The sequence below is a fragment of the Hakea prostrata genome, chromosome 10 (assembly GCF_041222555.1).
Source record: "Hakea prostrata isolate BN-2017 chromosome 10, UWA_Hpros_2, whole genome shotgun sequence".
NCBI classification, from domain to species: domain Eukaryota; kingdom Viridiplantae; phylum Streptophyta; class Magnoliopsida; order Proteales; family Proteaceae; genus Hakea; species Hakea prostrata.
In genome coordinates, this window is record NC_142609.1 from 18,578,155 (window position 1) to 18,650,243 (window position 72,089).

General features: G+C 38.8%; 2 pseudogenes; both read left to right on the top strand.

Annotated features, from left to right (window-relative positions):
- The first annotated feature begins 14,092 nt into the window (after positions 1-14,092).
- On the top strand, positions 14,093-18,987 carry LOC149002226 (putative esterase KAI2; annotated as a pseudogene).
- An 11,298-nt stretch (positions 18,988-30,285) lies between these two features.
- LOC149002227 (pentatricopeptide repeat-containing protein At4g21065 pseudogene) lies at positions 30,286-32,395 on the top strand (annotated as a pseudogene).
- Positions 32,396-72,089: the final 39,694 nt, after the last annotated feature.

Here is a 72,089-nt window from a genome sequence, read left to right on the forward strand (position 1 = left end):
CAATTTACAAGAAAAAAGAGATTAAAAGAAAAACTTCACGATTCTAAATCTAGAATCATACTTTCGATCAATCCGTCGAAGCCTTCTCCATTCTCTTGGCACCTATCCTCTCCTTTCTAGATTTTCGCACACTTCCGGTGACGATCCACTGAACCTCGCTCTGATACCACTTGTTAGGGATAATGGATGCACAACCACGAATAGAGAAGAACACAAGCAAAACACACAAGGGAAATTTAACGTGGTTCGGCAAAACCATGCCTATGTCCACCAGAGAGAAAAAGAGTTTCACTATTTCCAGGAAACCTCACACCACTGCCACACCCACAAAGTGCTACCCTTTGCTTGCCCCTCATCCTTATCCTCAGGATGGGTTTCTCAATCTGTCACATCCTCCCAGCCGGTACCCTATCTGGCATACCCGAGAGTGTGATCCACAGCCCGAAGATCAGGTATCGAGTAATCAACCTCCCACATAAACAATAACATAATCATGAACAATAAATAATAAAAGTGCGGAAGATAAACCATAGATCCAAATAAGAAAAAGATGAATCATATATAACTCAGAGTACTAGATATAATCAGAGTGTCTAAATCAGATAAGTAAAGTGAGGCGAAATCCCACTCTACAACCAGCGGAAAAGTAGTTCTAAAAGAGAATAAGCAAGATAGAATCTAATCCCAATAGCAGGTACAATAGGTAACTAAATTGTTCTCAATCTTATAGACAACATCCCTATAAGTATAAATCTCATAAACACCACAAGGGCGCTTCCACTCTATGGTCGGACTAAGCATCGTACGGAGCATAACCACTCGCGGGATCTTCAGTGTAATTGTTGTAACCGCAATCACCTTCCTAGAGATATGCCTCTTCTCCTTGCGCTTCTTCATACGGGCCGTCATGATATTCAGAACCTGTAGAATAGTCTAACAAACATTGTACAATAAAGGAATGAGTTTCAAAGAAACTCAGTAAGGCAGTTAAATCCATAATAACATAAATGGCAGGATTTCAGAACAAACATAAATGCAATATGGTATGAAACAAACAATGAATGTATGAATCTAACTCTACATATGCTGGTCTCTATTGGCAGACATGCTTTAAGTCATAGCACCGTACTTCTTTAGGAAGGTCTTAATCTCTCATCATCAATTGGTAATGGGTCCGGCATCCCTCGGGACATTCCATGGCTGGGGGTATAGGTCACCACTCTCTCACATCACCATTGGTCTAAGTACCGGCGCATGTCAGGGTAAAGCCTAGCCAAATGCAAGTCTTCTACTTAGTTACATCAAGTCGGATCCAGATACATCCATTCCTCGTCCCTGACGATCCTTTCCGGTATCCTTCACACTAGAGTCCTCATAGTCCCTGACTACGGACTCATCAACCCTATTGGTCATCCACATATGGTAAACGGGAAGCTCTCACGTCCCCTCACGAGTTGGTTACCGGTCTTGAGCGCCCGTGAGCCCAAGTCTATCCATATGCAACCCTACCAATAAATGGCCCCCACAATGTGATTCCTGTCCTCTCACGGGTTGGTTACCGGTCTTGAGCGCCCATGAATCCCCATTGCTACCACGGGTCGTTCGGTCTCAATACCCCTCCGATTAGGGTTTGACATAATGGGACATCCTAGCCCAACACTACTAGACAGTCCTAGATATGTCATCCAACAGTTTAGGAAGGTGTCCAGAGGGCATCTCCGGAAACATCCCATAATATTCCCGTAGTTGTCCAAGGACAGAAGTGTCAAAAGGACACCTCTCCTTTCCAAACCATACTTAAGCATACACAAGCATCAATTCATAACATCACATATATGGTAACTTCATATATGGAAAGAAATCAATAATTACAATTAACTTGTATATAACTGGTAAGTAAATCATACATGAGTCAATTCAATATAAATAAGTAATGCTACTGATATCAAGACAGTACCACAGTAGTATAACATTATAAGAATCTATTTAAAGAAATAAATTAACAAGATTCATAAATAGAAACTAAGATATGCAATTTATGTTGTTAAAGAAGTAACCATCCTTACCTTTTATAACTTGCAAAGGAATCCTAAGAAATCAAGTAAGATCTTGACAAACTTGAGAAGAAGGTCCTAAACAAGTGTATACAACATATTAGGAAAGATCCCTAACAGAAAAGATACCAAAACATCCAAAACAGACCAATTCTAGAGTTGCTGTACTCATTGGTCGAGTGGATTGGTCGACTGGTCCAGTTGACCAATCAGTCGACCAATGCAGACAGTAGTCTATAAAATCAGAGTTTGAAGATATAAAATCCGAATTTGGTGGTTCAAAAGGGTACTAATCAAGGGGTAAACTACATTAGTAGTATCCTAACATATAGGGGATCTCAAAACACTAATCGAATCAAGTCTTCAAGATACAAATTAGGAAACAAAAAGTTACCATAATTAGATCAATCATGGTTCTTGAAGAATTCAAGATAGAAATCATAGACAAGAACAATAGGAGAATGAATCATTGATTCAGATAAAGATATCATGGAAGGCATACTTAGATCATCAAGAAAATAGACCTAAGAGCATAAATCTAAATAATAAAAACAAAACCTACCATAGATGTAACTATCATGATTCATGAAGAAAGCATGGTATGGTAGAAGAGAAACAACTAGAGATTGATAGATCATAGATCATGAAAAGAAAACACAGCAATTGACTACTAACATGATCAATATAGTAGATCTAAGAAGATCAGAATTCAAATCAAAAGATAAACAAAGACTAGATCATGGTTTGATCATGATTCCTTCAAAAGCTTGCAATGATCATGGTTAAGATGATTGCATTAGCCATTAATCCTTAGGAAGATCATGAGAGACAAGTCTAGAGATGTTTGCAACATAGAATGCAGCATCTCCTCTACTGTCTCAACTCAAAAAGGAAAGAAAAATAGAGATGGAGAAGAAGAAGAGAGTGTAGACATACCTTTGATGCAAAAGGAAGAGTTTTGACGAAGATCCGTCAAGAAAAACACCAAGGATGCAAGGGAGATGACTTGCAGAGGTCTTTGGTTCGTTCCAAAGAGTTTGGAGGCAGAAAATACGAAGTAGACTCGATATTGGACTTAAATAGAGCAAGCAAGACCTAATTGCCAAAGACAGCACCCATTGGTCGAGTGGATTGGTCGACTGGTCCAGTCGACCAATCAGTCGACCAATCAGTTCAGCAACTCCTAAACAGGGAATTGAAGACCCAGATCAAATCCAATCCTAAAGGGGTTTTGCACACATATCAAGTGACTTACCTAATAGGTAGAAATGCCTTCAAACCATGATAGAGAGCACTCCAAGTCCATCAACTAATCCGATCTTCATCAAGATTCAGTTTCCATAAATAGAACCTCATCATCAACTCTCATGGATTCAAAGCCAAACACCAAGTCCTCCACTAGGATGGCCCAAAGCTGACTTCTTACTTTACTTTGGGTCACTGGACCTACAAATAACAAGGTTTCCGGGTCAAGGTTAGGGCTGGGTTTTACATTATCCCCTACAGGGATTGATTCCCCAATCTCCTACAGAGATTGATGCCTATAGGTTATCTCACAGAGACTATTTATAAGGAAACTTAAAACCCTAATCCCAATGTAATTACAATTTTACCCCAATAGTAGTAATTGATCCAAACCCTGTTTCAATTATAAATACAACCAAAACCATAATTACATGGACCCACATAATACAAGACACCCAAACCCAACACTTCCCTCCTCCTGCCGAAAGTTACCTACCTACCATCAGTTCTCTCTGTAATATTGTTATCGAGATAAGATTTCTTAAATCTCACCGTAGAAATGATAAAAGAAAGATCTATAAAGGAGAGGTTTGCAGTAGCCCTGTGCCCGTGAGTGTTCAGTATCTTCAATTTGTCTCTCCTTGTCATAACATCTCATCTTCAGTAAACTCAAATGGGTTTATGCTTTCCAAATTTGGAAAGAGAATGACTGTGATCACCGAAGGGCAGGAATCACTCAAGCATGCCAAAGACCCTGGATGGTGAGAGCAAAGAAAACGGGTCTTGCTTGGGTCTTGTGCATTTAGTGCGTAGGACCATCAAGCCACACATTATGGCCGTTGGACCAAAACCATTGAAATTCACTAGTCAAGATCAATTTTGACCAAGATTTTGGATTTGACGGTCCGAAATCTCGGCTTGATAGCTATGCGCATGAACCAAGCAATTTCCAAAGAGAACCCATTTAAAGAAAGCCACCCATAAGAATGAAAACCATCCACTAACTACACCGACCCAACAAATCCCATTTTATGTTGCACGATTAGGGTTGTTGTAGACCTCAGGTGAGAAAAGATCTTAGACTTCTTTTTGCTAAGGTGAGAAAGATCCCATGCCATCATCATACAGTAAATAATTCCAGACTCTTAACATTTCAATTGATGGGGTTTATTCCATGTAAACCATTAATACTGAACCAAGAAAAAGAAAAAAATGGATTTTATCCCTAAATAAAGGCGAAGGACAGAACTACAAGAAAAAACTGAATAAATATTGCAAAAACAATAAAGAACCATGAGAAGGGGGTGAAGATATGGAGGAAAAAGAAATCTTTCTTTGAGTCCTAAACTATAGTTAACTAAACAAAAGTATAATAAAATGCCAGTTATAACTGATTATCTTAACATTGCATATACTAATTTATAAATAAAATTTATAATACAAATTATATCTATGGTTAGGATAGGGAGACCCCAACCCGATGACCCTCAGTATGATTGTATCACCTACACGACCAAGTAGACTTCTTTCCTCATTTAAAATTGCAGGTATAATTGGGTAAAGCAGACTTAAGAATTTTCTTTCCTTGAGAGTTTTTCTTTTAAAATCTTAGTAAATAGGAGGCATGTATGTGGAAGTACTAGAAAATTTTTCTTCCTCATTTATTTATTCATTCATATTACATAAGACTTCCATTTTCATACTTTATTTTGCATTGATGACCAGTTGCTCACCCCTCTATAAAACATAAGAGTCTACACCCTATGGTTTCCTTTGCAGCTGAAACAAGGTTTTTCCTTTTGCTTAGTGATTCCACTCATTTCCTTCACAGTGTACATCATTTTCTGTCCTTTGCTAGTGAAATAAGGTTCTTCCACTTCCTTAGCAGTTCCACCTAACTCCCTCACTTCTCTAGCTGCATAAAAGTGAAAAGTCGAAGAATCAATATAGCTTTTGAATATCTATTTCTACATTTATACAAAATTTAGCAAGAGACGCGACACTCACCCATAGATCCAGCAAAGAAAATAAGAGAGACGACGAACATAAAGACTAAATGAATCCTGAGTGAAGCCATTTCTTTCTCAAAAGCTCGTATTGGTGGAGTTCTTAGAGAAATGCTTGTAATGAAAAGAAATATCATAGCTTTTGTATATATAGGTAAACTGAATGTGGTTATTGTTTTGTACTGAAATCCTATCATTTCTCTGGACCATCAAGGGAAAAACCTAAATTAGAGAATTTTGATTGGAAGAGAGGGGGGGGGGGGGAACTGTTTCTTGGTACAAAAGCACCTAAGCAAAGACTTCTAGTACGATTTTTAAAAGAGATCTTATTGGATCCTTTTTGTCAGTCAAACTCTCTCTACTAAACTTCTATTTAAGGGTATTGAGTCAGCATTATGTACGGTCTCCAAATGTCGACAGCACTGAAAATCTACCATATTATTCTAGTACCATGTAGATGTAGTTATACAAGAAAATATGAATTGATTTAACACAGTACCATACTAAAACCGATTTTGATGATAGTTTCATTTTCAAACTAAGGCAAAGTTACCTAGTTCAATACAATAACGTTCAGTCTGTTTAATTAGAACTTTCAAAAAATGAAGATAATTAGGCGCAGGAATTGTAGGTAATGGTTTGGATCAAACTCGACAAGACATCTACGAGTTACCTCAGGATCATTCTTTCGTATTATTTGTATAGATCCAATAAGTTGACAAGTGAAATTATAATCTATTCTTCATGTGAAGCACACTTCTCACTTTTTGGAGATGTTGGAATTTATTAATATAATTAATAATTTAAATGCCCAAGGGCAAATCTAAAAACTCACAATTAGGGTGGTTACAGAATATAGGTTATATATTTGTAACCACCGCATCACGTAAGTGTGATTCATTCGTACGAGAGTTTTTCTAGAAAAGAGGCGGCTCCATCTCTTTCTCCCTTTCTCCAAGAAATGCATGAAAAAGAAACTCGTTGGAGGTTTCCTTCCTTTGCTTTAGATCATGCTTCCATCCTTTCCACACGGCATTTGGGTTGTGGAAATAATTCTATTTCCTAGTGATTGTGGAATCTCCCCAGTAGAGCTTTGGTGGTGAAACGAGAACGTGGATCCAGATTTACTTCCGTTGCGTATACTTCATTATTTAGGAAAACGAATTCAGGTAAGTATCTTTCCCATCAATTAATCAAATTGAGATATATATGGAGTATTACCAACATTGGTATCAGACCAGTGGCTCCCACGATTCTCGGTTCCTCCCCATTGTTTATTTTTATTGTATGGATCAAATGGGAGGATCAAAGGTTGATAGTAACCCACGGAGAATCCAGGGTTTAATATGAAACTCATGGGAGAATTGATAGGGTTTTTGGAAACCCTTATGTTTTGGGTTCGGATCCGAGTGTGAGGATCCTTATGAATTTCCCTAATGAAGTTTTGCATGAATTGACAATCCATAATAATTATTTTTGTGTAAAATTTATTGTTGGATTTTTTCATGTGTTTTTGGATGAATTTTTGAAAGAAAAAACGTGATTTTCCGTTTTTTGGAAAACTTTCGTTCAAGAAAATTGAAGAAAAAATGTCGTTTTTTGTCACTTCGGACCAGACGGACGTCCGTCTATTTTCAGAATGATCACAGTGTCCCAAACGGAATTCCATCTGGGCAGACGACAGTCCGTCTGGGAGATGGATTTTTTTGGATATTGGTTTGTCCAGTTCAGAATGTGTTTCTAACTTACTGGACACCAATGGCCCGACAATGTGTGTGATGTTTGGGCATTGGGGGCCTAATGGGGCCTAGTGGGAGCTAATGAGGTAGAAGTGTTCTGTGTGAACCACCTTATAGCATTAACATGATTGCATGTTTTATTTTATTAAAATTATTTTTAATTATGGGTCTATCAATCAGGTTCTTGCACAGAATGAAACTAGTACATAAGTCTATGTGGATTTGCATGAGAATTTGACTGAATGTTTGTTAGCATATTTTATGGTTTAAATGCTTATTCCGTAGGTTGACTATGCTAGTATGATTTGTTGTTGCTTGAGTTGTGTTTTATGCTAGAATAGTTGAACTCATCCTAGTATATAATGTCTCTAGAATAAATGGCTGCTACCAAGAGCATTGTTGCTGACTTCGCGAAAGGAGATAAACTGAATGAGATGTATTATGACCTCAAGCACCGAAAGGTGCAGTAGCTCCTAGAAGAACAGAACATGTTGGAAACCGTAAACTAGACCATGTACTCACCTGAGGAAGGTACCACTGCACAATATCGCAGGAACCTTGAGCTTTACAATGCCTGGAAGAGGAAAGACCGGTAGCTAGGATTACAATCCTGAGCTCCATGAGGGATGACCTGATGCTTCGGTTTGAGAAGCATAGGACTGCAAAGTTTTTGTGGGAGGCTGTGAAGTTCCAGTACGGAGGGACTTCCACCACAAGAGGCCACCAGCTCGGACTCACCTTTGACGGTTATAAAATGCGCCAGGGTCACACCATGAGGCAGCATATAACCATCATGTCTAACATGATTAGTGAGTTGAGCACATATAGGCGCCAAAAGACTGATGAGGTGCAAGTCTCCGCAGTCATCAGGCCATTGCCAAAGACTTGGGAGCATATGAAGATCTTCTTGACTCATGCTGATGATGTCAAATCTTTTGATCAAGTTGCCAAGCACCTTGAGCTAGAGGAGGATCGGATATTGGCCGATGCCCCTCAAACTGAAGTACTTACTGTTGAAGCTAGCACTAGTAAGGGTGCAGGCTTCAAGCGCAAGAAGGAGAGAGCTCAACCTCAGCGGTCTAGGCAAAGTAACAGAGGTGGGAACAGAAACAAGAGTGGTTTATGAGACATGGTTTTAGAGTTGTATTTGAAAACAATTCTTTGGTATGTATCTAGGTGATACAATTTATGGTTATGGTTTTCTTAATAATGGTTTTATTGTATTGGATACAATTGATTATTTATCTAATCCTAGTAGTGCTTTTGTTTGCCAAGATACTGTGTGTATTGATTCTAATTTGTGGCATGCTAGACTAAGACATATTGGCTTAGATAGGATGAACAGGTTGGCAAGAGAAGGTCTCTTAGGCTAAGGTTCACTATTTGATTTGCCAACCTGTGAGTCATGTCTAGCAGGAAAAGCAACTAGAAAACCATTTAAAAAGGCTTTGAGAGCCTCTCTTCCTTTAGAACTTATCCATTCAGATGTGTGTGGACCCATGAATGTGCATACTAGAAAAGGACAGGCTAATTTCATCACATTCATAGATGACTATAAACGGTATGGTCACATTTATCTAATTTCTCACAAGTCAGAAGCTCTAGAATGTTTTAAGAAATTCATGAGCTTAGTTGAGAATCAGTTAAATAAAAAGATTAAAACTCTTAGAATGGATAGAGGTAGAGAGTATCTCTCCGATATGTTCAAAGGGTTATGTGATGAAAATGGGATATCTAGAAAACTTACTATTCCAGGGACTCCACAGCAAAATGGGGTTGCTAAGAGGAGGAATAGAACCTTGCTAGACATGGTGAGATCCATGATAGCGCAGGCAAATCTACCCATTTCTTATTGGGGAGATGCTTTGTTGACTGCCGCCTATATCCTCAACAGAGTTCCAACCAAATCGGTTCCTTCCACACCATATGAGTGGTGGAACGGAAGGAAGCCATATTTGAGTTACTTGCGCGCATGTGGATGTGTAGCATCTGTTCACTCTACTTCTCACCAATATCGAAAGCTTGGACCCAGAGGAAGAAAGTGTATCTTTGTGAGATATTATGAACCCACAAAGGGCCATGTCTTCATTGGACTAGATGAGAGTGAAAGGAGAACAAAACTTGAGTTTAGGGATGCAACATTCTTGGAGAATGATTTTCCATCTATTTCAGGAGTTAACAAAGAATCATCGGAATTCTTAGAGATACAAGATAGTGGTCTTGTCACTCAAGGGATTCAGATTCTGGATAATGAACCTGGGGTTCATCCAGAAGATCCTAATGGGAGTAAGAATGCAGATGTGATAGCTACCTCAGAGGATGAGCAATCTAACATGCACTTGCGCCGTAGTGGGCATAGGCTAGTTCCTCGTCGACGTTTCGACATAGAGGATGAAGCCTACATGGTAACTCCTGAAGAGATCGACTGTGAGATGATTTTAGTAGATGAGCATGAACAGAAGAGCGTGCATGAAGCTCTTGCGGGGTCAAGCTCAGAGGAATGGTTGAAAGCAATAGAGGAAGAGTTGGAGTCAATGAAAGTTAACCATGTATAGGACTTGGTTGACTTGCCGCCGGGCTGAAAGGCAACTGGGAACAAGTGGGTTCTCAAGATCAAGAGAAAGGCGGATGGATCTATTGAGAGATTCAAGGCTCGTTTAGTGGCTAAGGGCTACACCCAACGAGAGGGCGTTGATTATGAGGAAACTTTTTCCCCTGTGGTTAGGTTTGCCTCAATTGGCCTCATTCTAGCCATTGTTGCTCAGTTGGACTTGGAGCTTTATGGATGTAAAAACTGCTTTTCTCAATGGAGAACCTGAGGAAGAGATCTATATGGATCAACCTCAAGGCTTTGAAGCTAACGGACTTGAGCGCAAAGTGTGCAAGCTTAAAAAGTCCATATATGGCTTAAAGCAAGCATCTAGACAATGGAATGTGTGCTTCCACCAAGCTATGATGGAAAATGGTTTTTCCATGCTTGAGGAAGACCACTGTACATGTGTTTACACCAAGAGATCTGATGGTAATTATGTCATTCGACACCTGTATGTAGATGACATACTTATGGCTAGCAATAGCAAGGAGTTATTGGAAACCATTAAGAAATGGTTGTCCTTCGTATTTGATATGAAGGACATGGGTGAAGCAAGCTATGTGCTTGGTGTCAAGATTGTCAGAAATAGGCAAAAGAGATTACTGGGTTTATCTCAAGAGACCTATATTGACAATGTCTTGACAAGATACCAGATGCACAACTGCAAACCAATTGATACTCCAGTGGAGAAGGGTTTGCATTTGAGCCTTGATATGGGTCCTAAGACTCTAAACGAGAAAACCAAGATGAAAAGAGTTCCATATTCTAGTGCAATAGGTACCTTATGTACGCTATGATGTGTACTAGGCCCGATATTTGTTATGCAGTGGGTTTGGTTAGTCGGTACCAATCAAACCCAAGTATAGAGCACTAGAAAGCAGTCAAGAGGATATTGAGATATCTCAGAGGAATGAGTAATTACATGCTATGTTACCAAGGATTGGATTTGTGGTTGGTTGGCTATAGTGATGTCGACTGGGCTGGAAACATTGATGAGGGCAAATCAACCGCTGGATATGCTTTCTTGTTGAATGGCAGGGCCATTTCGTGGTGTAGCAAGAAGCAGACTAGTATATCCCTCTCGACCATGGAAGTAGAGTATGTGGCATGCTCAGCTGTGGTTCAAGAGGCTATTTGGTTGAGGAGATTCCTTCGACGTACTGGAATTGTGATGACATCCAAAGAGGCTGCCCTTGTCTACTGTGATAGTACGACAGCTCTTAGCTATGTCAAGGATCCCAAGTATCATGGGATGACCAAATATATACAGTTGAGATATCAATTTGTTAGAAACATCATATAAAGGAAGAAAGTTGTACTTAAGCACATATCTACTAGTCAGATGGTAGCTGACCCTCTTACCAAACCTATAGCCAAGGATGTTTTTATTTCTCATTTAAAATCCTTGGGTTTGCGTAGATTGTGACTTACTTTTGTATTGAGACTTTCTTATTGTTGAGTAATATGAGTTCATTCCAGCATTTATTTTATTCACTTTCTGTGTGATTGTGTTTCTTCAAGCATAAAACAAGATATTTCAATAGGCAAGAGAATGGCTCACTCACACGAGCATTCGTCTCCGGCGCCTTGGAGGCGAGCAAAGATGAGATGGATTGTGAATGACTTTCTGTACGTCAATTCATAATCATGATGTCGCCTTGATTTGGAATCAAGATGAGTTTCTCTATTGTGAAGAGAATCGACATGAATGTTCCTACTATTCATGTTGCCTATAGGAGCCAGTGCGAGTATTTTATGTGGAGCTAGGGTGGTGACAATAAAGAAACTCGGGTTAGGTGCAAGAGGTTGCGACTAGACTAAGACCTGTATGGTGTTGAGATGGACATACGTTCTATTGTATATAGAATGCTCCACCATAGCACGTATATCATACTATGTGTGCTTAGCGATTATTGGAAATGAGTGGATGGATCCCTGCTCCTCTCATTGTGTGAGTCCTATACTTTATGGTCCGTTAGTGTTTTTAGTGACTTTCAACGACATCATGAAACGAAGGGTTGATGTTGCTACTTTGGGGTGTTACCTATGGTCATGATAAATTCGACCTAAAGGGGCACTACCGGGAAAGGAGTCAATCCTAAGTGTAGTGATGGTCTGGGGCGAAAGGAAAGGTTTGATTCAACTGCACCCTAAAAATGTTTGCTAGCGCCAACTGTATGTGTTATAGTAGTGAACATTTTAAGGACAAGAGGTGATCTCTCAGAGGGATCGAGATACCTTTAGTCTGGTGAGTTTGAATAATCCGAGGACACTGTGTTATATTAATGCTTATTTGATTTGTTTCTTTGAGTGATGTGCCATTCTGGCCTTCTAGGAAGGTTTCTAGTTTGGGGCTCATGCATGCAGGTATATCACCGGTCGCACAACCCATTTTGCCAGTATAACTTGCGGATGTTAGTGTCTGGGACACATGTGGTCTATGTATTTGGGATACATAGTAAAGAGATCAATATATGTATATCTGGGATATACATGTGTGTTTGGGACACAAGAGGTCTATGTATCTGGGATACATAGCAAAGAGATTGATTGTGTATATCTGGGATATAGATGTGTGTCTGGGCCACATTGAAAGATTAACACTTGCCCTTGTGCAAGTAGGAGATGTTGGAATTTATTAATATAATTAATAAATTAAATGCCCAATGGCAAATCTGGAAACTCACAATTAGGGCAGTTACAGAATATAGTTTATACATTTGTAACCACAGCATCATGTAAGTGTGATTCATTCGTACAAAAGTTTTTCTAGAAAAGAGGCGGCACCATCTCTTTCTCCCTTTCTCCAGGAAAAGCATGAAGGAGAAACTCATTGGAGGTTTCCTTCCTTTGCTTTAGATCACGCTTCCATCATTTCCACACGGCATTTGGGTTGTGGAAATAATTCCCTTTCCTAGTGATTGTGGAATCTCTCCGGTAGAGCTTTGGTGGTGGAACGAGAACATGGATCCAAATATACTTCATTATTTAGGAAAGTAAATCTAGGTAAAGATCTTTCCCATCAATTAATTGAATTGAGATATATATATGGAGTATTATCAACATGGATATAAGTCTACCTCTTGAGATCTTCACTCATCTTCTCGTGCCTTTAGCTGAGCAAGAATCACGCTGGTTTCTTTGAGTTGTTCAGCCAGCTTCCTAGTCCCCTTTAAATCATTAAAAACAGATAGCAGTTCACGCTCTAAATTTATTTCTCCTTCTTCCTCGTTCCCTCTTGTATCGGCAATAGAGATGTTATTAAATTCAGCAACAGCTATTATTCTTTTTGCTTCTAACGATATCCTTTTCATCTTCATGTTTCTTCTTGTTTGGGCATTTGGATACAAAATGTCCTAGCTTTCCATATTCGAAACACTTAGAAGGGTAACTTCAGGATGATGAACGGAACCTAGCTATTATTAATCTTTTTGCTTCTAAAGCTTTGTGTCGCCTTGATCTGTTTTCATTTCCATCAATGTTTTCTAAATAATTCATGACTACCCAAATAATTTCTCTGCTTCATAATTGCAAGGATCACTAGCCCACCAACCTTTTATTATAGAAGGTGTTTAGGATAGGAAGTGGGTTGAAAGGTCAGACCAATAGGTTGCCGCGTTCGTTGCTTGTCTTTTCCACCCTTTTTGTCTCAATGTCTCATCTAATTCGTTTGGTTTAAATTAATGGAAGCGATTGCTGAAATTATGAGATCAACCCAAGGTCTACCTGGGTTAGGCTGACTGACGGGCTGAGTTGTGAAACCGAAATTGGCATGATTTTAATCAGTCCAATTTCTAAACTGACCTACTTATCATTCGAGTCTGTCCAGGGCAGTTTTAATTCAGTTGGTTCTGCTGGAGCATGAGATGAAGTGACTACGAAGATGTTCCAGGAGTTAGGAAGGAAGTTCGAGTTCAACTACTAATCTCCCATTGTTCCTCAATAGCTCAGTGGTAAAGCAATCAGCTGTTAAGTGACTGATCGTAGGTTCAAATCCTATTTGAGCAGATTTACAGATTTTCTGAATTAGAGAGTGGGTGTTTTATTAAGAGATTTTGACACAGAACAAATTAGTGTTATCAAGGCTTCCAGGTGGGAGTAGGTGATTTTGAGACTATATGGGATGCTTAGGTGCTTCCTGAGTGAAAATCTAGTTGCCAACTGGGGGAAAATATGGATATCCGTCCAGCTGTTCAAAATAAGGAACAAAATCTGTTTGACAACTTGGAATTCCCCCCTTGCTGTGCAAAATAGAGGAACTGAATCTGTGAATTCACATGTTTAATTTGAGGGATGTCATTTGATTCCTCAATTGATTTTCAAGTCATCTGGTCCAACAAGCTGAGTTCATTACCTCTGGTCCAACAAGCTCCTCTCTCTCTCTCTCTCTTCATTTATATGCCCATAGGTTTGTGATGTAGTGGTTTCAAGTGGAGAAACTCAAACTAAAACAGGATGAAAAAGCCACGATCTGTCTCAAGAGACAGGTAAGAAACCCTAGTTTCTATTTTTTTTCAACTAGGATATTCTAGTTCATGTGCATGTAAACGAGTATGGATGAACTGAAGTGGTATTTGTGGCTTTGATATTCTAATCTTATGTTAGAAAACTAAATACAATAAACCAGAATATATAAAAATGATAGTGGTATGTGCTTTCTCACTGAAACGCTCTAAAAGAATCCCCAAATTTTGCAATTTTAGTGAACTGGAAAGAAACAGAGTCCACAGCAGCTTCTTTGCTACTCATTAGAAACCCAACAAAAATCATTAAAAGAAACCATTAAGTATCTCGATGGCTGTATATGTTTCTAGTTATGTTATCAGTCAACCAGAAATGAAAGGAAATTAGGGAATCAAGAGGATGTAATGAACAACAAACAAGAGGAAGAAAAATTGATTTATTTATTTGATTTTCATGTTGATTAACCTTGTATTAGATTGAATTGTTTCATGGTAATAGTTTTCTTTCATTTGGTTGATTCAAACTTTGCTACTTATTGCAGGTTGTTACCAAACGTGAGTGAGTTCTTTGCTCCATCTTCGAGTTCAGGGTCTACAGGTAGGAGATTAAACATCTTTAGCAAATTTATGTTTGGTTTAACTAATAGTTAATATGTGTATCTCACTAGAATTGAATATTTTCAGGTGGCAAGAAATCTAGAAGAGAGCCGGGCTCGAGGGAAGGCGATTGAAGAACTCGTAGGCAAAATTGATGTACAAATTGATGATTATGATCAACCTTGCAGTGAAACAGCTGCAAAGTTAATGACTTAGGTTGGAGTTAAAGCAAGGGATGCACACCTACTTCCTTTATCCTATTTTGATTGGAGGAAAATCCCACAACCTCTGAAAGATGATGGGGTGAATAAGATATATGTAAGATATATTTTTCCCGTATCATATTTCTTACCTATATTTAGATGTTTGTATTCATATATTGCCTAGAGCTAGATTAACTGTTTCCATATTATATTTGTAGGAAAAATTCAATCTCCCTGATAGTTTAAGGAGATTGGTGGAAATTAAGCTCAATGAAAGATGGAAGGATTTTAAGTATGAGCTTAAGGTAAATTCAATCTCCCTGATTTTAAGTATTTAGCTTCATTTTTGAATCCACCATTTGGATTGGACGTGTAAGAGCTTAGTGCTTGAGAATTCAAAGCTTATTTCTGAGTTTAGTTATGTTAGTTTTAGTTTCATTTCTAGATCTTGTAATTAGTTTGCAGAATTCTTGGCAAGGCATGTCGTAATGCAATTCTGCTAGCCATCGTAGTGAATATCAAGAAGCCCATCATCTTCTTTGATTGCCTTGCACTCATAAAACGTCTCAATGTAGCTGAAAACCATTTAGGTTGGTGGTTGGGCCACTGAAACTAAGGGTGTCAATTCGGTACGGTATTGAATTTGAAACAACCATAACCGTACCGTACCATATTTATACGGTACGGTATGAAACCGGTATAAAATCGGTATGGAAAAACAGCACGGTTCGGTATACGATACGGTTTTATTACGGTATTGTATGGGAACAAGTGAGAAAAATCAAACCTAAACAGAAAACTAACAGTAAATTACTTAAAATTCAAATATCTCAACCCAATCACGTGAGGATGAATTGTCATTGAATTAATACAACCACCATTCTAAACATCTTGCCAATGATGTTATAATGCATTATGGAATGGCCAATGACTCGGTCACTTAAAGGAAAAAAACTCAAAGAACCTTCAAAATATATGAAACAAAAACCACAAAGTCCTTTATACTAGGATTGCTTGGGATGCCAATCTTTACTTGGGAAGCACCTAGGAAGCTTCAGCAATTTTAGATAGACTTAAAGAGTTTAGTGGTACTGGTAGAAACAAGGATCACTACCAGGAATAAAGAACCTGAAAACCTATTTATAAAAATGAAGCATGTTATCAAATGCCTACCTGCAGATAAGAATGGCCATCAAACAAGCCATCAGTACAAGAACAAGATGTGGAAGCCCAACCTCCCTGATTGGGGTCATAAGCTTGTCTAGCTGGATCAAAGCCATTATTAACTTGATAATCCACTGGGTCTTCTTGTATGTTTATATCTACACCGTGCTTGAATTTCTTTTCATTAAGCAGATTGAGGCTGTAAGGTGGGTATGAACTATGAAGTGAAGTGTGAGATGAGTTTAGGGTTTAAACTTTAAAGGGTCAATAACTTTATGGTATACGGTATAAAATACGGTACGGTAATCGGTTTAACGATACGGTAAACGGTATTTACCGACGGTATGATACCTTATACCGTAACCGTACCGTACCGAATTACCAAATTCGGTTTCGGTAAAAACCGTAACAAATTTGGAAATGGTTTGGTACGGTACGGTATGGTTTAAACGGTTTGGTACAGTACGGTATGGTTTAAACGGTTTGGTACGGTACGGTTTAACGGTTTTTTAACCAAATTGGCACCCTTAACTAAAACAATTGTTTTATAATAATAATAATAATAATAATAATAATAATAATAATAATAATAATAATATAAAAAAATAATTTAAAAAAAATAAAAGGAGTAATTGGCACAGTAAATAAATTCCGTAAGGAAAGTTATTACTTAAAGTATTTAAGACTATAAGATATTTCCGTAGCGAAAGAATTAAATACATGGTTCCCAACCAAGCTATTTACTAAGGGAATACCGTAGCATATGTCAAAGTATTTGCCACGGTAGCCTGTTTCCATAGCAAAAGGAAATATTACCCACCCTCACCAATTTCCGTCGTAAATGCTTACGACGGCTTCCCAACCGACGGAAACCTGACGGAAAGTTGCCCTCAGGTAAGTTTATTTGCCACAGGATCTGGGCTTTTGCCATGGTAATTTTTTGTGGCAAAAGCCCTTGTTTGTTGTTGTGAGGGTATTGGCAAAAACTATTTCAGAGTTGTTGTGGTTCACCTACATCTTGAGTGATTTACAAATTACACATTTCAGACCATTAGTGGTACATTGTGATAGCCACTCTGCTACTCAAATGGTCGCCAATCTAGTTCTTCATACCCGTGTGAAGCATGAGGATGTTGACTAACACTTTGTAGATGATCTTGTCTTCAACAAGACTTTCAAGGTTCACTATCTACAATTAAAAAGTCAAATTACTGATATATTCACAAAAGGATTACGCTCACCAGTTTTTCAAGTGCATCGATGCAAACTGCTGTAGCTAGTGCCAAGTGCCAATCACTTTGAGGTGGGATGATATAATGAATAAAGCTGTTGAGATTTAAACATTGGGCTTTCAGTTGTTAGACTTTAAATTTGGAAGTTTTTATTTTAGCTATTAGAATTTAATTTTGGAATGTTCTTTGAATTCAAACAACTATTGAATACTGTAACCGTTAGACATTTAGCCATTAAGGATATTACATGGCACTCCTCCGAGCAGTGAACGATCAAGTGAAAGTTGAGTCTTAGATTAAATCGTCACCATAGATTTGCGCATGTGCAAGAAAATGAATTTTTAAGTGGAAGTAGACTTGGTTCACATAGTTTGAAACGAACTGTGATCGGTTCAATTGAAGCTTGGATTCGGTACAAATCAATTTGTGTGGAAATGCAGGGTTCTCACCTCGTCGACGACCACCATGTCATCCTCAATGACAACATGGGCGCCAGCACTACTAACCCGGAGTATTTTGATTTTGATTGATACTCCACCTTAGAAGGCTACAACTTCAACCTTCTCGCCGTCTTAGAGGAGTTGTAGATAGAATCTTGCATCTTAATTGGAGACTCTATTTCCGCCATCATCGGTGCCATAGCTTCCACTACTCACCCCAATCTCTTCTCCAAAATTATCATGATCTCTGCCTCTTTATGTATGAAATTGTAATAGAATCTATTTTAAATTAGTTCTGTTATAGAAATCAAAAGAAAATTCAATTTCTTTTTTGCTGTTATGTTTAGGTTAGGTAGTTGAACGACGTGGAGTAAGGAGGTTTCGAAAGAGAAGATCTAGACAAGTTTGTTTGAAGTGATGAAATCCAATTACCAGGTGTGGTGTTCGGAGTTTGCGCCATTGGTAGTGGGAGGAGATATGGAATCTGTTGCAGCTCAATAACTTAGTCGAACATTGTTTAATGAGGCCTGACATAACTTGAAGGGTAGCTCAGACCTTATTCCAGAGCAATACAAGGCAGTTCTTAAGTATGGTGATTGTACCTCGTCATATAGTGTAGAGCATGAAGGACTTGGTGGTGGTTTCTAAGTACTTCCATAAACACCTTAGTGGTTATTCCATCATCAAAGTCTGATGGCCATTTCCCTCAGTTAAGCTCGCCTTCTGAATGCATAACCGGTTGTTCTTTCTGGTGATGTCCTCTCTCTCTTGGTAGTTCAACTTATGGAATACCGAATATAGGCTTCGATTTAAACTGATCATGGTTCGTTTTGAACAGTACGAACCGAGTCTGTTTCCACTTAAAATTTGTTTTCTTGCACATGGGTAAAATCTACGATGACGATTTAATTTAAGACTCAACTTTTCATCTTGATCGTTCGCTGCTCGAAGCACTGCCAAGTAGGCACTGTTGCCAAGCAAAATCCATTAAACTTAATTTGCTTTACCAAAGGGTAAGCAGCTTCGTCCATTTTATGTTTTTGATTCTCTTTTTTAGGTTTCTTCTGGAACTCATTTGGTAGTATTTCTCAGTGGTTTTCCAATTTCCACCAGGTGAGAACTGAAGGTGAATCAACGACTATAGCGAGCTGGGAGGGCTTAAATAGACCACGCCAAAGGAGATTGCCGGAGATTTGGCTAGAGAGCCCTTGTGGTACTGAAGCAAGGGTTGCTTCTGTACTAACTCAATGAGCTTTCTCCCGATAGAGGACACATGAATGAGGGAAATAATAAGCAAGAATTTCAACAAAAGAGAATACATGATGATACAGAGAAAATATAATCGAACCAGATTCGCCCTTGGTTCGACCCTCGACCCCGGTCGGGAAGAAAGGAATCTACTCGCTTCCGAGCGGGCCGAGTTCAAAAGATAGCTTGCTGAGGAAGTAAACTGACTCAATAAACAAGCACGCCAAATCCGCAATAATCGGGGTGGACGAATCGTCAAGGAGACAGTTAACAACACTTGCGGAAGATACTGATTGTTATTATATGGATAACTACCATATAACGTTCATATTATCAAAGGAGTTATCTATTAGCCCAACCATCAATGGATCTATCATTAACGGATCTATTCGTTAATTATCTGACGGCTATTTGAAGAAGGCTCAAATACATCCAACGAAGGAGATCCAAAGGTACACACTATATAAGAAATTACCTGGCCCACAAGGTAGAAAAGGAAGATATATAGAATCTGAATCGTATTCTCAATATTCATTCTTTGCTCTGTGCTCAAGCAGAGCCGTTTATGATCAGTTCATCAACCGACTTAGCCTTTAGAGGTGGACTCCCGACCCCAGCGGTCGAGCCACATCTGACGTTCGTTTTTGCAGGTCACCAACAGCAGATCTAAAGGCTGAGCAAATTTTGGTCGCATCATTTGGTGCCGTCTGGGAAACGATTCAGAAAGCCATGGTTACTAGATCAGTAGCAGCAGCTGCAGCGGCCTAATGAGAAGCTGGCGTTCAACTCCTAGGAGGAAATAATCCAGAAGATATCCCTGAGGGAAGTCGACCTCATGAAGTTCGGGAAGATGGTTGTCAGGGAGGTAATAATCCTCTTGATCCACTCCAGTACCAGCTAGATCAACTGAAGCTGCATCTATTGGAGGTGAATCAGACGCTTCGTACGTTGACCAGGCAAGTGGTGGCACCGCAAGCACCTGATCAATGCAAAGCGGGAACGCATGTACTACAGAGGGAGGAAGTATTGACTTCACTCCCTCCAGGACGTTCTCCACTAAGGGAGCGTAGACTGATAGATGACCAGAATGTTGGTCAGAATTTCCAAGAAGGCGCCACGAGACAAGAAAGAGAACCTAGGAGAATAGGAGAACTCCCTAGAAGAGATGAGTGGTTTGAAGGTCCGCAAGGAAGCACAACTCATTCAACGACAAGGTTGGATGCAGGAGTGCGAACTCACTCACCAACTATCAGGCGCTCGGTTCAGGATAATGATCGTATCATCGGAGATTGATCAGCACATATTGGTCAAGAATTGGCCAATATTAATCAAAGACTCGGACAATTGGCGAGAGGAAGAATAACTGATGATATTTATTCGATTATTCGAAAGACTTCGTTTGCCGAGGCCATAGCCGGATATCAATTTCCTCATAATTTCCGATTGCCAACCTTTTCCACGTTCGATGGTTCGGGAGATCCCATCGCTCACATCAGTTACTACCGACAGACTATGATTGTTGGGGGTAATTCGGATGAAATCCTTTGCAGGGTTTTCGGTTCATCTTTGACCGGAGCAGCACAAAAGTGGTTTTCAAATCTCCCGTTGGGAAGCATTGTAGACTTTGAAGAGTTGGCACGGAAATTCATCGGACGATTCCAAAGTGGAATCTAGATAAAAAAGACCGAGGAGACCTTGTTTACTATCAGACAAGGGAAAAGTGAATCGATTCGGGAAGCTAAAAGCCAAATCCAAGTTCGTTGGAACCGGAGAAACGTAGAAGCGGAAAAGGCCGAATGGTGAGGGTTTGATCAACCTTTGGTGAAGAAGATGAAAGAGGCATCTATTTACCTCATGATGATGTCATAGTCATCAAAGTAAAGATTGTACGCTAAGAGGTACACAGAGTGTTAGTTGACACAGGGTCCACTGCAGACCTTTTATCTTATATAGCTTACCAAAAGCTCAAAGTGGATGAAGATTTAATGGAGCCATCATCCACGCACCTATATGGCTTTGCTGGATCGTCTGCAATAGCTGAAGGATCCGTACAGTTGGATTTATCAATCAGAAGCTTTCCTAAAGAGGCTACTGTTCGGGTAAACTTCTTGGTGGTTTGAGAACTTCTGGCTTACAACATCATTCTTGGAAGGCCATCCCTATCAAAGTTAGGTGCTATAGTTTCAACAAAGCACTTGAAGATAAAATTCCCGACAGAAATGGGAATTGGTCAGGTTTCTTCTGACCAAAGAATTTCTCGACAATGCTATGTAGCATACTCGAAAGATAAGGAGGGCCCGAGGAAGGTAACTGCTTTACCAATAGAAGTACGAGACGATCGGGACGAGGCAGAGATGCAAAGACCCGAGCCGGTCGAGAAGTTGGAACGAATCTAGCTGTATGTTGATAATCAAAAAAGAACTACCTACATCAGATCTAAGCAGCTAGAGGAATTCAAGAAGGAACTGAAGTTTTTTCTTCAGCAAAACAGTGATGTGTTCGCGTGGTCTGCAGATATGCCGGGAATTGATCAGTAGGTTGCAGAGCACAAACTTTGGATAGATCCAAAGGTAAAACCAGTAATTCAAAAGAGGAGAAATTTTTCCATAGAAAAGCACGAGGCCATTAGAGGCGAAGTTGAAAAATTGAAGAACTCTGGGTTTATTGAACCCATCGAATGCCCAATCTGGTTGGCCAACATGGTAATGGTCAAGAAGGAAAATGGAAAGTGGAGAATGTGTAACAGTTACACAGACCTCAACAAGGCTTGCCCAAAAGATTGTTATCCGTTGCCCAGGATAGATCTTTTAATAGATGCCACCACAGGATATGAAACATTAAGTTTCATGGATGCATACTCGGGATACAACCAGATCCTCATGAATAAAGATGATGAAAAGTTTACTGCTTTCATGATTGATCGTGAAAGCTTCTATTACAAAGTCATGCCGTTCCGCCTGAAAAACACAGGGGCTACTTATCAGAGGGCTGTCAACAAAATATTCAAAGACCTGATCGGGAGAAACATGGAAGCGTATGTTGATGATATGCTGGTGAAAAGCACTGCAAGGTCAAAACATATTGAAGATTTAGCAGAGGTATTTTCAGTACTCCGGAGATACCAGATGAAGTTGAACCCGGAAAAGTGTGCCTTCGGTGTATCGTCGGCAAGTTCCTGGGTTTTATGGTATCTCAAAGAGGTATTGAGGCTAATCCGGCCAAAATACAGGCTTTGATAGACATGGAAGCACCCAGGATTGTTCGAGATGTGCAATGTCTAACGGGGAGAGTAGCTGCGTTGAATCGGTTCATTTCACAATCAGGAGAAAAGTGCCTACCTTTTTTCAAGGCACTCAAAGATTTGAGGGGCAGTAAGGAGGTAAAATGGTCAGAAGAGTGTCAAAAGGAGTTCGAGGATCTAAAGGAAACACTAGGAAGACCACTGCTCTTGTCCGGACCAGAGAAGGGAGAAATTTTGCAACTATATTTAGCAACATCTCCCTTGGCAGTAAGTGTGGTACTCGTTCGGGAAAAAGACAAAAAACAGTGGCCAATCTATTATGTCAGCCATGTATTACTCAACGTGGAAACACAATATTCCCTGATTGAAAAGCAGGCTTTGGCTCTAATAATTGCAGCCAGAAAGCTACGGCCATACTTTCAAGCGCATCCAATCGAGGTATTTACTACTTTTCCTCTTAGTAAAGTTCTGCGTAAACCTGATTTGTCTGGAAGAATGGTGGCATGGTAGGTTGAGCTAAGCGAATTCCAAGTAAGCTTTAAGCCTCGAACGACAATCAAGGCCCAAGCATTGGCCGACTTCGTAGTAGAAACTACTGCACCGATATAGGAGATTGTCGAGCCTAGTATTCCGACCATGTGGGAGGTATACGTGGACGGCTCGAGCAATAAACAAGGAGCAGGGGCTGGGATTCTTTTGAAAATACCAGCAAGTTTTATTTTTCAGTATGCGTTAAGGTTCGCATTCAAAGCAAGTAACAATGAAGCGGAGTACGAGGCTCTAATAGTTGGACTTCGCTTGTCAAAAGCATTGGCAATAGCGGAGGTAACTATTTTTAGTGAGTCGCAGCTTATTGTCAATCAAGTATAAGGGGAGTATGGCGTCAAAGAACCCCGACTACAAAAATATCAAGAGATTGTGCAAGCGTTGCAGAAAGAATTTAGGAATCTGAAAGTATGTCAGATCCCAAGAAAAGAGAATATAATGGCAGATGAGCTATCAAGACTAGCTAATGCCAAGGAAAAGAATTTAGACCCTTCGGTCTATATTGAGGAAGTAACATTCCCAAGCAATCAGGAGAAGGAGATATCCTATATTGAAGCTGAATGATGCTGGATAGACTCGATCGTGGAATATCTCAGAGATGATAAGCTACCGGAAGATCCAAAGGAAACAAGATTAATTATGGTACGAGCAACACGATTTATAATGCAGGGTGGAAGGCTGTACCAAAGGTCCTAGGCTGGACCCCTCTTGAGATGCTTGGGTCCCGAAGGATCGAAAATAGCTCTAGCAGAGGTTCATGAAGGAATTTGTGGGGCTCACATGGGCGGTCGAGCTCTGGCCCAAAAAATTTTGAGGCTCAGCTTATATTGCCGAAGCTCCAACAAGCTGCAATGGAATATGTTCGTCAATGTGGCAATTGTCAAATCCATGCTATGGTATCAAAAAGGCCAGCTGAAACCTTGACCTCAATTCTAGACCCCAACCCTTTTGCGATGTGGGGAATTGATATCATGGGAAAATTCACCAAGGCAGCCGGCGGAAGAGAATATCTAATAATAGCAATTGATTACTTCACCAAATAGGTAGAAGCTAGTGCTCTGGCGACCATCACTGAAAGAAAGGTGGAGAAGTTCGTGTTAGAGTCCATCATATATCGGTTCGGGATGCCAAAAATTCTCGTAACTGATCATGGCACACAATTCGACAATCCACAATTTGAACAATTTTGCAATACGTATTTGATCGAGCATCGTATGTCATCAGTAGCATGTCCCCAAAGTAACGGCCAAGTGGAGGTTACTAACCGAACACTACTTGATGGGATAAAAAAGAGACTCGAAGCTGATAAAGCTTTATGGGTCTAAGAATTGCACAACGTTCTGTGGGCCTATCGAACTACGGTCGAACTCCTATAGCAGAAACTCCTTTTAAATAGGCATACGGGTTTGAAGCATTGGCACCGGTCGAAGTAATGGCTGGAACAATGCGGGAAAGAGAATTCGAGGAAAAAGCAAACAAACAAAGACTGCTAGATAGCCTTGAATTATTAGATGAAGTTTGTGCAAGAGCAATAGCACGAACTTAGCATTATCAAAGAAGGATAGCGTCACATTACAATTCCCGAGTAAAGAGTCGTCGATACCGAGTGGGAGACTTGGTATTAAGGAATACCTTGGCTTCAGACCCACGCCACCAGAGGAAATTGGACCCTTTATGGGAAGGCCCATATATGGTAACTAAACCGGTTGGTTCAGGAGCATATAAGCTGAAGAACATGACAACAAACAAAGAGCTAGATCGTTCGTGGAATGCTAGACACCTGAAGAAATATTATCCTTGAGAAGATTATCATTTTCATTCATGATGTAACAGCATTCAACTCAATCAATACAATTCTCAGTTTTCAACACACTATCTTGTGATTGGGGGCAACACACAATACTCATATCAGATCCAGCGACAAAATCACAAGGCATCGGTTTAAAACCCGTGTGGGACCTTCTACAAGGCATCGGTTTAAAACCCGTGTGGGACCTTCTACAAGGCATCGGTTTAAAATCCGAGTGAGACCTTCTCAAACTTATTGAATTTCTACGGAAATCCTTAAGTCAAGGCATCGGTTTTAAACCCGTGTGGGACCTTCTACAAGGCATCGGTTTAAAATCCGAGTGAGACCTTCTCAAACTTATTGAATTTCTACTGAAATCCTTAAGTCAAGGCATTGTTCTAAAACAACTAAGACTTATTACAGCAGAGACTCCAGTGACTGACAAAGTTCAAAGATAAAGTCAATTCTTTATTCCTCAAACGACCAGAAGGGGTCAACCTTTACATCAAACATACATATGAGATAACAAGTGTTGAGATACAATCCTTGTTCGGTCAAGAAGGGAAATCATCATCAGTGATTGTGCGGTGGGGATACAAACACTTTGGGATGACAATTTGCACGGTGGGGAGCCGTGTTGAAATAAGGTTTTCTCCTTAGTATTGATTCCCATACCTCGTTCTCATCGTCCCGATATGCCTGCAAGTTATAAGCGTTCAACAAGTCAACAAAAGGCTTACTCTGCAAGTATTTGAAGTTGCAAGCCCTGCGAACATCAGTTGGAAGGGACTCGGGTAGAAGGGTAACTGTCACATCCCACCCAAAATCCACCAAGGGGGGTACTCTATCTTGATTACCCGGGGAGTGAATCATGGTCCCGCCAATCAAGTTTAGGAACAATCATAGTCACTTAGCACAATAATATAATCAAAAGCAAGAACAATTCTTTGTATTCAAATAATTTAATAATAAGATTCAATAAAGGATCTCAGAAGGATCACAAGAAACATCAAAGTACGGAAATGATACAAATAGGACAAATAGTCAAAGTGTGAAGAGGGGAAAACCCATCCTTTAATAATAGCGGAAGGTAGATCGACTAAAATTAAGGGTTACAACCGGTTCCCAAAATGAGAAGGGAACAAACTAAACTACGGTCTCGACAATTCAAATAAAAAGGTTAAAAAGGGAATGAGGCGATATCCCATCCCTAACACATAAGTAAAAAACTGAACTGCTCCAGACAAGTCCCAATCTCGGACTACTAGTCTTTATCAACTTGTACACCATGACCAGAGGGGTACGAGTCATCAACTTGGTCTTCAGAGTGTTGATTGTCAAAGTCGACAGTAGTAGTACCTGCAATAGAGTCTAACAAAGATGTTGCAAAAAGGAGTGAGTTCAAAAGAACTCAGCAAGGCAGTTATTCCATAAAACATAAGCCATATGATGCAAACCACAACATGATGCACTATGATATGAAACACATGATGCAAGTATGATTCTAACTCTATGAATGCTAGTCTTTAAGGTAGACATGCTTTAAGTCATAGCACCATACTTCTTTAGATAAGTCTTAGTCACTCAATCACCGGGGGGAATTGGGTCCTGCATCCCTCTCGGACAAATCCATGGTTGGGGTTTCGGTCACCGCTCTCTCACATCACCATTTGGTCTAAGTATTGGCGCATGTCATGGTAAAGCCTAGCCCAATGCAAGTCATCTACTTAGTCATATCATGTCAGATCCAGATACGTCCATTCCTCCCATCCTAGGATCCTTTCTGGTATCCTTCACACTAGAGTCATGGATATTACCCACCAGACTCATCAACCCTATTGGTCATCCACAAATAGTTGACGGGAAGCTCTCACGTCCCCTCACGGATATGACCCACCGATCCTTGAGCGCCCGTGAACCCAAGTCTATCCATTTGCAACCCTACCAATAAATGGCTCCCACAATGTGATTCATGACCTCTCACGGATCATCTCACCGGTCTTGAGTGCCCACAAATCCCCACTACTACCACGGGTCTCAATGCCCTTCCGATTCGGGTCTGATACGACAGGGACATCCTAGCCAAACAACTAGACAATCCTACGTATGTCATCCAATAACTCGGGAAAGTGTCGATAGGCATCTTCGGAGAACATCCCATACTATTCCCTCCGATGCCCAAGGACAGAAGAGTCAATAGGACACTCCCCAATCCCAAGTTATACCTAAGCAATCACATACTGAAGTCCATCATATCACATACATTTGATACATCATCATGATAGGAGTTAAATCATAACATCGAAGTGATCCATCATATATACAAGTAGCAAAGATAATAAATCATTATAACAAGAGTATATGAAATCACAATACTACTATTCTAAAACATGTGTAGCAATCCTATGATATTCGAAAGTAATTAAGAGGCTATGTTCACTAAGTTATGAGCATCAAGACATAAGCACATAGCCTATGTATTTATGGCGATAACCATCCTTACCTTAAGTCGCGATGATGATAATCCAACAATCTCAAAAGAATGATCCAAAGATGGTAATAAGACCTTAGACAAACATAAATGAAAGGTTAGAAAAGAAATCGGGAAAATTGGAGGTCAAATGGGTCAAAACGGAGCAAGGTTGCTATCAGTAGCATGTTTGGTCGATGCACTTTGGTTGATGGCATCGACCAAAGACCATCGACCAAAAGTGGTTTTGGGGAGCAAGTTGGATTTTGGTGATTTGGTCCGAAATTGGTCTTCTGGGGCTCGGATCGATCCAAAACTTAAAGGGATGATTAATAACAATGTAAGAACACTACCTAGCAAGTATTATCACAATCCAATGGTCCAAATGAAAACCCCCAAATTGAGGTCCTATGTTCTAAAGACAAGAATCCTAGCATTCATGAGAAATCGATGTAATTGAAAGGGAAGCTAAAGAATTAGTTGGGGAATGTGTTAGGAACAAGATTACAATCATTTGCAAGCCAGAGATTTGACTAATCATACTCCACATTTCAGTCTAATATAAGAAATCAAGTTGCTAAGCAAGGAATCATGGTAATGCATATGTAAGGATCAAGATGCAAGTGAGGCATAACAAGAATGAAAGAAAATCAATGTAAATGGGAAGAGACATTTCATGGCAAGGTGTTTGCAAGGTTGCAGCACCTTGGCCATGGTCTCATCAATAAAAAGAAGAAGAGAAGTGAGTAGGATAGAGAGCAAGAGAGAGAATCATACCTTAGAAGATGATAGTTGGAGAAGAGAGACAATGATTGCAACGATTGGGGGCAAGAATCCTTCACAAATACCAAGAGAGTGTCTTGGGAAGCTCCACTCTCGTTCTCAGTGGTCTAAATGAGTGTAATATGGCTCAAAACACGAGGCTAGCTTAAATAGGTGAGAGAATATTCCAACAGCATCTTTTACTCAAATCTGGGCAACTTTGGTCGATGCTCTTTAGTTGATGGCATCGACCAAAGAGGATCGACCTAAACAGGTTTCAGCAGAAAATCCAGAAATAGTTCAGCAACTTCAGACAGAGATTCGGAAGGCTATACGGCGTCAAATTGAGTGAGGTTTTCTCCTACAAGTCCATCAAGAAGTCTAGTTTTGGGAAATACCTTCGGATTGAGCACGGGAGTTCATTTGGTACTTCAAATAATTCACCCCTCTTCGGTGCGTAGATTTTCACTAAACACCGACAATGTACCCAAGTAAGGGGTATCATTGTCAATGTCCATGGGTTTCGGGTCAAACACCATCTCTTCCATAAAGAGGGCCCACAAGGACTTCTTCCTTCACTTTGGGACATTGGATCTACTCTAAGGGAAAGGTCGGACATAACCTCCTAAGGCTCTCAAAGATAATAACACTGAAATGAAGGTCTAACATTAAGGTCTAACATCAAACAAGTCTTTCTTTATCTCAAAGCAATTAGGGTGTCCTAGTTAGGTTCGGTCTGGATTTCACAGTAACAACTTGCCTTTGTGGCGTAGATGCAGCTTCAGACCCTTTCGCCCCTGCCGAAAGCTTCTCAACTTCCCGCTCCAACTTTTGAATTCTCTCTCTACCACCTCCCATTACTGTAAAGGTCTGGTTGTAGTTTTTAACAAAAAAGAAATCGGAGACGAAAGTAAAAGATTGAGACAACAAGTAAAAGGTACGAAGGGGGGCAGTAAACTTACTGATTCACCGAAGCAGAAAGGCTTAAAAGCAGGAAGATTGTTAGAGCGCGAAGAAGATGATGAAGTTTCAAAACTCCAGAGAAAGAGAATGAAACATATGAAGACAACGAACCGCTTTTAAGCACTCACACAGATGATCGAGGATGTGTGTGATCGAGATGGATTCAACATCAACGATCGTGATTCAAAGACGTTTCAAAAGTTTGAACTCACGAATCAGAACAGCGTTTGGAAAACTGTAGTTTCAATTTCGTGAGCGATGATGATTTCGGTTGCAGAAGATGCGTGGCGACACCCCGGCAAAAAGTGAAGACATTCACGATACTCGAGAAAAAAGCAATACAGCCGCATTAAATGCGATACGACATTTAATAAGCTTAGGATTATGCAAAGCCCTCTTTCAACAGATAGGTCAAGTTCAAAACCAAGCCCTTGGAATTGCCCGAACGCTTGGTCTGGGGGGCTCGTGATACGGAGAAAATATAATCGAACCAAGTTCACCCTTGGTTCGACCCTCGACCCCGGTCGGCAAGAAATGAATCGACTCGCTTCTGAGCGGGCCGGGTTCAAAAGATAGCTTGCTGAGGAAGTAAACTAACTCAGTAAACAAGCACACCGAATCCGTGATAATTGGGGAGACGAATCGTCAAGGAGACGGTTAACAACACTTGCGGAAGATACTGATCATTTTTATATGGATAACTACCATAACGTTCATATTATCAAAGGAGTTATCTATTAGCCCAACCATCAACGAATCTATCATTAACGGATCTATTCGTTAATGATTTGACGGCTATCCGAAGAAGGCTCAAATACATCCAACGAAGGAGATCCAAAGGTACACACTGTATAAGACATTACCTGCCCACAAGGTAGAAAAGGAGGATATATACAATCTGAATCGTATTCTCAATATTCATTCTTTGCTTTGTGCTCAAGTAGAGCCGTTTATGATCAATTTATCAATTGACTTAGCCTTCGGAGGTGGACTCCCGACCCCAGTGGTCGGGCTACATCTGAAGTTCATTTTTGCAGGTCACCCATAGGAGATCTAAGGGCTGAGCAGATTTTGGATGCATCATATGAAAACAAAGCTAAACTCGATTTGAGTAGCTGGACGGAGTAATTATTATTATTAGAAGTCAAAAAGAGGAGAAGCTGAGAATGCTTCAAGATGGATGAAGTAGCGAAATAGGGGAGAGTGGATTAGAATGGCAATTGAATATGACAGCGACAATTCCTCCGGCAATTGAATATGTCTTCGTCGACTCCGGCCAGTGACTGCAACATTGTGGGAAGAGGGTAGAGAGCAGAGCCCTTGAGGATAAACCGGTTTGATTTTAAAACTGGGTTCATTAAAACATTCCGACGAAGAACGCAATGGTAATCAACCAATGACCTAGATCTTCAATCTACCACGTGGCACTCCCGGGGATTTTAATCCAGAGGATCTGGACTCAGCACGACCACGGTGGACCTTCTTTTATAAACCGTCCCAAGTTATTTTCATTTAAGGTGAAACAGAGCAGCCAACTAACTTTTGAGATCAAAAAAAGCGAATGAAGAAGAACAGCTATGAGCCTATGACTCATGAGATCACATGAACAGTCTGTACAAGCTCCACACTCGCCTCATAAAAACCGGCCTTCATGAAGACCCTGTCTCTCTCCGTCACCTTCTCGTCTCCTGCATTCCATTCGTTCCGGAGAGCTTAGCTTACGCACGCTCTGTCTTTGGCTTCATACCAAACCCCGACACCTTCACATGGAATACCCTCATCAGGGCTCACTCACGAGCTTTTCCCTCGGAAGCCCTCTCCTTCTTCTCTGGAATGCGCAGGAATGGCGTCTCCCCAGATCACTTCACCTTTCCGTTTGTTCTCAAGGCTTGTGCTCACCTACAGAGAGGCCAAGAACTTCATGCTCTTATTTTAAAGCTGGGTCTTTATTCAGATATTTTCGTGACTAACGCTTTGATTCATATGTTCGGTTGTTGTGGGTTGGTCGATATTGCTTTGAAGGTGTTCGATGAGATTCCCAGAAGAGACTTGGTTTCTTGGTCTTCGCTGATCGCTTGTTTTGCGACCAATGGTTTTGGACTCGAGGCTTTAGCTGTTTTTCGAGAAATGCAGGTTACCACGAGCATAACACCTGATGAGGTTACGATGGTTACTCTGATATCCACGGTCTCCAGTTTAGGGTCCTTGGAATTGGGTAGATGGCTTTATGTTTTTATCTACAGAAATGGGTTTGATCTTTCTGTTCCGTTGGGTACCTCTTTAATAGACATGTTCTCAAGATGTGGATCCATTGAGGAGGCACGGTCAGTGTTTGATAAAATGCCGAGAAGAAATGTTTACACATGGACTGCGTTGATTAATGGGCTTGCTGTTCATGGACAGAGTAGAGAAGCTGTGAGAATGTTCTATGAAATGAAGAGGTCAGGGTTACAACCAGATTGTGTCACATTTATTGGAGTTTTATTAGCTTGTAGTCATGGGGGCCTTGTAGAGCTTGGTTGGCAAATTTTTTCTAGCATTAAAAAGGAATATGATATAGAGCCAATGCTCGAGCACTATGGTTGTATGGTTGACCTACTTGGCCGTGCCGGTATGCTGACTGAGGCTTATGATTTCCTTGAGAAAATGCCAATCAGGCCAAATTCCGTTCTATGGAGGACTCTGCTTGGAGCTTGTGCTTATCATGGTAATCTGGAGTTAGCAAAGCGAGTAAAGGATCAGATCTCTGTGTTTGATCCTGATAATGATGGTGACTATGTGCTTCTATCAAATGTCTATGGTGTTTCTGGTCAATGGGCAGAAAAGGCAGGGGTAAGGAACTTAATGAAGGTGCGAACGATCAAAAAGGAAGCTGGCTGTAGTTTGATTGAGGTTGATCAGATGATTCATGAGTTTGTTGCAGGGGATGATTTGCACTCCCAATCTAAAGAGATAAGAGAATTCTTAGTTTCAATCATAGAAAAGTTGAGGGTCATGGGTTATGTTCCTGACACATCTAATGTTTTATTTGACATTGAAGAAGAGGAGAAAGAACACAATCTTAATTTTCATAGTGAGAAACTAGCTGTAGCTTTCGGGCTCCTTAATGCTAGTGGTAAGACAATAAAGGTCATGAAGAATCTTAGGATTTGTCAAGATTGTCATTCTTTCATGAAGCTTGTCTCAAATGTTTACGACAGAGATATAATCATCAGGGACCGAAACCGCTTCCACCATTTCAGCAAGGGAATTTGCTCTTGTAAGGATTACTGGTGACTTCTGCCTGACATCTGTCTCTTACCTTCTCCTCTCTTATTTTTGTGGTTTTGATGTGCTGACTCCTGTTAGATCTAGTAATAACTCTAGACCCATTACTTTCCAGTTGTACTCTCTGCTTAATTGTTTTTTCCCCATGCATAATGGTTTACATTTGTGGTTAAATTTTTGGCAATAACACTGTCTTATTCTATGAGAAGTCACTGAATTGCATAATTTGTACCAATCATGGATTTAACATGATTCGAGAGAAATCCTCTGTTTTTTTCTTTTTCATTGTGTCTGCGATGTTGTAACATTTGAGCTTATTTCTTCCATACAAATGGTACTTTTTTATCTGATGCAATACTGCTCCCAAACCTGACTGGAGAATGTGACTGAAAAACAGCTTCAAATATTGGTTTTAAGTCTTGTAGGACAGTTAGGATCTTATTGGATTGGATACATCAATCTCCATGCAAATACTTACATCCTTGGGATAGGTACCTTGTGATCTTCTATTTTATTGGGTAATCAGATATAGCTACTTAGGACTTAGTTTCCTAATTGTTTTGAGTTTCAAATACAGAATATGGTCGTTTTCCAGTTGGGCTTTTATTTTTATATTAGCATGTTAATGCCAATGTGGATAATGGAGAATAAATTGAGTTGACATTGTTTTACTTGAAGTCTCTGCAACTGGCTGTTTCCCCTTCCCATTCTTCTGCTATGATTTTCTTCTTCTCATCCTTATCCTTCCTATTTTGATATCATTCTTAAATGTTGGGTACCTCAGGTATAATTTACCCTAAAAAACCACAAGCTCCCTATCGTTCGAACTCTATTTCTTTGTTCCATTTAAAAACTATGATGCATAGATTTGCTAGACTTCCCATGCCAATGGACATCAACTCGTTCTGAAGTGTTGAAATTGGATATTTCCAAAGTTGCTAGAGTCTAGACATCTAAAATCTGAAGTACTCCAGGTCAATGTAAGGCGTGCACGAAGTCATGATATAGACTCATTTCTTCTTCACCCATCCCTCTCCTCTTTCTCTCATGTAGACCTGATCCATTAGGGTTGATCGTCAATATTCAAGACCCATCTCTCACATACATAATAGAGACATATACATTTATTACCCAAAGACATTCATACAACTGGATCAACACCCCTTAAAAATTTGGTAGAAATGGTACTTTTTTTTCTCTTCTTTCCAGTTCTTACAAGCACGAAATAAGCAGAAAAACTTGTGGTTAATCATGTGACACTTGTAAATTTGTAATTGGAAGGAATTAGGGCGTATTGGAGTTGTCATCTGTTGCTGGGTAAAAAATGCGTAATATGTTTGAACCATGATAGCGGGAGAGCCAATGAAGCGGCTACTATGGCAATTACAGAGCATGAGTTATGAAAATACTTCTCATGCATTTCAGCCATCCATGTCCTTACGTTGCTCTTGTAGTGCCACTCAATGCCATTTTAACATCTCTACAAATCTCAGCCTCAAGCACCAAGTTAATTGCCAAGTCATTAAAGAGATCAGCAACTAGCTTGCTGGTCACTGCGAATTGCAGTCTGATGTAAATTTTAGTGATTGCTGTGTTCATACTCGAAAGTGTACACGGGGTTGCCCAAGTAATATAGAAGTAAAAAGGATATCGTTCTCACGATAATTAAGTTGAGTCAAATTACGTACTAACTTCAAAAATACATTTAATTGTCTAGTTGATCAAAAGTCAGATTTAACTAAAATTAGCTACTGATTATGCTAAAAAAAGCACGAATGAAAACACTACTCCAATTAGCTAACGAAAATACTGGAGTTTTGATTTTTTCCAAAACTGTCATAAATTATCAATCCCTCCCCTTGATACAATCAATTTATTCTCTACTCTTGTCGACAGGATTTGTAAACTACATCACTCCACCTGTTATGCTTGAGAGCCCTTAACATACCAAATCCCTTCTACTTTTTATGCATACAAGATCAATTCAATGCATTGCATGAAATATAGAATCCCTAAAAAATGTCAAATAAACCGTTAAATCTGTTGTGTTAGATGCAATTTATTATTCTTTAACCCTAAATCTAGCATGTGTGAAATCCCGCAAAACCCTAAGACGAAAATTCATATTGTAGGTCCGAAAACCCGGAGTGCAAGAAGAAGGTAATTGTAAGCCATCCAAATTGATTGTATTAAACTCTGAACCAATGGAAGTAGATGGAGATGATGCCAAATTGGGAGTTCTGTGAAAATATGGAATAAGATCTAACTTGGACCGTTGATGGACTTGGTAGATGGATTAAGAGTATAGTGATAACACAAATAGAAGGTCCCAAAAAATCAGGTAAGACCCTTCTATAACATAGAAAATGACCCAAGAATGAGCTAGGGCTTTCGAAGCATCAATACCACTCTTGGAGCAAAAGTACCAGGGGTGGGTTGCTTGCCTTGGTCGCCTCAGGTGACCCACCCAGCATTCGGGAGAAAATGGTACTTTTGGAAATTGATGTTTTGAAGCCCTATTTGAATGATCTTTTCGTTCAAACATGTCATTATGTTCTGAACTTACTCTTTGACCTAATTTTCAAAGATTGCAAATTGATAGCATTGGTGTTCACTTATACATGACCATAGTTACATTCTTGTTTGTTACGGAACTTGAGTGTATGATTATATATTGTTCTTTTAGGGGTTCATGAGTCCAACGGCAAACAAGGGATAAAAGAGTTGGTGGGAAGGATCCAAACGGGTTGGGGCAAGTGTTGGCCTCACGTGGAGGGCCGTGTGTCCGGGTTTCCGTCTGCGGTGCGTCTGTAACCAAACAGGCCCTAGGGTTTAAACATGATTACTTTGACTATAAAAAGTCAGAATATAGATGATTAATAATGTTATGCATGTATGATAAATATGCGACTATTTGGATTTGGAATGATCTGTGACTTGAGAATGTGATTGGAACCATAAGTGATGCGAATGTAGGTTGTGATTGTGAATTGCGGAATACCATTATGGTGTTTCTGTCTTGGGACATTAGTGGAAGTGGTATGGGACACAATCCTATGATGCCCCTTGATGCTTTTCATGATCATTGGATGTCATAACTAGGAAGTCTAGTTGTGTTTGGTTAGAAACCCCATCATTTCACACCCTATCGGCATGGGTATTGATGTCGAGTGACCTGTGGCAGCACTGTGGGGTGTGGGTGCTTAAGACCGGTAGCCAACCCGCGAGATGACACAACCACATTGTGGAGGCCATTCATTGGTAGGGTTATATATAAATATATAATAGGCTTGGGCTCATGGGCGCTCAAGACCAGTAGCCAACCCGTGAGAGGACATAAGAGCTTCTCGTCCATTATATATGGATGACCAATAGGGTTAAGAGTTAGCATAGTCCGAGTTGGTTGGTGCCATAGGATACAATGACTCTAGTAGGGAAGGATACCTAACTAAGATTGTGAGAAGCATGAGGGGAAGTATTTGAACTTAGGTTGATGTGACTACATAGTTGACTTGCACTAGGCTAGGTATAACTCTGACACGTGCCAATAGTTATACCAATGGTGGTGAGAGAGTTGTGACTTAAACTCCAACCATGGTGATAGCTTGAGAGGAATGTCTTGACCCCTTACCCGGGATCTCAAGACCGATAACTAACTTGTCAGAGATCAGAGTGACGATACCATCACCAGAGGAGGCTGGTGTTCTATCTTAATATGTGGTTGCCTTTAGATAATAGCATCTGTTAGAGTATAGTTGCATTATTGCATTTTATCTCATATCATATTGCATCATGTAATGTATTGATTTGGATTGTAATTGGTTATTTGTAGGTGAACTAGTCGCTGAATTCTTTTGAACTCAACCCTCAAGGACAATGTTGTTTTAGACTTTGCTGCAGATACAGATGTTACCGAAATCCAAGAATACGAGACATCGACAATCGGATCTATACGGTGTACAAGGTTTTAGCGACTATGACATTCACGGTGAAGAATGTTTGTGTCTTGACTGCACATACCAAAATTAGCTCAACTCATGAGCTGATCTATACCGTTAGCGATACAAAGATTTTTTAATTTATAATTATATTGTACTTAAGGATACGTACCTATCGTGACACTTAGGATAATTTTAATATTTCCTTATTCTTTTCAGTTGTATACTTTAAATTTTGATATTACTTCCGCACTTTGATTATTAGACATTGCTTCCACACTCTAATTCTATTTTGAGATCCTTAACTTTTGATTTAATTCTTTAATTATATTAATACATTGATTTATTTTTTCTCATGATTGGACTATTGTGTGGAATGGTTGGATGATTGTCTAAGACTTGATCTTTGGGGTTGTGGATCACACCTCGGGTATTCGGGTAATAAGGTACTGACTAGAGGGATGTAAAATCATGCGTTCTCTACTATTACATGTATGAAATCATACCAAGAAATTCATGAATGTTGGCAAGTCATTAAGACATTATGAACAAAATTGAAGAAAGCAAGGAATAGAGGATTGTATTGCATGAAAGAGAGAATCAATAAATTAATTCATGCAAGGATCCATTTACACTCTAGCAATGGAAGAAGAAGAATAAGTTATAAGAAACATCACTCTAGAGGAAGAAAAACTCCATCCTAGGTAGTAGCTCCTCTAATACTTCTTTGATGTTCTTTTGATACTCCTCTATTGCTCCTGAAAACGTCTCCAACAACTTCTCTTGTATGTAATTCATCCATTATGATTGGAGCTTTATCCCTTTTTATAGAGTGATTTCTTAGATTACATTGGATATGATTCCTTGACTCAATTTGACACATATTGAAACAAACTCTAAGATCCTAATTTGACCCAACCAATAAATTCACTTGTCTAGGTGGCGAATAAATCACATTGACTTTGAGGGGTCATATGTATAATCCCACCATGAGATTTCAAGAGTAAGAAATTACGAAGCTCTTGTCCAAAAATTAGCTCGATTGGAAGTTGGATGACCATCCAATGAAGGACTTGATCGAAACTTAATAGAGCAAACTCAGAAACAGGATATCCCCTCTTCCTTCTCTAAATCGGATTTCTTTTCCTCTTTCTCCTTCTTTGATCAAACTTCAAACTGATGATCCAACAAATCCATATAGATGAGTTGAGGATGGCTTTAACAAATCTTTCTCCATCCTTAGCTTCTGGTATGCTTCATATAACAAGAGATTTGCTGATGACCCTGTGTCTACCAATACTCCGTGTACATCGCGTCGACTGATCTCGACTTTGATAACGATCACATCATTGTGAGGTGTGCACACGCCTCTTCCATCTTCTTCACTAAAAGTGATGCTTTCTTCCACATTTGGTCTTTTTCACTTCTGCATTTCTCTTGATCCCACAAACTTAGCTTTTTCTTTTAGCTTTCTAAGGGATTCGGGCTCCGGCTCCCCGAATATGGTGAGAATTGGAGATTGGCTTGCTCCTACGACTTCCTTTCCTTTTTTTGATAGACAAGCTTTGGCTCGACGATCCCTGCTTTCCAAACGCTCCCTTCTATTTTCAGCCGCTGCTCTTCTTTCCCGATCATTGCCCTGCCCTTTAACAAAGTTTGATAGATGCCTCTGAGATATTAGCCTTTCAATGTCTGGCTTTAGATGACGGCATTCGTTCGTATAATGTCCATAATCCTTGTGGAAATGACAATATTTTTCCATATTTCGCTCCCCAGGTTTGGCAATCATCTTCAGTGGCCATTTTAGGATATCTTGATCTTTGATTTGCATCAAGATTTTCGACTATGGGGCATTTAGTGGTATATACTCCGCATGTTCGGGCAATCTCTGCCTCCATCCTGAGTGTTGTTTCCTATCTCTATCGTTGTTTCGCATCTTAGATCCTCGGCCTTTTTTAGGTACCTTCTGATCTTTGTTAGAAGCCTTGATTTCTCCTTGCCGAGCATCAAGGATCTGAGTCACTTCAGCTTGTTTTTGACACCTTTGTACGAGTTCAGGATAAGTGGTTGGCATATCTTGAAGCAGTAGTTCTAGAAGTTTTCTATTGGTGAGGCCCGTGAAAAGAGCAATCTTGGCTACTTGTTCATCCAAGTTCTCGATCTCCATTGTATCTTTATTGAACCTCTGCAAGTAGTCCCAAATAGACTCGTTCTTTCCTTGCTTTACAGTGAACAATGCTTCCTTGGTCTTCTTGGTCTGTATTCCACTTTGGAAACAACCGATGAACTTTTGAGCCAATTCTTCAAAATCTCCAATCCTTCCCGATGGTAGATTCGAGAACCACTTTTTTGCTGCTCCAATGAGTGATGATCCGAATACTCTACACATTATTTCGTCCGAATAACCAGCAACAACCATGGTCTGTTGGTAATAACTTGTATGCGCTATTGGATCTCCTGATCCATCAAATGGAGAAAATGTGGGGAGTCTGAAACTAAGGGGAAACTCATACTTGGCAATGTAGTTCACGAATGGATTCTTTCTGATGACAGAGTATATGTCATTGGTCCTTCTTCCTCTTGTAAGTTGCCTCAATTTCTGATTAATGTCCCCCAATTCCCGATCAATGTGTACCGTTCGAATGCCATTTGTTCGAACGCTATCTCTACCCGAATGCTAGGACGTTGGGGTACGTTTATGCAACCCTCATTCCCGTCAGGTGATAGTCCCAATTCTGCTCCCTTGCGCCCGTTCTCGACCATGTTGTTCATCCCGCTTGGGTATTTATGCCACTCTTTTGGCTCTGGATCAGCCTTCCCAATCTTCATCAGGATTTCCCTAAAGTTATGGCCTTCAAATTGATATCTATTTCTTTGAGGAGAATGTCCTTGGATAGGGGAAAGTCGTATCCCAGCTCTTCGCGTTTGATCCTGGGCCTCTTCCCGATCATAGTGATTTGGATCTCTAGGAGCTCCCAAATGTCTCGCCCCTTTTTGAAGCATTTGCTGCATCTCCAGAAATTGGATCTGCATCTGATCTATTTGCTCTTGAAGGTTGTGTGGGTTGTTCAAGTGCTCACCTCCAACCAGCCCTTCATCTTCATGGACATCTTCATCCCGAGCATGACTTCCTTCAAGAAGATCGTCTCGTGCTGGAGGTGGATCTCCTTCCGGAGGAGGAGGAGGAGGGATGCCTTGGTTCCTTAAAGCTGTTGATCTAGTAACCATGGCTTTTTGGAGGGTTTCCCACAGACGGCGCCAAATGATACATCCAAAATCTACTCAACCTTTAGATCTTTGAGGAATAATCTGCACATTGTGTATTCACCTAGAAGACCAAATTGAGTTTTTTGTTCCTTTAAAATTGTAGGCATGATTGGATAAAGGAGAGGCAGAATTTGTTTCTTCAGAATTCTTATTTTAGTATTAATAAATAGGAGGTATGTATCTAGAAGAACAAGAAATTTTCTCTTATTTATTTATTCCTTCATATTACAGAACTTCCATTTTCATAATTTATTTCACATTGAGGACCAGTTGCACATCCCTCTCCAAGACATAAGAGTCTATGCCCTATGGTTTCCTTTGCAGGAGAAACAAGGTTTTTCTTTTTGCTTAGCAATTTCACTTATATCCTTCACATTGTCAATCATTTTCTGTCCTTGGAAAGTGAAACTAGGATCTCCCACTTCCTTAGCAGTTCCACTTAAATCCCTCACTTCTCTTGCTGCATAAAAATGAAAAGTGGAAGAATCAATATAGCTTTTGCATCTCTATTTCTATTGATACAAAATCTAGCAAGAGAGAGGAGACACTTACCCATAGATCCAGCAAAGAGAATAAGAGAGAGGATGAACAGAAAGACTAACTGAAGCTTGAGTGAAGCCATTTCTTTGTAAAAAGCTCGTGTTGGTGAAGTACTAAGATAGATGCTTTTAATGACAAAGAAATATCATACCTTTTGCATATATAGGCATTATGAACATGGTTATTGTTTTGTACCAAATCCTAGTAATACTCTGGACCATCAAAGGAAATACCTAAATAAGGGAATTTTCAATGGAAGAGGGGCAAAACTGTTTCTTGGTAGAAAAGCACCTAAGAAAAGATTTCTAGTACGAATTCAAAAACAGATTTTCTTTGGATCCTTTTTTGCAAAACGAACTCTATCTACTAAAATCCACTTTAAGGGTATTAATATGCATCAAACTAAGATGATGAACCTTTTAAGTATATAGTTATAAGTATCATATAAGTTTGTCATGGTATCATCAAGAGATATCCATATTAAGTCAACATTATGTACGGTCTCCAAATGTAGACGGTATTAAAATCTACCATACCATTCTAGCACCATGTACTTATAGTAGATAATATGAATTTATTTGATATGGTACCATAATAAACCCCATTTAGATGATAGTTTCATTTTTGAAGTAAGGTAAAATTACCTTCTTCTTTTCCTGAGCTAAAAGGCTATTTGTATTAATTAAGAATAGAAAAAAGAAAATATCACATCAAGAAAAATTACATTTGCAAAGCATGGATACTTGCCTTCTTCCTTACACCCCTGATATTCTAAAAGAATGTCATCAATTTGAAAAAACCCTTCCTCATCAGAAGAGCCAATAATCTAAGTTTGATTTGATCCCACTATTTTCTTTGTCCACCAATAGTCGATCAATTTCTTCAAAAGCAATCTCCCTTCGGCTATTGTTTGAGATCACCCTTTAATCATCGAGACCCGCAAACTCTGAGCGAGGTTGATTCCTTCCCCCTTGCCCACAAAGTTGCCCTTTTTTCTCCTCCCTGGTTAAGCCAATACCACAACATCCCGGCATCACTGCAACACTCAATCGAACCACCGGATTGACCATTAAATCATGAGATACTTTATCAATGGTTAACTCACCCTCCATGTATAGAGGAGATTCCACACGGGCCCCCTCAATTCAATTCTTGATAGACTCCAAGTTCTCCCCAGAAACTGAATTCTTAGAATCTCCCTCATGTCCTAATTGCTTTTTGTTGACCCCCTCCTTCGGCAATGTGTCTACCACTTTATCATTTTCAAAATTTTGTGAATTTTCAAAATCTAAAAAACTCTAAAATCCACTTCATCATCCATCTCTTCCTCAAACGCCCCCTCAATTTGATTCGTGGTAGGCTCTAAGTTCTCCCCAGAATCCAACTATGAGAATCTCCCTCTTGGGAATCTTGCTTTGTATGGGCCACCTCTATTGGTGACGTGGTTACTATTCTGCCCTTTCAAAAATTTTCAAAATTTAAACCTCTACGAATCAACCATCTCTTCCTCGTAGAACCTAGATACATTCACAGCTTCTGGGCATCATAGGACTAAGAAAAAGTGGAGGTTTCCCCAAAATTTCTTGCTAAATTTGCTAGAGTTTTGCTCAAAATGCACTCCTGCCTATCCACACCATCCACCGCATCTTCCACCATCGGAGCTCTATTGAGGGTCTTCTTCCCCATCACACGGAGCTCCTCCACAACCACAGAAGGTCGAGATTTTTTTAAGGTAGATTGGACTATTGAGTGACAAAGTTGCCTATAGGAGGAAAACATTTTCTTCCCATGCTCCTACAATACTCTTTGACAAAAACTAAAGAGCTCCTCTTATCCATGTTTACTCCACTCAACTTGAGCCTCACTCACTTACTCCAATTCTTTGTCCAGTTGAACCAAGACGTGGGCAAAGTTTGCAAACATTCCTTCCTTCGTTCTATTGTCCTGTGCAATAGGATGACCTACTACCTTCGTAATTCAAAACATTCCACGTACGTGCCAGTTTTCTAACGGCAACAAGAGAAAACGCACCCAAACAAATTTCGTAAAAGGTTGGGCAGCATTAATGTTAAAGCATGGCCTTCATCGTTGAGACCTCACTAATTGAGAACCAATCCTACATGAACCGCGTCTCCAAGCATTGTCCGTTGCCCTCATAATTGAATTGAAAAATAACAAACCTCTACCCTATAGAATGCAGGCTAATTGCAGCCATACTTTCCACACTTTCATCTCCTTTTGCACCTCCTCCATAGTGGTTTATTGGAAATCAAGCCTACAATTAGAGCAAACGTGAACTAGTCACATTGCATCTGGTACAATGGCTGAGGAATCACCATACACCCATATTTTCCAGCGTGAATTGGCTCTAGAAGGATTTTCAGGGAAATTCCTGAATCCCTCCCTATTACACCTAGTGTAAGAAACCTACCAATCACCCCCCTAAGCAGATTGGAGGTCCTCCCCTCTCCCTAGTGGTTGCAAATTTTGGCCGTCACCAAAATTTTCTCTCTTATCCGAAATTCAGCTTTTCTCTCCTCCATCATGTTCGTTTGTTATTGGTTCCAAAAGGTAATCAAGGCAAAGTTACCTAGTTTGATACAACAACAACAACAAAAGTCTGTTTCCTTGTCCTCTTTTGTCATCCTTTAAATCGTTGAATCATTAGCTTGTTTGTTTCTTTGATTGTTTTATTAGCTTCCTAGTCCTCTTGCTTTCATCCTTCAAATCATTAAGAGTGTATAGTAGTTCACACAGGCCTCTAAATTTATTTCTCCTTCTATCTCATTCCTTGATGCATCAACAATAGAGATGTTAGTAAATTCAGCAAAAACAAATTTTCCTTTTGCTTCTAAGGCTATCCTCTTCATCTTCATGTTTCTTCTTGTGAAGGGGAAACAGGTAGAGAGGATGGTGAGGTGTTGAGAAATGCTGATACACTAGGGCTGCAGTTGGTTAAAGCAAACCAATGTAGAATGGAAGGAGAAGGCTGAGGGGTAGTCATAGATGACCTAGTAGAGGAGCTTTCCTGAAAAGGAAAATAGCTTTAATAAAAAAAACATTCCGAGAAATGACAATCTTGGTTGTGTTATTGTTAAAGCAAATATAGCCACTATGACGAGCACTATCCCCCAAGAAAATGCATACCAGCCCTATATTCCAACTTGTATTGACTATAGGGTTGCAAAAGTGGGTAGCAAGTGCATCCAAATACCCATAAGTGATCATAAGTTGGATGTGCACTATGCAATTGAAACATTGGAGAGACATTTTGTAGTATAGGGGTTGGAAGCTGATTGATTAGAAAACTGTTGTGGTTAATGCATATTGCCTAAAATTCCAAGGAATTGAGGCATGGGCAAGAATGGCCAGCTCAATCTCAACAATATGACGATGTTGGCATTCTGCAAATGCATTCTATTCATGTGTATGAGGGCATGTTATACGAAATGAAGTGTTTGCTTGCTCAAGAAATGAGAGATTGTTAAGGACTCCCCACCCTAATCACTATGAAATATCTTAATTTTCTGATCAAATGATCCTGAACCAACACTTTGAACTTTTGAAACATAGGTAAAGCTTCAGATTTAAGGGTAATTGAATACATCCAAATAGACTTACTAAAAGCATCAAGAAACCTAACATAATAAGGATGTCCTTGTGTTGAGAGAATTGGAGAAGGGCCCCAGATATCTGGATAGATTATGTGAAATCCCCGGATTTCTAACCCGTTAACCCATGACTTCAAGACTTTGAACCTGGGCCTCGACTCAGCAACAACTTTGGACCATTCGAGTAGAGCCCAAAGATTCGGAAGTGGATCGAATGCTGATGGATGAACCTTACAATGAATCAACACCTCTCCTAGGAATTAAGAGGAGAGAGAAAGTCAATCACGATGGTATTAAAAGACGTTTTTGGCATGTCCGTAGACAGGCAATGGAGAGTCCAATCGATGAGGTAAATATATCCAGATGAAGATAGTCAAAAGACCTTTATTTCAAGCCATTAATCACCCGATTCAGACCTTGGTTTAGGGGTCAATTGGCAGAATCGGGAATTTGTGTTTTAAAATCCAATTTTAAGCTTCTATTCACTCCTACACGCATTTTATAATGCTAATGCGAGGCTGAAGCTTGGAGAGGAGAGGAAACCAAGGAGAAGTTCGACTCCCACCCACACAAAGGTGCGCCGAGACACTAATCATAGTAGAATCATTGGAAAATGTGAGAATTCTTCAAACCCTCTTCTTTAAACATAAGTCGGGGGGGGGGGGGGTTCTTCACATTAATTGTTGGATTTTGGTAGTTGAAGTATGTTAGATGCAATGTATGGTTGAAAATATTTTTATTTATGTTTCCCTTTAGTTTGTAAGTAGTTTGTGTGAATTGTTGCAAACAATTTCGTGTTTTGACTCTCAGAGATGCCCGCCAACACTCACAAGAGCCAAAATTTGGGGCTTTTTGATTGAGAATGAATTGGTCAAATTGATGACACCTTAGGACCCTATTGATATTAATTAGACACTCCCAAAGTTTTGTTTCAATTTGACTTTGAATTGGTGGTGAAATAATGACTTCTCGACAAAACTAGGTTGAGAATGGCAGGTTTAAAACCATATGACAAATTGGGTTTTTGTGACATGATTTTGGATATCTTTTGAAACCCAATTAAGTTCTAATTGATGTCTATTATTTCTCTTATATGATTAGGATTACTTTGAACATAACCACCGGCTCTCGAGAGTTAAATTGTGACTTTGAGAAAGAAAAATCAAGTTGAAAGGTGAGGAATAAATTAACCACGTCTTGTATGTTTTAGTATTTCTATTTTCATTCCATTAGCAATATAAATTGCTTTAGTTGATATTTATCATGATATGCTTGTGCGTAACTTTGCGCGAACGGAAGGTATGATTATATGAATGTGAATTATTCTTTCTTTTGAATCTTATGTTATCAATATGAGAATGTATGAGAATGAATGACATTGAATGTGATTATTCCTCTCATTCTATTTTTATTGGCTAGGGTTGTGGGTTGCTCATTACCCTATTGACCTTATATGCTTGCATTTAGACCTAAGTACATGAATGCGAGGTGTCCATAAATGTTAGGCTAGTTATCCTTATGAGTGCTACTACCCTTATGATAAGAGTATTGAAGTTGATTAACCCGTGATGTTAGTGGCTCGACTCTGGGTGTCAAACAGGCCCACTTCATTATAGAGTGGGAGCATTGCATATAATAGATATGGGCTCCTGCGCACTCAAGACTAGTAACCAACCAATGAGAGGACATGGAGAGCATCCTATTCATTATATGTGGATGACCACTGTGTTAAGGAATGTGATCCAATAGATGCCTCCCATTGTGGATACTATTCATAGGTGGGAAGGTATCGAACCAAAAAGGCATAAGGGGAGATATCCAGACCATATGTTGTAAGAGACTATATGACTTTGCATTGGGCCTAGAGTTATCCCTGACACCCACCATATCTCATGCTAAACTGTGATGTGAGAAAGTGGTGACTTATACCCCAACCATGGCTTGATAGGATTTTACCCAACAAGTGTGGAGAACCCAATAAACATCTCTTGTTGAGAGAGAGTGACTGAGACCGCTCAAAAGAGATTGGTGTTTAAACTTAATGCATGTCTACCATAGAGACTTCATGATAGAGTTATGGGCATACATCATAATCTTGCATTTATATATATTAATATCATTACTTATATCATCATTTATGAATATGATGTGAAATTTGCGATTTGATGCTTGACATGAATGTTAGTTGACCTCGCTGAGTTCTATGGAACTCATTCATTTATATGTATTTGTTCATTAGATTTCTTTACAGGTTATGATGACTCCTCTGAAATGGAGGATTCGTCGCAGGGAGAATATCTTGAAGGAGCAATTAAGGAAGAAGTTGAAGCACACAAAGCTTCATACTCATGCCACGATGCTTGCTATAGAGCTGGGTTTTAGTAGTAGAGATCTCGCCATCCATAGGAAATCTCTTATGTCATTTATGGCACTTTTCTACATCTACACTTTGATTTAATTCGAGAGAGACAAGGGCATCTTTTACCAAGATTCTTGAACATTTTCCGCTGCAAACACTCTTTCTTTCCTTGAACTTTGATTTTATAACTTTTTTATTTATGTCTTGGATGATTGTAATTGATACTTCAGATTTCATAATTTGATATGTGAAATTGATTTATTCTTGTCCTTCTAAATATGCTATATCATATATTTCTTTGGAATGTCACAAAATTTACGTCCTGCAGTGTATCACCCCCACGGGTATCTGGGTATGATCGGATCTGGCTGGGTGGGGTGTGGAAAATTGGATCTTGGGCACCATGAGAAATTGATGTGGAATGATAAGATGGAAGTTTATGTCCTTTCCCTTGTTGACAAGCACTACAGATGGAGATTCCTTTTTCGTGGATATTTTATTCCATGGTTGGGAGGAGTGTGATCTACATCCTCTAGAATTCCTGGCCCCTATATTTACCTGTAATTCATATCAAGGATTGTGACACCTTGACAGATAATTATCCAATAGTCACAATTAAAACCCAACTAAGAAATTGTAGAGGATGTGAATCCAAATAAATACTCACCTCATATTGAGGTTTGTTCAACTTAAATCCTCAAATCTAAATTCTGGATTTAATTTATGCTATACAGCAAATTAAGGGCCTATTTGGTTACATGAGTCTGGAGATTTCAAATATCTAGAGATTTCAAATCTATGGAGTCATAATTTATAAAATAAAATGTTTGGTTGTGGAATGAAATTTGTGGATTCATCCTAAAAAACTATTTGATCAACGTGATTTTTGTGAATGTGCAAATGTATAGTTTTTTGAAATCTCTGGATTTCACCCCTTACCCATAAATCTACAGATTCACGTTTAGGGCGTTTTTAGTGTAAAAAGGCGAATCTCTAGATTTCATCAATCTAGAGATTTTTACAACCAAACGGGTATAATTCTTAGATTCATGTAACCAAACAGGCCCTAAAACAATCTGGTTAAATGTCGATTAAATGTAATTCTTAATTGAAGTACATTAATTTTACTCAAATTATTTTGGAATTCTAGAGAAAATTTTGATCTACAAAAAAATATGGATGTTGCTCAGCATCTAAAGAGAAATATCCCCATTATGGTGGGAAAATATAACGACTCCTATTCAATTGAGAAAGATTCCATTCCAGGGGTTAGGCAAAGAAAATGAGGATAAAATCAAGGCTCGCCCAAACCCCCCCCCCCCATAGTAAAAATAAAATTAAGAAATAATCCTTGAATAAAAGTACTTATTATTAGAAAAATCTTTTAGTAGGTTGAATCATTGAAGGTGAGAGATAAAATTAGAAGAAAATTTATAAAAATATTGGGAAAACAATAAAGAAATTGTGAGAAGCTGGTGAAGCTGGTGAAGAGATGGAAAAGAAGTCTTTTTTAGAGTCTAAACCATAGTTACTAATAAAAAAATCTTAATTGTAAGGTATAACTGATTATCTAAACACTCGATATACTAATTTAGTACTAAAATTTTACTAAACTATATAAATATATTTTATAATAAAAATTATATCCGTGGTTTGGATAGGGAGTTTCCAACCCGATGCCCTCACTATGATGCACAGTGTGTATTCACCTAGAAGACCAAATTGAGTTTTTTGTTCCTTTAAAATTGTAGGCATGATTGGATAAAGGAGCGACAAGAATTTGCTTCTTGAGAATTCTTATTTTAAAATTTTAGTGAGAGAGTATTAATAAATAGGAGGTATGTATCTAGAAGAATCAGAAATTTGCTCTTATTTATTTATTCCTTCATATTACAGGACTTCCATTTTCATAATTTATTTCACATTGAGGACCAGTTGCACATCCCTCTCCAAGACATAAGAGTCTATGCCCTATGGTTTCCTTTGCAGGAGAAACAAGGTTTTTCTTTTTGCTCTGCAATTTCACTTATATCCTTCACATTGTACATTATTTTCTGTCCTTGGAAAGTGAAACCAGGATCCTTAGCAGTTCCACTTAACTCCCTCACTTCTCTTGCTGCATAAAAATGAAAAGTGGAAGAATCAATATAGCTTTTGCATCTCTATTTCTATATTTATACGAAATCTAGCAAGAGAGAGGAGACACTTACCCATAGATCCAGCAAAGAGAATAAGAGAGAGGACAAACAGAAAGACTAACTGAAGCTTGAGTGAAGCCATTTCTTTGTAAAAAGCTCGTGTTGGTGAAGTACTTAGACAGATGCTTTTAATGACAAAGAAATATCATACCTTTTGTATATATAGGCATTATGAACATGGTTATTGTTTTGTACCAAATCCTATTAATACTCTGGACCATCAAGGAAATACCTAAATAAGGGAATTTTCAATGGAAGAGGGTGGGGGGGGGGGGGAAACGGTTTCTTGGCAGAAAAGCACCTAAGAAAAGATTTCTAGTACGAATTCAGAAAGAGATCTACTAAAATCTACTTTTAAGGGTATTAATATGCATCAAACAAAGATGATGAACTTTTTCGGTATAGAGTTATAAATACGTAATGATATCATATATGTTTGTCATGGTATCATCAAGAGATATCCATATTGACTCAGCATTATGTACGGTCTCCAAATGCAGACGGTATTAAAAATCTACCATATTATTCTAGCACCATGTACTTAATAGTAGATAATATGAATTGATTTGATATGGTACCATAATAAACCCCATTTAGATGATAGTTTCCTTTTCGAAGTAAGGTAAAGTTACCTTCTTCTTTTTCTGAGATAAAAGGCCATTTGTAATAATCAAGAATAGAAAAAGAAACTATCACATCAAGAAAAATTACACTTGCAAAGCATGGATACTTGCCTTCTTCCTTACACCCCTGATATTCTAAAAGAATGTCATCAATTTGAAAAACCCCTTCCTCACAGAAGTGCCAATAATTGAAGTTTGATTTGATCCTACTATTTTCTTTCTCCACTAATAGTCGATCAATTTCTTCAAAAGCAATCTCCTTTCGGCTACTGTTTGAGATCACCCTTTAATCATTTAGACTCGCAAACTCTGAGCGAGATTGATTCCTTCTCCCTTGCCCACCAAGTTGCTATTTTTTCTCCACTGGTTAAGCCAATACCACAACGTCTTGGCCTGCCCACCGTAGGATTGACAATTAAATCATAAGATACTTTATCAATGGTCAACTCACCCTCCATGTATAGAGGAGATTCCACGTGGGCCTCCTCAACTGAATTATTGGTAGACTCCAAGTTCTCCCTAGAAACTAAATTCTGAGAATCTCCCTCCTGTCCTAATTGCATTGAGTTGGCCCCCTCTTTTGGCAATGTGTCTACCACTATATCATTTTCAAAATTTTGTGAATTTTCAAAATCTAAAAAACTCTAGAAACCACTTCATCATCCATCTCTTCCTCGGGCGCCCCCTCAATTTGATTCGTGGTAGGCTCCAAGTTCTCCCAAAATCTGACTATGAGAATTCCCCCTCTTGGGAAACTTGCTTTGTATGGGCCCCCTCTATTGGTGACGTGGTTACTATTCTGCCCTTTTCAAAATTTTTCAAAATTTAAACCTCTACGAATCATCCATCTCTTCCTCATGGAACCTAGATACATCTATTGCTTCTTAGCACATAGGACTAAGAAAAAGTGGAGATTTCCACAAAATTTCTTGCTAAATTTGCTAGAGTTTTGCTCAAAATGGATTCCTACCTATCCACACCATCCACCGCATCTCCGTTGAGGGTCTTCATCCCAGTCACCAACAGCTTCTCCACCATCGCAGGAGGTTGAGATTTTTATAAGGTACATTGGACTACCAAGTGACAAAATCGCCTATTGGAGGAAAACATTTTCTTCCCATCCTCCTACACTGCTCTTTGACTAAAACTAAAGATCATCCCTTATCCATGTTTACTCCACTCAACTTGAGCCTCACTCACTTGCTCCAATTCTCCAGTTGAACCTAGACATGGGCAAAGTTCGCAAGCCTTCCTTCCTTCGTTCTATTATCTTGTGCAATAGGATGACCTATTGCCTTCGTAATTCAAAAAATTCCACATACATGCCAGTTTTCAAACGGCAACACAAGAAAACACACCCAAACAAATTTCATAGAAGGTTGGGCAGCATTAATGTTAAAGCATGGCCTCCATTGTTGAGACCTCACTAATTGAGAACCAATCCTACGTGGACCACATCTCCAAACGTCGTCCATTAATTGCCCTCATAATTGAATTGAAAAATTACAAACCACTACCCTATAGAATGCAGGCTGATTGCAGCCCTACTTTCCACACTTTCAGCTCATTTTGCACCTCTTCCATAGTGGTTTACCGGAAATCAAGCTTGACAATAAGAGCAAATATGAACTTGTTACGTTGCATATCATACAATGGCTGAGGAATCCCCACACACCTATATTTTCCAGCTCGAATCAGCTCTAGAAGGTTTTTCAGGGAAATTCCAGAACCCCTCCCTATTACACCCAGTAAAAGAAACCTACCAATCACCCCTTGAGAAGATTGGAGGTCCTCCCCTCTCTCTGGTGGTTGCAAATTCGGGCCGTCACCAAAATTTTCTCTCATCCGAAATTCAAATTTTCTCTCCTCCATCATGTTCATTTGTTATTGGTTCAATAAAGGTAATCAAGGCAAAGTTACCTAGTTTTATACAACAACAAAAAAGAAGAAGTCTATTTCCTAGTCCTTTTTCTTTCATCCTTTAAATCGTTGAATCATTAGCTTGCTATTTCTTTGAATGTTTAGTTAGCTTCCTAGTCCTCTTGCTTTAGTCCTTCAAATCATTAAGAATGTATAGTAGTTCACCTAGGCTTATAAATTTATTCTCCTTCTTTCTCATTCATAGATGCATCAACAATAGAGATGTTAGTAAATTCAGCAAAAACAAATTTTCCTTTCGCTTCTAAGGCTATCCTCTTCATCTTCACGTTTCTTCTTGTTTGGGCACTTTGGGTACAAAACGTCCTATTTTTCTATAATCAAAACACTTGAAGGGTAAGCTCAGGGATGAACATATTTTTATTCTTTTTGCTTTTAAAGCTTTGTATTGCTTTGATCCATTTTTGTTTCAATCAATGCTTTATTCAGTATTCATTCTAACATTACATTATATGGATCCATATCTACTCTAGTGAACAGATGATCCATCATCCAACTAATACCTAGGAAATACATAGGCACTATAAGAGAAAATCTTCAAGATTACACCATTCATGCTACCACAAGTCAACATATAATTGAAGATCAATCCTTGTCTATCCATACAACTATGGACCCATGTGTCTTACCAAGTAAAATAGCAAAACTCAGTTGGAAAGAAGACTGACACCAACTATCATGCTAAGATCTTTGCTGATAATCAAGGCCTTCATGTTGGTTGTATCCCTTGGTATTAAGGCGTGTTTTGTAATGATCAAGATTGCTAACAACCTTTCTCTTAATACGGAACACCCACTTGTAACAACAATATTTAAACCTCAAAAAGGATGGACAAGGGTCCAAATAGCATTGTTTAGAAGATCATTAAACGCAATCCATTGCTTGATGCCATTCTGGGTATTTGTTTGCATAGTGAGGGAGGTGGGTTCAATGGTAAAAGGGCTATGGTAGCTCTCTAAACCTTCTTTTTCTGAGCTAAAAGGATATGTGTATTAAATTAAGAATAGAAAAAAGAAAATATCACATCAAGAAAAATTACATTTCCAAAGCATGGAAACTTGCCTTCTTCCTTACACCACTGATATTCTAAAAGAATGTCATCAATTTGAAAATCCCCTTCCTCATCAGAAGAGCCAATAATCTAAGTTTGATTTGATCCTACTGTTTTCTTTTTCCACTAAGACTCGATCAATCTCTTCAAAAGCAATCTCCCTTCAGCTACTGTTTGAGATCACCCTTTAATCATCTAGACCCACAAACTGTGAGCGAGGTTGATTCCTTCACCCTTGCCAACCAAGTTGCCATTTTTTCCCCAATGGTTAAGCACATACCACAACGTCTTGGCCTCACTGCAGCACTTAACTGAACTGTTGGATTGGCCATTAAATCATGAGATACTTTATCAACGGTCAACTCACCCTCCATGTATAGAGGAGATTCCAAATGGGCCACCTCAATTGAATTCTTTGTAGACTCAAAGTTCTCCCCATAAACTGAATTATGAGAATCTACCGTCTGTCCTAATTGCTTTTTGTTGGCCCCCTCTTTCAACAATGTGTCTACCACTTTATCATTTTTGAAATTTTGTGAATTTTCAAAATCTAAAAAACTCTTAGAATCCACTTCATCATCCATCCCCTCAATTTGATTCGTGGTAGGCTCCAAGTTCTCCCCATAATCCGACTGTGAGAATCCCCCCTCTTGGGAAACTTGCTTTGTATGGGCCCCCTCTATTGGTGACGTGGTTACTATTCTGCCCTTTTCAGAAATTTCAAAATTTAAACCTCTATGATTCATCCATCTCTTCCCCATGGAACCTAGAGATATCTACAGCTTTTGGGCATCATAGGACTAAGAAAAAGTGGAGGTTTCCACAAAATCTCTTGCTAAATTTGCTAGAGTTTTGCTCAAAATGGATTCCTACCTATCCACGCCATCCACCGCATCTTGCACCATCGGAGCTCCGTTGATGGTCTTCTTCCCCGTCACCAGCAGCTTCTCCATCATCACAGAAGGTCAAGATTTTTTTAAGGTACATTGGACTACCGAGTGACAAAATCGCTTATTGGAGGAAAACATTTTCTTTCCATCCTCCTACACTGCTCTTTGACTAAGACTAAAGAGCTTCCCTTATCCATGTTTACTCCACTCAACTTGAGCCTCGCTCACTTGCTCCAATTCTTTGTCTAGTTGAACCAGGACATGGGCAAAGTTCGCAAACATTCCTTCCTTTGGTTCTATTGTCTTGTGCAATAGGATGACCCACTGCCTTTGTAATTCTAAACATTCCACGTACATGCCAGTTTTCCAACGGCAACAAGAGAAAACACACCCAAAGAAATTTCGTAAAAGGTTGGGCAGCATTAATGTTAAAGCATGGCCTTCATCATTGAGACCTCACTAATTGAGAACCAATCCTACATGGACCATGCCTCCAAACATCGTCCATTGCCCTCATTATTGAATTGAAAACTTACGAATCTCTACCCAATAGAACGCAGGCTGATTGCACACTACTTTCCACACTTTCACCTCCTTTCGTACCTCCTCCATAGTGGTTTACCGGAAATCAAGCCTGCCAATTAAAGTAGACGTTAACTAGTTACATTGCATCTCATACAATGGCTGAGGAATCACCACACACCTATATTTTCCATCTTGAATCGGCTCTGGAAGGTTTTTCAGGGAAATTCCTAAACCCCTCCCAATACACCCAGTGTAAGAAACCTACCAATCACCCCCTTGAGCAGATTGGAGGTCCTCCCCTCTCCCTAGTGGCAACAAATTTTGGCCGTCACTAAAATTTTCTCTCATCCGAAATTTAGCTTTTCCCTCCTCCATCATGTTCGTTTGTTATTGGTTCCAAAAGGTAATCAAGGCAAAGTTTCCTAGTTTGTTACAACAACAACAACAAAATGTTTGTTTCCTAGTCCTCTTTCTTTCATCCTTTAAATTGTTGAATCCTTAGCTTGCCAGTTTCTTTGATTGTTTAGTTGGCTTCCAAGTCCCCTTGCTTTCATCCTTTAAGTCATTAAGAGTGTACAGTAGTTCATGCAGGCCACTAAATTTATTTGTCCTTCTATATCATTCCTTGATGCATCAACAACATAGATGTTAGGAAATTCAGCAAAAACAAATTTTCCTTTTGCTTCTAAGGCTATCCTCTTCATGTTCATGTTTCTTCTTGTTTGGGCACTTTGGGTACAAAACGTCCTATTTTTCTTTAATCGAAACACTTGAAGGGTAAGCTCAGGGATGAACATATTTTTATTCTTTTTGCTTTTAAAGCTTTGTATTGCTTTGATCCATTTTTGTTTCAATCAATGCTTTATTCAGTATTCATTCTAACACTACATTATATGGATCCATATCTAATCCAGTGACCAGATGATCCATCATCCAACTAATACCTAGGAAATACATAGTCACTATAAGAGAAAATCTTCAAGATTCCACCATTCATGCTACCACAAGTCAACATATAATTGAAGATCAATCCTTGTCTATCCATACAACTATGGACCCATGTGTCTTACCAAGTATAATAGCAAACTCAGTTGCAAAGAAGACTGACACCACCTATCATGCTACGATCTTTGTTGATAATCAAGGCCTTCATGTTGGTTGTATCCCTTGGTATTAAGGTGTGCTTTGTATCGATCAAGATTCCCATCAACCTTTCTCTTAATACGGAACACCCACTTGTAACAACAATATTTAAACATTCAAAAGGATGGACAAGGGTCCAAATAGCATTGTTTAGAAGATCATTAAACTCACATCCATGACTTGATGCCATTCTGGGTATAGTGAGGGAGGTGGGTTCAATGGTAAAAGGGCTTTGGTTGATCCCTAAACTTTGGGATGGGGAGTTCCATCTTGTTGATGAGTTACCATGGGGTGATGCTTGGGAGGAGGTTGAGGAGTATAGGCGCATCAACCACAAGGTCATTAGTGGGAATGGGTGTGGTAGGAGAAGGAGAGGGTGAAGCTGATGTCCTAGGTGAAGGGGAAACAGGTAGAGAGGATGGTGAGGCGTTGAGAAATGCTGATGCACTAGGGCTGCAGATGGTTAAAGAAAACCAATGTAGAATGGGAGGAAGTCCAAGTAGAGAAGGCTGAGGGGTAGTTACAGATGACCTAGTAGAGGAGCTTTCCTGAAAAGGAAAATAGATTTCATAAGAAAAAAAGCATGCCGAGAAATGACATTCTTGGTTGTGCCATTGTTAAAGCAAATATAGCCACTATGACGAGCACTATGCCCCAATAAAATGCATATACCAGACCTATATTCCAACTTGTATTGACTATAGGGTTGCAAAAGTAGTAGGAAGCACATGCAAATACCCATAAGTGATCATAAGTTGGATGTGCACCATGCAATCGAAACATTGAAGAGACATTTTGTAGTATAGGAGCGGGAAGCTGATTGATTAGAAAACTGTTGTCATAAATGCATATTGCCAAAAATTCCAAGGAATAGAGGCATGTGCAAGAAAGGCTACCCCAGTCTCTACAATATGACGATGTTGGCATTCTGCAAATCCATTATATTCATGTGTATGAGGGCATGTAATACGAAATGAAGTGTTAGCTTGCTCAAGAAAATCCAAGATTGTTAAGGACTCCCCACCCCAATCACTATGAAATATCTTAATTTTCTGCTCAAATGATCCTCAACCAACACTTTGAACTTTTGAAACATAGGTACAGCTTCAGATTTAAGGGTAATTGAATACATCCAAATAGACTTACTAAAAGCATCAAGAAACCTAACATAATAAGGATGTCCTTCTGTCAAGAGAATTGGAGAAGGGCCCCATATATCTGGATAGATTATGTGAAATCCCCCGGAGTTCTAACCCGTTAACCCATGACTTTGAGACCTCAAACCTGGGTCTCGAGTCGGCAACAACTTTGAACCATTCAAGTCGAGCCCAAAGATTCAAAAGTGGACCCAATGCTGATGAACCTTATGATGACTTGACACCTCTCCTAGGGATTAAGAGGAGAGAGAAAGTCAATCACGACGGTATTAAAAGATCATTTTGACATGTCCGTAGATTGGCGATGGAGAGTCCAATTGACGAGGTAAATATACCCAAACGAAGACAGTCAAAAGACCTTTCTTTCAAGCCATTAATCACCGATTTGGACCTTGGTTTAACAGTCAACCAAGGGCTGGTTGATTGGATCTGTTGACTGCCCTAGACCGACCTCCCCCCCAGTGTCGGAGCAAAATTGGGAATTTGTGTTTTAAAACCCTATTTTAAGCTTCTATTCACTCCTACATGCATTTTATAATGCTAAGGCGAGGCTGAAGCTTGGAGAGGAGAGGAAAACAAGGAGAAGTTTGACTCCCACCCACACGAAGGCGGGCTGAGACTTGAATCATAGCGGAATCATTGGAAAAGGTGAGAATCCTTCAAACACTCTTCTTTAAACATAAGTTTGTGAGGTTTCTTCACATTAAATGTTGGATTTCCGTAGGTGAAGCATGTTAGGTGCAATGAATGCTTGTAAATATTTTTATTTATGTTTTCCTTTAGTTTGTGAGTAGTTTGTGCGAATTGTTACAAACGATTTCGCGTTTTGACTCTCATAGACACCGGCAAGCGCCCGTAAGCACTCGCAAGAGCCAAAATTTGGGGCTTTTTGATTGAGAATGAATTGGGTCAAATTGATGATACCTTAGGACCCTATTGCTATTAATTAACACTCCCAAAGTTTCGTTTCAATTTGACTTCGAATCGGTGGTGAAATAATGACTTTTCACCGAAACTAGGTTGAGAATGGCGGGTTTTAAACCGTATCACAAATTGGGTTTTTGTGAGATGATTTTGGATATCTTTTGAAACCCATTTAAGTTACAACTGCTGTCTATTATTTCTCTTATATGATTAGGATTATTTTGAACATAATCACCGGCTCTCGTGAGTGAAATTGTGACTTTGAGAAACAAAAATCAAGTTGAAAGGTGAGGAAGAAACTAACCATGTCTTGTATGTTTAAGTATTGCTATTTTCATTCCATTAGCGATAAACGGAAGGTATGATTATATGAATGTGAATTATTCTTTCTTTTGAATCTTTTGTTATCAATAGGAGAATGATATGATAGTGAATGACATTGAATGGGATTGTTCCTCTCATTCTATTTTTACCGGCTAGGGTTGTGGGTTGCCTATTACCCTAGTGACCTTATATGCTTGCATTTAGACCTAAGTGCATGAATGCTAGGAGTCTAGAAATGTTGGGCTAGGTATCCTTATGTGTGTTACTACCCTTCCGGTAGGGGTATTGAAGCCGGTTAACCTTTGATGTCAATGGTTCGGTTCTAAGTGTCAAGCAAGCCCACTTCAACATAGGGTTGGAGGGTTGCATATAATAAATAAGGGCTTCTGGGCACTCAAGACTGGTAACCAACCAATGAGATGACATGGAGAGCATCCTGTCCATTATATGTAGATGATCACTGGGTTAAGGAATGGGATCCAACAGATGCCTCCTGTTGAGGATACCATTCATAGGTGGGAAGGTACCGAACCAAAAGGGCACTAGGCATAAGGGGAGATATCTGGACCATATGTTGTGAGAGACTATATGACTTTGCATTGGGCCTAGAGTTATCCCTGACACCCGCCATATCTCATGCTAAATGGTGATGTGAGAGAGTGGTGACCTATACCTCTTCAACCATGGCTTGACAGGATTTTACCCAACAAATGCGGAGAACCCAATAAACATCTCTTGTTGAGGGAGAGTGACTAAGACCACCCAAAGGAGATTGGTGTTTAAACTTAATGCATGTCTACCATATAATCTTCATGATAGAGTTAAAAACATATATCATAATCTTGCATTTATATATTAATGTCATTACTTATATCATCATTTATGAATATGATGTGGAAATTGAGATTTGATGCATGACATGAATGTTAGTTGACCTCGATGAGTTCTATGGAACTTATTCCTTTATATGTATGTGTTCATTAGATTTCTCCACAGGTTTTGAGAACTCCTCTCGAATAGAGGATTTGTCACAGGTAGGCTATCTTGAAGGAGCAGCTGAGGAAGAAGTTGAAGCGCATAAAAGCTTCATGCTCATGCCACGACTGCTCCTATGGAGCTGGGTTTTAGTAATAGAGAACTCGCCGTCTATAGGAAATCTCTTGTGTCATTTATGGCACTTTTCTACATATACACTTTGATTTAATTTGAGAGAGGCGAGCGTATCTTTTACCAAGATTCTTGAACATTTTCCGCTGCAGACACTCTTCCTTTCCTTGAACTTTGATTTTATAGCTTTTTTATTTGAGTCTTGGATGATTGTAATTCATACTTCAGATTTCATAATTTGATATGTGAACTTGATTTATTCTAGTCCTTTTGATTATGCTATATCATATATTGGTATGGAATGTCACAAAACCTAGATCCTACAATGTATCACCCCCACGGGTATCTAGGTATGACCGGATCTGGTTGGGTGGGGTGTGACAAATTAGATCTTGGGCACCATGACAAATTGATGTGGAATGATAAAATGGAAGTTTATGTCCTTTCCCTTGTTGACAAGCACTACAGATGGAGTATCCTTTTTCATGGATTTTTTATTCCATGGTTGGGAGGAGTGTGATCTACATCCTCTAGAATTCCTAGCCCCTATAATTCCTGGGTCCTGTTAAAATTAAAACCCAACAAGATTGTCGAGGTATGTCCTAACCCAGGGTTGTTGATACTTATCCTCGCGGCAAAACGATAATTATCCAATAGTTAAAATTAAAACCCAACTAAGAAATTGTAGAGGATATGAATCCAAATAATTACACACCTCATATTGAGGTTTGTTGAACTTAAATCCTCAAATCTAAATCCTTGGATTTGATTTATGCTCTACAACAAATTAAAACAATCTAATTAAGTGTTATTCTTAATTGAAGTACATAAATTTAATTTACTAAATTTAAGTTTTGAAGTTCTATTGAAAATTTTGATCCACAGAAATATATGGATGTTGCTAAGCATCTAAGAGAAATCCCCATTATGGTGGGAAAATGTAAAGACTCCTACTCAATTGAGGAAGATTCCATTCCAGGGGTTAGGCCAAGAAAATGAGGATAAACTCAAGGCTCGCCCTAACCCCCCCAAAGTAAAAATAAAAATAAGAAAAATCTTTTGGTAGATTAAGGCAAGAGATGAAATTAGAAGAAAATTTTTAAAAATATTGAGAAAACAATAAATAAATTGTGAGAAGCTGGTGAAGAGATGGAAAATAAATCTTTTTTAGAGCCCAAACCAAAGTTAACTAATAAAAAAAATCGTAAATTGTAAGGTATAACTGATTATCTGAACATTGTATATACTAATTTAGTACTAAAATATATAAATATATTTTATAATAAACATTATATCAGTGGTTAGGATAGCGAGTTTCCAACCCGATGACCCTCACTATGATGCACAGTGTGTATTCACCTAGAAGACCAAATAGAGTTTTTTGTTCCCCTTAAATTTGTAGGCATGATTGGATAAAGGAGAGGCAAGAATTTGCTTCTTGAGAATTCTTATTTTAAAATTTTAGTGAGAGAGTATTAATAAATAGGAGGTATGTATCTAGAAGAACCAGAAATTTTCTCTTATTTATTTATTCTTTCATATTACAGGACTTCCATTTTCATAATTTATTTCACATTGAGGACCAGTTGCACATCCCTCTCCAAGACATAAGAGTTTACGCCCTATGGTTTCCTTTGCAAGAGAAACAAGGTTTTTCTTTTTGCTCTGCAATTTCAATTATATCCTTCACATTGTACATCATTTTCTGTCCTTGGAAAGTGAAACCAGGATCCTTAGCAGTTCCACTTAACTCCCTCACTTCTCTTGCTGCATAAAAATGAAAAGTGGAAGAATCAATATAGCTTTTGCATCTCTATTTCTATACTGATACAAAATCTAGCAAGAGAGAGGAGACACTTACCCATAGATCCAGCAAAGAGAATAAGAGAGAGGACGAACAGAAAGACTAACTGAAGCTTGAGTGAAGCCATTTCTTTGTAAAAAGCTCGTGTTGGTGAAGTACTTAGACAGATGCTTTTAATGACAAAGAAATATTATACCTTTTGTATATATAGGCATTATGAACATGGTTATTGTTTTGTACCAAATCCTATTAATACTCTGGACCATCAAGGGAAATATCTAAATAAGGGAATTTTCAATGGAAGAGGGGGAAAAACTGTTTCTTGGTAGAAAAGCACCTAAGAAAAGATTTCTAGTACGAATTCAAAAACAGATCTACTAAAATCCACTTTAAGGGTATTAATATGCATCAAACAAAGATGATGAACTTTTTCGGTATAGAGTTATAAATACGTAATGATATCATATATGTTTGTCATGGTATCATCATGAGATATTCATATTGACTCAGCATTATGTACAGTCTCCAAATGCAGACGGTATTAAAAATCTACCATATTATTCTAGCACCATGTACTTATAGTAGATAATATGAATTGATTTGATATGGTATCATAATAAACCCCATTAGATGAAAGTTTCATTTTTGAAGTATGGTAAAATTACCTTCTTCTTTTTTTGAGATAAAAGGCTATTTGTATTAATTAAGAATAGAAAAAAGAAAATATCACATCAAGAAAAATTACATTTGCATAGCATGGATACTTGCCTTCTTCTCACACCATGTTATTCTAACAGAATGTCATGAATTTGAAAAACCCCTTCCTCATCAGAAGAGCCAATAATATTAGTTTGATCTGATCCTAATGTTTTCTTTCTCCACCAAGAGTCGATCAATTTCTTCAACAGCAATCTCCCTTTGGCTACTGTTAATGTTTGAGATCACCCTTTAATTATATAAACCCACAAACTCTGAGCGAGGTTGATTCCTTCCCCCTTGCCCACCAAGTTGCCCTTTTTTCCCCACTAGTTCAGCCAATAACATAATGTCTTGGCCTCACTGCAACACTCAACCGAACCGTTGGATTGACCATTAAATCATGAGATACTTTATCAATGGTCAATTCACCCTCCATATATAGAGGAGATTCCATATGGGCCACCTCAATTTAATTCTTGGTATACTCAAAGTTCTCCCTAGAAATTGAATTCTGAGAATCTAGCTCCTGTCCTAATTGCTTTGTGTTGGCCCCCTCTTTTGGCAATGTGTCCACTTTATCATCTTCGAAATTTTGTGAATTTTCAAAATATAAAAAACTCTAGAATCCACTTCATCATCCATCTCTTCCTCGGGCGCCCCCTCAATTTGATTCGTGGTAGGCTCCAAGTTCTCCCCATAATCCGACTATGAGAATCCCCCCTCTTGGGAAACTTGCTTTGTATGGGCCCCTCTATTGGTGACGTGGTTACTATTCTGCCCTTTTCAGAATTTTCAAAATTTAAACCTCTACGAATCATCCATCCCTTCCTCGTGGAACATAGTTACATCTACAGCTTATGAGCATCATAGGACTAAGAAAAAGTGGAGGTTTCCACAAAATTTCTTGCTAAATTTGTTAGAGTTTTGCTCAAAATGGATTCCTGCCTATCCACGCCATCCACCGCATCTTGCACCATCGGAGCTCCGTTGAGGGTCTTCTTCCCTATCACCAGCAGTTTTTCCACCACCACAGAAGGTCAACATTTTTGTAAGGTACATTGGACTACTGAGTGACAAAATCCCCTACTGGAGGAAAACATTTTCTTCTTATCCTCCTACACTGCTCTTTGACTAAAACTAAAGAGCTTCCCTTATTTATGTTTACTCCACTCAACTTGAGCGTCACTCACTTGCTCAAATTCTTTGTCTAGTTGATCCAGGACATGGGCAAAGTTCACAAACATTCCTTCCTTCTTTCTATTGTCCGTGCAAAAGGATGACATACTGCCTTCGCAATTCAAAACATTCCACGAGGCCAAAGGACCGGACGGCCGGAACACGATCCGAACCGAACCGAAGCAAACCATCCGAACCGAACCGGCAAAAATTTAGAGAAGGCATCCGAATCCGAATCCGAAACTTTACCGGATATCCGATAAAACCGATCCGAAAATATCCGATAATTGTCACTTTTACATTTTTATTATAAACAAACGACCGAACCGACCGAACCGATATCATCTATTTTAAGGAAAAGGAAATACCCATCCGGATAAAATATCCGGAATTATCCGACCGAAGCAATATCCGACCGACCGCTAGCGGCGGAACGGATATTCCGAAGAAAATTCCGGTCGGATACCCAAACGTACGATGCGATCGGAGGCGATTTCGGCTATCCATTTACAAGCCTAATTCCACGTACATGCCAGTTTTCTAACGGCAACACGAGAAATTGCACCCAAACAAATTTTGTAGAAAGTTGGGAAGCATTAATGATAAAGCGTGGCCTCCATCATTCAGACCTCACTAATTGAGAACCAATCCTACATGGACCATGTCTCCAAGCATCGTCTAATGCCCTCATAATTGAATTGAAAAATAACAAACCTCTACCCTATAGAACGCTTGCTGATTGCAGCCCTATTTTCCACGCCTTTCACCTCCTTTTGCACCTCCTCCATAGAAGTTTACCGGAAATCAAGCCTGCCAATTAGAGCAAACGTGAGCTAGTTACATTGCATCTTGTTTAATGGCTAAGGAATCACCACACACCTATATTTTCCAGCGTGAATCGGCTCTTGAAGTGTTTTCAAGGAAATTCTTGAATCCCCCCCCCATTACACCTAGTGTAAGAAACCTATCAATCACCCGCTTGAGCAGATTGGAGGTCCTCCCCTCTCCCTGGTGGTTCCAAATTTTGGCCGTCAACATAATTTTCTCTCTCAACCGAAATTCAGCTTTTCTCTCCTCCATCATGTTCATTTGTTATTGGTTCAAAAAGGTAATCAAGGCAAAGTTATCTAGTTTCATACCTCCAAAAAAAAAAAAAGTTTGTTTCCTTGTTCTCTTTCTTTCATCCTTCAAATTGTTGAATCATTAGCTTGTTTGTCTCTTTGATTGTTTAATTAGCTTCCTAGTCCTCTTGCTTTCATCCTTTAAATTATTAAGAGTGTATAGTAGTTCATGCAGGTCTCTAAATTTATTTCAATTTATTTCTCCTATCTCATTCCTTGATGCATCAACAATAGAGATGTTAGTAAATTCAGCAAAAACAATTGTTCCTTTTGCTTCTAATGCTATCCTCTTCATCTTCATGTTTCTTCTTGTTTGGGCACTTGGGTACAAAACGTTGTATTTTTCTAAATTCGAAACACTTGAAGGGTAAGTTTAGGGATGAACATATTTTTATTCTTTTTGCTTTTAAAGCTTTGTATTGCTTTGATCCATTTTTGTTTCAATCAATGTTTTATTCAGTATTCATTCTAACACTACATTATATGGATCCATATCTAATTCAGTGAACAGATGATCCATCATTCAACTAATAGCTAGGAATACATAGGCACCATAAGAGAAAATTTTCAAGATTCCACCATTCGTGCTACTACAAAGTCAACATATAATTGAAGATCAATCCTTGTCTATCCATACAACTATGGACCCATGTGTCTTTCCAAGTATAATAGCAAACTCAGTTGGAAAGAAGACTGACACCAACTATCATGCTAAGCTTTTTGTTGATAATCAAGGCCTTCATGCAGGTTGTATCCCTTGGTATTAAGGCGTGTTTTGTATCGCGATCAAGATTGCCATCAACCTTTCTCTTAATACGGAACACCCACTTGTAACAACAATATTTAAACCTCGAAAAGGTTGGACAAGGGTCCAAATAGCATTGTTTAGAAGATCATTAAACTCACATCACTACAAGAAAAAAGGGAATTAATGATGCTTAATTAGAATATATACTTAGTGGTGGTTTATGATAACCACCACTAAGAATATATAAGCGCCACTAATTATTAAATACCTACTCACCCCACCCCGATGCGGATGGAAGAATGTGAAAGTAACACGCATTTAGTGGCGGTTTTTGAAAACCATCAGAATTTATAAGTATATTAGTGACGTTTTGTCTATTAATGCCACTAAATATTTAAGCATTTGCAGCGAATATACCTAACCTGTGGCAGTTTTAAGAAACCGACAGTGTATTCCCGAAAAATATACCGCTGTCTTTTCTCAAACTTCTCCCGCTCAACCCCGCGCGGCCGTGCCTATTTTTCACTTCCGATTTTGGAAGACGAAGAGTTGAAAACCTCATTCTCGAGCTTGCTCTCTTTCTCTTTCCTGCGTCTCTTGGGTTCGCTCTCTCTCAATCCTAGGGATTTTGGAAGAATTTCAGAGAGGATGAATGAGGTTTTGAGGATTTTTCTAGAGTCAGAATCATCAAATGCTCGAACTTCTGAGACAACTGAAGCTTCAGGTAAGTTGGAATCGCTTTCACCACTTGTAACATTAGTATCTCAAGATCTGGATTCCAAGTCCTTAAGCTATTTTCAGTTCGATTTTCATGTTCAGCAGTAGTTGTGAAATAGGATTCCTGGGTTCTTTGCGTCGCCAGCCTCTCCCATCATTTCGCTTGCAACGAAGCTCATTCCTCAGGTACAGTGCGCAACTTAGCCTCCTTATTTTCTTCCTCCAAAAACGAATTCATCCTGTAATGTGCTCCGCAGATATTCTGTGGCCTTAATCTCGGCTTCCTCTAACGCCCTTTGCCTTTCATCTTGCCGCATTGCACCTCATCCCCTTCCGATTCTAGGAGCTCAACTGAAGCAGTGTGAGTTGAGCTTTCATCTTTCAGCTGCTTCTTCTTTTTTTTTTTTTTTTTTTTTTTTTAATAAATAATATTATGTTTGCTCATAAATAAAAACTTGTTTATGGAATGAAGAATCAGATTTTGCAATTCCTCGCTGCTTGTCGTTGTGATTTGTTTTGGTTGAGTTGGACAAGTAAAATCGATTTCATCTCCCACCCAACCGTGGAGGTTCTTTTCTTAGAGGCCTTATCTGTTAATGCTATAATTTCTGAATTTGCAAAACTTAAGTTTCTGATATAAGGTTTATGTGAATTTGATTGCGCTCCCACCCAACCATGGAAGTTATTTTCTTAGAGGCCTTTTTCCCTTCTAATGCTAATAGGGTGTTTCTTTTCTTGAGTTTCCGTAGGTTGTAATGTACTAAATATTTTGCATTTATGTTGCTGGTCTTCCATCCTCGTCTGGTTTGGTTTACAGCTTCTTGTGCCTCATAATTCCATTCAACAGGTACATATTAGAAGCAAAGGAGTTGGAATTCTATATGAAGAAGTTACAGAGGAAGAAGGGCGAGGGCAGTGCTGGTGCTGCTTAAGCAAATCATTGTTCCAGGTGTTTCAATTTTGCCCTCTTCGCGTCAGGTTTTCTTGTTATGTTATTCCTGCTTAGGAGGATGACATGGTTTTGTTGATCATATACTTTTGAAAATTTTTGATATGCATTTAAGTGCTTAGAGAAGAATTTCAGTAGTATTTTTCTAGAACTAATATTATTTTCTGGTGATGCTAATTTTATTTTATTTTATTTTTTCTGAATGTTCAGTGAAATCTACTGGCAAATTCAACCTGGCTGATATTATCATTCTTATTTAAAAATGGGTATCGAGTAACCCAGTTAAGGGGGGAGCTCGGAGCCTTCATAGCTGAATTTTTCAATCGGAGGAGATGCAGACACCACATGTTAATATCTAAGCAGCTTCTTCAAATGATGCATTAATGTGTGGATGCCCTTACCTGTAAAATAGCACTTTCAGTATATCTATGAATACTTTTGAACCATGTTTAAACTCTAGATGTGGGTAAAGGAAATGATAATTCATCCAATTTTGTTTTGACTTTTAGAGTATTATGGCTTTTTCTATTTCACTGCAGAAGATCCATTCAGTTTATTGCTGCTAGTAGGTTAATTTAGTAACCAATGGTCTCAGACATCCTTGAATTAAGATAGAAGAATAAAATTCTCAATTGGTGGAACTGATGGATGTTATTTAGGGGTCAGAAGTCCTTTAAGTGTGAATCATGAAGAAGAAGATTAGATTTGTTCAAGTTGTGATTGCGAGAGTGTCTCTCAGATTTTGCTTTAATCAATTTGTAAATGTTGATAATATCAAAATCTAGTGGATGATAGCCATTGCTGTCATAGGATCTATCATTAAAGGTAGATTTATGATGCTTAAGAAACATGCAAATAAACTTGGATTGATCAATATCAATTATCAGATAGCCCTGCAACCAATGATAGCAGTTTTCACATTTATTTTAGTCCCATAATGATATAACTGTGCACCATAATGCAGTTGACCAGCAGTGCTAGATGAAAAATGGAATGAAGAATTTTAAGTCCAGAGATGGGGATACTCCTACAACTAGCTTTGCTATGGATGGTTTTAGAGTCAAGTTTGGGAAGATTTAGGGTTTAGGAAAATCCTAGGGACAAGTTAGGATTCAACAAACTCAATTTGGAATGGTTTTGGGTTAAATGGGTTTAACAAAATCACCATGGGTTGGTTGGGATGACTAAGGTTTTAACAAAATCAATTTGGGTTGTAACAAAGAAGCATGTGGTGTGTTTAGTGATATCTAGGCTTACCTTAGGATGATTTGGGAAGCCTGTGGCTGGGTATGGGAAGGTTTAGGGATGTTATGGGTTGGTTTTTAGGTGTAGAAGTGATTCTTGGGTAGGCTTCTTGGGATCTTGGTTGGATCTTGGGATCTTGCCTTTTCTTGGTTGGATCTTGGGATCTTACCTTTCTTTCTTTTCTATTCTACTACTGTGGCAAGATCCAAATGGGGAAGGGGAGGAGCGAAAGAGAGAGAAAGAGATGGGGGAGGGATGCTGCTGGGTATGGGGAAGGGTGGGTGGAGTTTCTAGGGTTGCCGCAGGGGTGAGGAGGGTTCTTTGTAGGCTGTCATAGGAGGAAAAGGGTGGGGTGGGGGCCATGGGCTAGGAGAGGCGCTGGGGTGGCTGTATTTACTTGGATTAGGTTATAGAGCTGCTGTAGTTGCTGAATTGCTGCTGGAAGATGGAAGAACTTGCTTGTTTTTGAGATCATCTTCTCCAAATCCAGCGGTGGTGCTCACAAGAAGACCATGACTCAATTCCCTCAAGACTCTGTTTTCTTTATTCAATTCAACATGTGTTACAATGAGGTAGGGTGGACAGTGAGCTATATATAGCCTTACAATTGGAGGGGAAAGACTTAGACTCAATCTTGGAAACCTAACTCAACTAGGGAATCCTTTATAGATTAGATCCCATTTACAACTCAATAAATAACAACCACAAATAAAAGAAGATAACTTGCAAAAATATCAACTAATTAATCAGAAGGAATCTTAATTTTAAAATTGATTCCAATTAGGACTCCATCGCTGACTAGGACTCCATCTCAAACTTATATCCAAGTTTCTGTTTGCATGATTCATTCGTCACAGCTGTAGGGATCCCTTTATGATACATTGCCAGAAATTCTCGAGTTTCCATCAATGCTGCTTATTATTGTTATGTTGTTATTGTTCTTGTTATTATAGATTCGGGAATGCCTTCTTCATACTGATATTGTTCTTGTTGAGTAAATTTCGTGTTGAAGGAAAGAATGGAAAAGCCTTTCTTAATAAACCCCACTAGGACCAGCAATAATCACAATTTATACTAGCATTTTGAATCAATTTTTATTATAATACAATTAAATTTCGTAACATCTGTACTATTTCCTTAATGTTGTTGTTCTTACATCATTTATAAAAATTGTTTTTATACTTGAGAAACTGCTTTGAATACTATGATCTAGATCTACAAATTTAAGTGATATACATTCTTTGAGGTCTCTTGGTTATATGTTAACTTTAATACTTCTCAATTGAATATCTAATGATAAAGTTAAGTTATACATGTACAGGTACCTATTTATACATACTAGGAAAATAACACGTGCATATGCACGTGGTTCATTGCCTTATTTTTTGGGTTGTAATGTTTGTATACCATCTGAAGCTCACTGTCTTCTAATTTGCATTGTTGGATTGTTTGTGGTTTGTTGCAGTTTGCACATTATACGATTGAGGTGATGTTGCAATGGTTGTATTAAATGTAATGTTACATTACTGTGATGTGGTCTCCTTCTCCGTTGATGTATTTGAAATCCCAATTTTCCGTTCCTTTAATTGAATTCAATTGGTTTGTCTCTTCCGTAGTGGGCCAATTTACTTTTTGGCTTTCAAACATACCTATTCAATGGTCTCAAGTCTCAATGGAGTTAAGATGGTGTTCAACATAATACTTTTCTTTTTGTTCCTTTTTTGGGTTGGAATGACCAAACATCTTGTTTTCAGTTTTATTGAGAATATGGAATTCATTATATGTTCAGATGGCTAGTTGTGTAGCTCATCCCATTGTGCAATGGCCTGGTTTGATAAATATAGAAGGGTAGAAAGCAATTTAGCATATTGGGTCGAACAAAGTTAGAAACATAATCAAGTAAGACATGCCAATTGACTTGGCCTTTCCACATTTATTCGTGTTTGATAGAGAAATATAGACTACAATTTCCTACTGACATGGTTGTACAATTGTAAGATCCATTTAATACATGTCTCAGTTTTGGTTTTGAACCATTTTAAAATCATGAATAATTAATTTGTAGGAACACAAGTTTGAAGGTTGTACGAACGAAGGAAACTACTTGCAATAAGAAACAAATTCTAATTCATGCCTAAGAAGTATTTATCATGATCAAACGTATATGAACAATAAAAAAATGTTATTTCAACATACCTAACTATGCACAAAATAAATGCCTATCTTTCTTTTGTGTGTAAGAGTTTCTTTTTTCCCCCACAAAATTATGGATTTTGCTTGGGAGCAGTGCCTACGTGGCACTGCTCCGAGCAGTTCACCGTTGGATTTAAATCTTACTCAGATCCTTGAATCTTCACGGTTATATTTTTCCACATGCAAAATTCAGTCACTTAAGTGAGTCTAGGGCGGTTTTACAAGATAAACCAAATGATTAACGAACCAGCAAATTGACCGAACCAATTCGAACGATGATTCAAAACCCCCCTTTACCTTTCGTCTTCCTCCTTCATCTTGAACGGGACCTTCGATCTTGAACAGGGAAGAACGACTGCAAGCGACTCGGACAACTGTTACTCTTCAAATCTTTGTACCAAGCAAAATCCATGAAATCATGAATTTAATTAGATAGAGCAAAGGATCAAGAAGATTATCCAAAACCAGAGATTCCTCTATTCATCGTCATCCAACACTATCAGTTCCAATCCTTTGCTCTTTTCCCAGAGGAGGAGTTTCAGTTTACAAGAACTGATGAAAAGAGGAAGATCTCTACAAGAATTGCTAAAGATGGACCTGCTAGTTCAGGAACCTATTTCAAGGGTTTTAGTGGCTCGACAATGGTTAAGCCTACAGGTACCAAGGGCGGTGATACAGGTGGTAGCTTTCATGTGCTAAGTGGGACTAGCAGTGGCAGTAGTTTCATGCAAAGATCTGTTTCTTTTTATACTACAAGAAATCGGAGGTTAAAGAGAAAAAATGGTTCAGATTTAGACGACGTTTGAGGATTTTGATCTGTGGTACAAAGTCCTAATACCATTTCCAAACTCTATCTAATTAAATTCATAGATTTCTAGGATTTTGCTTGGTACAAAGATTTGAAGAGGAAAGCTCTGTGTCGATTGATTGCAGTCGTTTTTTTCGTTCAAGATTAAAGGAGGAAGACGAAAGGTAAAGGGGGTTTTGATTCTTTTGAGTCATCGTTTGGTCAATTCGCTGGTTCGTTAATCATTTGGTTTATCTTGTAAAACCGCCTTAGTATTACTTAAGTGATTGAATTTGGCATGTGGAAAAATAGAACGGTGAAGATTCAAGGATCTAAGCAAGATTTAAATCCAGCCGTGAGCTGCTCGGAGCAGTGCCACGTAGGCACTGCTCCCAAGCAAAATCCCAAAATTATACTTTCCTTCCATTTTTTGATTTAATGTAAACAATATCTTTTGCTTCAGTAATTTTATTTATAGATATGTTCATGAAGAGACTCAACTCTTACATTAGTCGGAGATTTAGAATATTTTTTTTTGGGTACAAAGGGGCTTCTTTTAGAATTTTAAACATTGATGATTTTATCAAATATAATTATAAGTATTTATTTCTTCTCTCACTTAATTTATGGAAGTTGGCTATTTTCTCTTTTAAACATATCAATATAATTGTAAGTATTTATTTCTTCTCTCACTTAATTTATGAAGTTGACTATTTTCTCTTTTAAACATATCAATATAATTGTAAGTATTTATTTCTTCTCTCACTTAATTTATGAAGTTGACTATTTTCTTTTTTAATTAATGGACTTCAAATTCTCTTTTTTTTTTTTTTTTTTCTTTCTTTTCTTTCTTCCCTCATTTGAGTATTTTCTCTCTTTTTATTTCTTCTTTTACATCTACATCTTGCTCTTCCCTGACTTTTCTTGTTCATGGCTAGATTTACTAAAATCTCCATTGATGTTTTCAGGGCTTTTCTTCACCAACTCCATGAATTCTTCTCAAAGTTTAAACTCATTTAAAAAAACACAATGCAGCTAGACAAATGATGAACTCAACAGTAAGAGATTTAATCCACAGGAATGAGTTGTTATTTTTCATAAACTCGCTGCTAACCAATTCTCACGCCAATACTTCTGCCTTGTTTCCATAAATACAAATAGGAAGGGTTTTATAATTCTCACGCCAATCCTGCTGCCTTGTTTCCATAAATACAAATAGGAAGGGATTTAAAAAAAGTCAAAAACACTGAACTCCTAAATGCTTGTCTATTAAAAAAAATTGTATATACTATAAAAATGTCTACCGATTCTGGGCAAGAATCACTTTTTTCTTTTTAATCATTTATGTGGAAACTTTGAAGGGGGATGATGTCCAACACCAACGCAAGGGAGAGGGACGAGAAGTAGGATTTTGATCAGCGGCTATAAGAGAATAAGAAGAATGGGAAGGCGTGGTAGATCATTTGGCGGCCATTGTTTGAGACGGTGCTGAACAATCATGTCTAGCACCATTGCGTCTCTCACCCTCTTAACCTTCATGTTTCGAGAGGCGCTGGCAAGACTACTGTAATCATCAGCCGTAGTCTCTCCTCTTCACCCGTCCATTCCATCTCTTCATTTTTGAATCCTAGACTTCTTATTTGATTATTTCTAGCATTATTTTAGTTCTTCTCAACTGCTTGAACAAATGCCTCCATGCCACCGACGATGCCGGATTTGGTCCCTCGGCGAAGATCATCATCATATCTACAGTAATCAGAACATTCTGCGAAACTAGACTGATAGCTCTAAGGACAAGGTTCCTACATTGGTTACGTGGTCTAGGGTGTTATGTGCAGGATCTACTCGATCTAAAACCACTGATATTAATGCAGTATTTGAGTTGAATGAGAAGAGTAAGACGTTGTTGCTCGGAGAGAGTTGGACTTCGGAGATGCTCTGTTGTCGCTTCGACTTGCGAATGAAGCCTTCAAAATCCTTCAAAGCTGTAGAGGTAAAGCAGTTGCCCACTTGAATCTTTCTGGTGGGTACTCTTCCACGCCACCTCTGATTATGTCATACAGCCTTTTTCATAATTTTCTAGTTTTAGAATCCTACCTGGTAAAACGACCTGTTTGAAGAAGGCGTCTGCAATCTTCAAAACCCCGCTTCTCTCTATTCAAATTCATTTCAGTTCTCTATTGAGGGTGCCGTTTGGGCTTTAGGTTGTTTGCGTAAGGACACAACTATTTGTAGGCAGCAGGTGGGTAGGATTGAAGTTTGACCATTCTGGGCCTTTGGGTGTCAAGCCTGCGAGGGGTTGCTAGCTCTTGAGTTTTTTGAATGGGTATATCTCCTGCCGTTTTGTGCAGCTGCTGCTTAGGATTTTGTGTCGTTGTGTTTGTGATGTGAGGTATCAGTTCGTGAGATTTTAGATGTTCTAGTTATTAGTTTATAAGAATTCTTTAGTTCGTGAGATTTTAGATATGAGGCTTAAGGAGGTGTCTAAATAGCAATTGACACAATGTTTGCAGTAAAAGGCATCCACACTGGCTTGTTTTTATGCGGTCGTTTGATTCCGGGTTTTTTGAGAAGGTTCATGTCTATTTAGGAGGGGTATTTTGGTCTAAGAAAATACGTACCACAAGTGTTGGAGGTTTTCCTTTTATATAGTAGTATGATTTGAGAGATTCATAATTTATGCTAGTTTCATTAAATGGATAGGCATTGGATTACACAGTCACGAGACCCTGGATACCATGTAAAAATAGAATATATAAAGGGTGTCAAACAATTCTTGGATTTTGCATTTTCACAAGTATCCACTTTGGAGAAGGTTGTATGCCTGTGTATAAATTGCAATAATCAATTGCCAAAAACACGGGCTGAAATGTTTAAACATTTGATATGTGATAGAATTATATGGAACTACATAGCTTGGTATTTCCATGGGGAAGAATTTGCAAATGTTGAGGAAGACAACAATCAGGTAAATGTTGAAGGAGACAACAATCAAGTAAATGTTGAAGACAACGATATTGATAACATGCATGA